At 37.6% G+C, this 72089-nt stretch overlaps 4 protein-coding genes and 1 long non-coding RNA gene across 13 annotated transcripts; all 5 read left to right on the plus strand.

The window, feature by feature from the left end:
• The first annotated feature begins 27007 nt into the window (after positions 1-27007).
• LOC149621423 (uncharacterized) lies at positions 27008-33056 on the plus strand. Of its 6 annotated transcripts, none has more exons than XR_016375085.1 (4): positions 27008-27268; positions 27371-27534; positions 27639-29444; positions 29539-32475. XR_016375085.1 is itself a non-coding variant. In XM_089853728.1 (4 exons), exons 3-4 carry the CDS (start codon positions 32234-32236, stop codon positions 32901-32903), a joined length of 606 nt encoding a protein of 201 aa, XP_089709854.1. In that variant the 5' UTR covers positions 27017-27268; positions 27371-29444; positions 29539-32233; the 3' UTR covers positions 32904-33056. The 6 variants fall into 6 exon arrangements, 4 of the variants coding, with proteins under 4 accessions (XP_089709851.1, XP_089709853.1, XP_089709852.1 ...); XM_089853728.1 differs by adding an exon at positions 32608-33056 and having other exon boundaries at positions 27017-27268; positions 27371-29444; positions 29539-32543; XR_016375084.1 differs by having other exon boundaries at positions 27371-29444.
• LOC149621424 (uncharacterized) lies at positions 32706-34179 on the plus strand. Its single transcript, XM_089853721.1, has 3 exons — positions 32706-32847; positions 33066-33267; positions 33340-34179. The coding sequence occupies exons 2-3, from the start codon at positions 33153-33155 to the stop codon at positions 34176-34178; spliced, it is 954 nt and encodes a 317-aa protein (XP_089709847.1). The 5' UTR covers positions 32706-32847; positions 33066-33152; the 3' UTR covers position 34179.
• Positions 34180-41225: 7046 nt separating this feature from the next.
• Positions 41226-50111, plus strand: LOC149621425 (sterile alpha motif domain-containing protein 3-like). Of its 3 annotated transcripts, none has more exons than XM_089853723.1 (9): positions 41226-41884; positions 46523-46618; positions 46693-46940; positions 47354-47548; positions 47613-47694; positions 48156-48329; positions 48440-48640; positions 48792-48965; positions 49674-50111. In XM_089853723.1, the coding sequence occupies exons 3-8, from the start codon at positions 46834-46836 to the stop codon at positions 48822-48824; spliced, it is 792 nt and encodes a 263-aa protein (XP_089709849.1). In that variant the 5' UTR covers positions 41226-41884; positions 46523-46618; positions 46693-46833; the 3' UTR covers positions 48825-48965; positions 49674-50111. The 3 variants fall into 3 exon arrangements, with proteins under 3 accessions (XP_089709849.1, XP_089709848.1, XP_089709850.1); XM_089853722.1 differs by lacking the exon at positions 41226-41884 and adding an exon at positions 41922-44463 and having other exon boundaries at positions 44525-46618; XM_089853724.1 differs by lacking the exon at positions 41226-41884 and adding an exon at positions 41922-44463 and having other exon boundaries at positions 44525-46618; positions 47628-47694.
• Positions 50112-54871: 4760 nt separating this feature from the next.
• Positions 54872-56834, plus strand: LOC149621426 (uncharacterized). Of its 2 annotated transcripts, XR_016375090.1 has the most exons (3): positions 54872-55280; positions 55334-55550; positions 56392-56834. It is a non-coding gene; the product is annotated as an uncharacterized LOC149621426 (long non-coding RNA). The 2 variants fall into 2 exon arrangements; XR_016375091.1 differs by having other exon boundaries at positions 54872-55550.
• Positions 56835-61739: 4905 nt separating this feature from the next.
• On the plus strand, positions 61740-62323 carry LOC149621427 (uncharacterized). The gene is made up of 2 exons (XM_089853704.1): positions 61740-61785; positions 61873-62323. Exons 1-2 carry the CDS (start codon positions 61763-61765, stop codon positions 62321-62323), a joined length of 474 nt encoding a protein of 157 aa, XP_089709830.1. The 5' UTR covers positions 61740-61762.
• Positions 62324-72089: the final 9766 nt, after the last annotated feature.

Here is a 72089-nt window from a genome sequence, read left to right on the forward strand (position 1 = left end):
TAAAACGTGTACCATTTAGCCTAAGTGATTTCTTTAAATAACTTAGTTTTCAACACCACCACGAGAAGGTAGGTACTCCGTGTGTGTTCCTTACTCGCGATACTTATCGCGTAAATCTTAACCAACTCGAACTAGCGTTAATTATCGCGAGTTACACGAACTTCCAGTGTCACTAGGCAATCAAAACCAAGGTCATTTCCAAATGATGCTTTACCAAAGACGAAATGAATTTCAATTTTGCTTGAGGAAAATTCAAACTGATTTTGACTGAAATTTAGAAATTACTATTTTTACCTCTCCGAGTGACGTATGTTCACGCGAATGCGTTTTTATCTATCATTATAATGGAAACGAATCGTATATATATCCCAAAATTTGAAGAAAGCGGGCAAGAGGTGTACCCTTCACTTTAAACGTCAATATTAGCAAAGTTTCGAAAGATAATAGGAACAACTTTATTTTAAACGATTTAACTATTTTTAAAGTTATTTACTGGCGATTAAAATAATTAATATCATTTATATTTAATTAATTATTTATTTAATTACTTATTTCTATGTACTGACACAAGTGAGAGTTAATATAGAACGAGTAATGAAGATTGCATCTGAATCGAAACAGTACACGCATATCAAAGTTAATATAAAGCGAGTAGGATGAAAAGATCTCTTACAAAACGATAACATTTTCTTTTTGCAGAATATTAAATGGAAATACTTAAATATTTTTCGGCATTACGATTCTTTTAGTAGTTGTGTAGCCAGGGATGGCCAAATTACTAATTGGCAATTACAAATTACAAAATACAATTACAAATTACAATTGTAATTTGTAATTCAATTACATTTTTTCTGAACTTAATTGTAATTGGTAATTGTAATTGAACAAATATTGTAATTTGTAATTGGTATTTTGTAATTGACGTTTTTAAAACGTTGAAAAAGTAATTCAATTACATTAGTCAATTACAATTACAAATATGCAAACAAATGCTGAGGTAGTATGAATCAGATTCTCTGACTGAAATGTATCATCTTAAGTGGGTATGAATTTTGTACAGCATAAGGCTAGGTCGAATAGCTTCTTTGCAGTGTAAGCTACATTTTAACGCAATGAAGAGTAAATTTTTTTCTCACGGTAGCTCTTGGCGTTCGAGGAGAGGGTAAGTTGCCATATTGAAAAAAACCTTGGTTTTCAATTGCCTTCATGATTTCTATTTCTGTGATGTGACTGATTTCGTAATTTAATTACGGATCTCTTGTTTATGGTACGGATTTCGTGATTTTTTATTTTTATCAATGATTTCGGATAATTTTGTAGTTAACTTCTAGTGGTAGTTGTCAAAAATGCGATTTCGCGAGAAGCGTACGGCATATCGTTGAATGACCGACCCCTCGAACCTGGTACTTTCCACTCTGGGTGACTTTCTATTGCATTGGCATTTCTCACTGAGTCAGAGTCACTGTTCACTGTTAAATTAATATTTTCTCCAAAGACTATATTTTATTTTTCAACTGCAATCGATAGCAAGACCAATTCCGAATTTTTGCACTCATTCGATCTGACTCCACTGATAATTTTCTCCATGATAAGCAATCTAATCTTTGTAAGGAATAACACCCCACTACAATCGTCCGCACCGGTGGAACTGCTTTTCAATTACGCAAAAATGGCCCTTAAAACACAACGAAGACATTGTTGAAAGTCAACAGATTCTATTAGTTTTTATTTTTGATAATTCGCGAGTTAAGTCACAAATTAAATGCAACTAATTAATTTGAAATTTCAATTTCAAATATAATTCAATTAATAATTTAATTTGTAATTGAGTTTATCACAAATATGTAATTGTAATTTATAATTTGTAATTGAATGATTCAGAATTTGTAATTGTAATTAGTAATTTGTAATTTAAGGTTCTTGTAATTTGGCCAACCCTGTGTGTAGCTATAAAGCTCTGTTACATCTCAATATTCCAAGAACATCTTTTGATATTAACATTTAAAATTTGGTGTTTACTTTTTAATTCATCTTTACTACATTTATATATAGTGTAAACGTAACTTTTAGCTTCATTAAATAATAAGGATGTTAAAACTTCATCTCTCCATACGTGTTGAAACGACTGGGTCTATAAGATAAGATAACCTAGATCTTTACCATAATTGACCTTGTTTCATGTCCTCTTATAGGAGGTCTTAACGGTTCAGAGTGAGCCGAAAGTTAAATACACATTTAAGTGATAGATATTAGGTCCTCATTAGAATTATTGAGGATACGCAGGAAATTATTAAACGCTTTAAACTTTACAAATGATCATGGCAATATCTCGCCGATTAGAACTATGTATTTCCGGTTTGTCTCATTGGCTGGCGGACCGGTGTTTGGAAAGTAAATTCGTCTCGGCTCGGAGAGCTTTATTTTGGTTTCCCAACTTATTTTATTTCTAATTTACTCTACATATTTGTGGATATTATGCATTTAGCGAATAATTAACCACATGTAACATAATTAATTTAATTACAAATCAGAGGATCCATCAAATGCAAATAGATAATAACAGACAGTAAGGAGGGGCCAAACGACGTGTGATTCACGTTGTTTGTGAGATAACGATAACACTTATTTTATTTATTGTTGTCCTGGGCTCTGTTCAATCTTTCGGAATATGCACGCGAATTTTATGTAAGCCTACAAAAATTTTATTTCATATTACTGATGAAACTGATGACATAAACAAACCAAGATAACATATAAAACATTTCCCCAAATGCAACTTTATTAGAGGACGCCCGACAAAAAATGTACCCTTCAGTTTTGATGAAACAGAGACGTACACCAAAAATATAAATAACGAAATTAAAACCGAGGAAAAAACATCAGAAAAACCCCTAGAAAACACCGAAGTACTTTATCACACCTTTAAAGTCAAAACTAAAGATCTCGAAAGATTAGTTTTGGAACTTTAAGCGAGAAAACAACTTAAAGCTTTGTATATCAAAGAACAACTTAATGCCTTGAGTAAGATTTAAAAAATAATATTAAAATTTATCTTCTTCCTTACGAAGAGAGAAGAAATTATTTTAGAATAAATCAAATGCATTTTAAAATGAAAATTGAAAATATATCTTTAATATTAGAACCTATATTTTTAAAGAAAAAAAATAACTTTTTACTTTATATTATGGTCTTCATTTATAAGCCTACAAATTGAAAACTTATCTTTAATATTAGAACTTTTAAAAAAAAATAACTTTTTACTTTATATTATGGTCTTAAACATACAAAATCAAATATAGGTGTTCCTCCAAAAAAAGAAGAGAGAAAACGTAAAAACTAGGCTCCCCCCGCCTTAGCAGTGGCCACCATTGTTGTACGCTATACTGGCGTACTACTCTCTGACTTGGCCTTGATAGCTTTGTTTGTAAATTAGATTCAGATTGAAAAATAAATAAAATAAAAAAATAAAAAAAAATCAAGAGTAAAAATCATAACGTCCCTATTGAATTTGCCGCCATTGTTGAAATTTGCACAAAAACACAGGGTTTCACTATGAAGCGTTCAGGGCAACCTATTAACGACACAATGTCATACACGTGCTCTCCTAAAAGTGATAAATATAGTTATAAAATGTAAACGGGGAATGGAATTGTGGTTGAAAAGCCAAGATAAGTAAATTTTTCAAATTATTGAGAGGGAATGAATTGACTACCAGTAAACTAAGTTTTTTCAATGGAATAGGGTGATGGAACACCAGTTTTTTAAAGGGGCTGTCCGACGCCCTCTCCTTTTTTACCCACCCGCAGGGTTAAGCTCTACGAGGAAGATCGTCCCTTGTCCCACTATCCGATTACCATGTAAGTCTTAATTTAAAAAAAAATTCAATATCTGGGCCTTCAGTCACTTGATTAACTCTCTTCTTATCGACACTTTTTAGGTCTTGGTTAAATCCAAGACGTTTTGATTAATAGAAATGTAGCATTTCGATTAACGAAATTAAATGTATAAATTCGCGAACACCCTTGTTTGGCATCCACTATTAAATATTTACATTTTCCTTTCGAATTATGTCAAAGTTCGCTTGCTCTTTTTAAAAAGTCAGAATATTTTAAATATTCAATATTGATCCTACACCACGTACTCCCTTCAAAATAATTATTTTCATGATAAAATGTTTTCGGAAAATGGAATTGTTCTTGAAAAAGCGTAGATTCGTAATCTTTTAAATTAATTTAGAGAGAATGGGTCGATTAACAGTAAAATTAGTTGATTGAATTAAATATTGATTAAGGATTGAAGGGATAATAATAACCAAAACAATTGCAATATCTGAACTTCAGTCAAATGATAAACCTCACAAATATCGTTTTTTCGCCCTGGTCCAAACCAAGACGTTTTTTCATAATGTATACAATGTCCTACGAGGATCCTTTTAACTATTAATATATCGATAAATTGCATTTTAACGAACGCATCCATATTATTAACACTTTACTCAAAAGAATACTTTGTGTAATAAAATAAACAATGTCAAAATATTCAATGTTTCCTTATTGACACATACAAAGGGAGACGCTTTGAGTACGCGGTATTTGAGAGATAATACCCCCCCCCCCCGCTTTAATAACGTTTTGGGTGGACTGGGAGAGAGTCAGAATGAGAAACCTCTAATTTTTCCGGTCTGGAACTAGGCAGGGAAAATAAAAAGATGGTAAAAGTCAGAAAAAAAGAGACCCCTAGCCTTGACAACGCTTCTGCGGGTTTTTCGCTGGGCGAATATAAAGACAAAGTAAAATTCTGGAAAAATGAAACACTTTCCGTTATGGGGGAGTCGGGCGTTCGTGGTTGGGAAGAGAGAGAGAGACCGTCTTAGCATTATTTATTTATTGAATGAACACTGTTCGTGAAGCCAGCAGAGTGGCTAGTGTACGAACATCGGATACAATATGAGATGTAAAACAGATTAAACAATGAATATAGTGCTAAGAAACACGGTGTAGTATAACAAATGAGACAATGTAGACTAACATAAGAAATTATATAAACACAGAGAAAAGAAAAAAATAATAATAATAAATAAAAAGAGAGTAGAAATAAAAATTAGTATGGGGGAGTTATCAGAACCCAAAAAAATTGAGCTAGTCAAGGGAAGAGCGAAATAGGTTCGAGAGTTTACGTCGGAAAGATGCTGTTTTGACTTTTTCAGTAAATTCGCCTTCGCCGTCGCTATTAAAGACAAGAAAGGATCCACGATGGTTACTGCGTTTAGATCCGTTTTAGAATCCGTTAGAAAACCAAAGATTGTCCAACCTGATCACGGAAATGAATTTTTAAATAAGGAACTACAACTCGAATTGAAGCGTTTGGACATCAAGTTCTTCGCCACACACTCGGATGTAAAATGCAGTATTGTTGAACGGTTTAATCGAACATTAAAGGAGCGGATATATCACTATTTTACGCAAAACGATACGTATAAATATATCGACGTATTACCCGACTTACTGGAATCGTATAATAACAACTACCACAGATCGATTAAATGCAAACCCATTGTAGTGACAGAGGAAAACGCGAAAGAATTTCGGTTCAATTTATACGGAAAAGTAAACTTCCACCCCAGATACATTCCCCTTTGAAATTGATAATTTAGTTAGAATAAGCAAAAATAAAAGAACTTTTGAAAAAGGGTGTTTAAGCAATTACACCGAAGAATAATTCAAAGTAACAGAACGGATCCCTACAGACCCGCCGGTATATAAACTGAAAGATTTGAACTCCGAGCTCATTTCGGGTGTGCTCTACAAAGAGGAAATATAGAAAGTTGGCAAGGACTTGGAAAACTGTAAATTTAAAATTGAAAGAATAATACGAAACGGACGTTAAAGGAAACGCAAAGTGTCATCTATCATCAGTTCAGTTCGAACTAAGAAGAGAAGGTCGTCATCTTTACATCCGGATATATTTTCATAATGTCGCTCGCGCACCCAAACTCTATGAACAGCATCAGCTCGGAACTTAATGTTTTTTACGTACCCTAAACCCAAACTGGGATATTAGGAAGTCAATGGGTCGAGTATAACTCTAAATCCAACGTAGATGAAAATCAGGCTATTATATTTCCTGTCACCGGGAACTCCGAGTCCTACATGGACTTGAAAAACACGCTCTTGCAAGTACAAGTAAAAGTGGTTAAAGCGGATAAGTCTCTACCTAAAGCCGCTGCGTACGATGCGAATGGTGATTTAACTACTCAGGCGGATAAAGTTGGACCCACAAACCTATTACTCTTTAGTCTTTTTAGTGAACTACACGTATCATTGAATGATAGGTCAGTTACATCATGTCTTCAACAATACGCATTCAAGAGCATGATTCAACCGCTATTGACATTTGGTGATCCAGCGAAGAAGAGTTTTTCTATACTATTCTATAAAGGCGGGGCATTTTGATGGTTTTTTTGAAAATGAAGGGTTTGAGAAACGGAGTAAATTCGCCCAAAATGGGGTTATAGACTTGATTGGTGTCTTACACGCCGATATATGTCAGAAAAATCGCAGGGTGACCACAATTCCTATATTTTATAATTTTTCCTATTTTTTCGATATCTTCCTATTACTTCCTATAATTTAGACAATTTTCCTATATTTTCCTATTTTTCGAAATTTTTACATATTTTGCGCGCGCTCACTGTTGGTTTTAGTAGATGTCATTCAAAAATTTGAAGTGTGACAGACATGTATGCAGTTTTACATTTCTACCACCAAGGATTAATAATACAAGCTAACGTTTAGCTTGTGTTATAAATCCATGTTTCCAGCCTGCCACCATGGAGCTATATTTTAGGAGACTTATCTGCAATGTAAGGCACTTTAAAGAAAACATAATTCTCACTCCAATAAAACTACTCCATGGAAAATGTTTTGGGGAAACGGCAAAAAAATAGAGTTAATAAAAAACTTGTCGTCTGCTTCAGATAGTTTTTTTTTAGTTTTAGTTTATTATTGCATAATTTCCATGAGGTATCTGGCTAAAGAATTTTATTTATTCTTTTTAAATAGAATTCTTTAATACTGTTTCAGTTTGTTTTTTAAACTTTGAAGATGCCAGGAGGGTTATCAAAGTTTAGAGATAGTTGGCTAGCTGAAACAGACCGAAATGGAGACAAACTCGAGTTATGGTGCCAGAAGGAAACTGGAAGTGAATACACGGAATATTGTGTGGCTTGTAGAAAGTCCATTTCGTGTTCAAATTCTGGAATTGATCAAATGTTTCAGCATTCAAGAGGTAAAGGACACATTGCGGCGATGAAAGACCTATAAAGCTGTAAACAAATTGCTGTTGGAAATGCTTCTATGAAATCAGTAATGGAATTATATAGCCATGGCGATGCAGTTCTTAAAGCCGAAACCTACTGGGCCCTGAACTTGGCATATTCAAACCTGACTTTTCGTTCATGTGATGAAACTTCACAGCTATTTAAAGTCATGTTTCCTGATAGCAAAATCGCAAAGGATTATTCCGTTGGTCGAACTAAGTGCTCTTATTTAATTAATGATGGTATTGCGCCTTATTTTTTGTCAGAACTGGTCAAAGAGGTTAATGGGTCTAAAAACCCATTTGTTGTTCACTATGATGAAACAACCCAATGCCAAGTAAAAAAACAACTGGACCTGCATATCCGCTATTGGAGTTCAATCAGGAATGAAGTTGTCTGCCAGTTTTACAAGGCCATTATGTTTGGTCATGCAAAAGGCGTTGATGTAGCAAATTCAATTATATCTGCTCTGGAATCTGATGGATTTAGTCTAAATCAGCTTATTGCCTTGGGAAGCAATGGTCCAAATGTCAACAAAACGATTTTTCGAGCAATGCATGCCAAACTAAAAGATAGTGGATATCCTGGTTTACTGGATGTTGGAACCTGTAACATTCACATCATACACAACGCATTTCGTAAAGGTCTTCAAAATGGTCTCTTGGCTAAAAGCGACCAGTTGATAATTGACATATACACCTTTTTCCACGACTCCATTTCAAAACCGAGTGAAGTTTGATTAAGCTCAGAGGAGAGTGAGCATCTTAATATACCAAATGAAGCTTCTACCTCATCTAAGTCTCTGGGTGACGCAAAGAGCCGCGACAAAAAAGAAAAATCGAAGAATATTGTTTCTTCTCCTACGGTTGGTCCAGCAGCAGTTTCGAAGGCCAATCAAAAACCTACCACTCCAGGATCTCAACCAGGAACATCAAAGCGTGGGCGCGTATCAAAATCTACAATCTTTACCTCAAAGAAGATAAAAAAATAAGCAAGTCGTTAAATTTATCCTATGAAAAACATTACCATGTACAAAAATGGTTCAAGCCTCGCTTGTGCCCTCTCCGCCGTAAAACGTTCTGAGATCCCATGTAGAGCCAAGTCTGCCTTTTGTTCTCATTCAATCGCCAATTGAACAATTATGTTATAAATTAAGTCCTTTTCCTAATTAATAACCAATATTCTTTGACTCTATCATTATTATACATCTTTGTTCGTATCAAAAGTATCGTGACTTGGCAATCGCAAGTAAGTAATATTAAAGGAAGTCGAGGGGATATTCACTAAATCGTTGCCGATTTTAAAATAATCGAAGGGATGTTCACTAAATCGTTTATGGTCGAGGGGATATGTACAAGTTTATGAGGTGAGTTATGCATAACCTTATGTACACGCTTGCCAAGTCACGATATTTTTGATACGAACAAAGATGTATAATAATGATAGAGTCAAAGAATATTGGTTATTAATTAGGAAAAGGACTTAATTTATAACATAATTGTTCAATTGGCGATTGAATGAGAACAAAAGGCAGACTTAGCTCTACATGGGATCTCAGAACGTTTTACGGCGGAGAGGGCACGAGCGAGGCTTGGCCCATTTTTGTACATGTTAATGTTTTTCATAGGATCTCACTTCTTTTTGTAGACCCTCTCGTTATACCTCGGTAGTTATATTAAAACAAGACCCTCTCGTGGTACTTCGTTTTGCCAATATAATCGCTAACGTTTGTCCATATTTACGCTGAATTACCCCTTTCGACCCGCAGAGAATATGCAATAACGATTGTACGCGATATCCTAATATAAGAATGTAGCATCAGTTACGACACATTTCTTTTAAACTACTACTCCAATTAGCTTTAATATATATTTAACTTTCGGTTAACCTTGGACCGTTACGTCCTTTCATCAAGAACACACACTATTTCTGTTGAAAAGACGGCAGCGCCATCTAGTTTTAAAATAAAGAACTAAAGAACAATTTTATAAAAAATTCGGGATGTTTTAATTTTTCTGTGCTTTATAAAATAAATGAAAACTAAATCATGAATTTTAAGTTTCTATCTCCCCTAGAAGTACCTTAGAATTTTGATGATCGGTGAGTGAGTGAGTGAGTGACAAAATAAGGTAAATTTCACCTGCCATATTTCGAAAAGTATATGAGGTAGGAACTTGACATTTGGAAACTATAGCTAGGATTGACAGTCCTCGCGGCAAGTAAAATTTCACACTTTTACTTGTACCCATCACGAAGTTACAGTGCGCTTAAAAGTGCCACGAGTTGCTTCGAGAAAAGGATGTCAGTGCTCGACTTGGCTGGGAGCACTGCCGTGCTCCCAGATTGTAGTCACAAAAGTCTGTGATATTTTAAGATTATAATTAAACCAAAGTTCCTTTGTAAATCATGTCTTATTACTTCAAATTATGTGAAGCCTATATTTTCCTATTTTTCAATGGGAAATCTCCTACATTTTTCTATTTTTTCAATGGAAAATCTCCTATATTTTCCTATTTTTTTAATAAAACTTTTCCTATATTTTCCTATAAATCAATTGTAAATTTCCTATTTTCCTATATTTTTTTCAAGGCTTTGTTGTGGTCACCCTGAAATCGCTTCATCCCTAACCTGGTCGATGGGAATTTTAAATTTATCAAAAGTTCCAACGAATTCTGCTTACATGCGGATGGAATTAAAGCGAAAATTATATTTACCCACGCTTCGTTATTCATAAGAAGAGTTAAACTAACACTCTAGATTATGATATCACACGCTAAAACCCTGGAATTGGCCACGATGAAATATCCCATAACACATACGGAATGTAATACGTTTTCCATATCTCAAGGAAATAAGATAGCAGTCAAAGACAATTTATTTAGCGGTCAACAACCGAATAAAGTTGTAATTGGATTTGTAGACCAGAACGCGTTTTTGGGTGATTATAAAATTTCGTATTTTAATTTTAAAATTAAAAAAAGTGGGTGGTGGCTATCCGGTGGCAGGCGAAATGGGTGCTGGCTCTCCGGTGGCAGGCGAAATGGGTGCTAGCGATCCGGTGGCAGTTACAATGGGTGTTGGCGATCCGGTGGGAGGCAAAATGGGTGCTGGCGATTCGGTGGCAGGTAAAATGGGGCCTGGTGATGCGGTGGCAGGCGAAGATGTTGGCGATCCGGTGGCAGGCAAAATGGGTGCTGGCGATCCGTTGAAAGGCAAAATGGGTGCTGGCGGTCCGGTGGCAAGCAAAGAAGGTGTTGGCGGTCCGATAGCAGGCGAAGTGGGTGCTGGCTATCCGGTGGCAGGCGAAATGGGTGCTGGCTCTCCGGTGGCAGGCAAAATGGGTGCTGGCGATTCGGTGGCAGGCAAAATGGGGCCCGGTGATGCGGTGGCAGGCGAAGATATTGGCGATCCGGTGGCAGGCAAAATGGGTGCTGGCGATCCGGTGCCAGGCAAAATGGGAGCTGGCGGTCCGGTGGCAGGCAAAGAAGGTGTTCGCGGTCCGGTGGCAGGCAAAGAAGGTGTTCGCGGTCCGATAGCAGGCGAAGTGGGTGCTGTCGGTCCGGAGGGAGGTGAAGAAGGTGTTCGCGGTCCGATAGCCGGCGAAGTGGGTGCTGGCGGTCCGGAGGCAGGCAAAGAAGGTGTTCGCGGTCCGATAGCCGGCGAAGTGGGTGCTGGCTATCCGGTGGCAGGCAAAATGGGTGCTGGCGATCTGGTGGCAGGCGTAGATGTTGGCGATCCGGTGACAGGCAAAATGGGTGCTGGCGATCCGGTGGCAGGCGAAATGGGTGCTGGCGCTGCGGCGGCAGGCGAAGATGTTGGCGGTCCGGAGGCAGGCAAAGAAGGTGTTCGCGGTCCGATAGCCGGCGAAGTGGGTGCTGGCTATCCGGTGGCAGGCGAAATGGGTGCTGGCTATCCGGTGGCAGGCGAAATGGGTGCTGGCTCTCCGGTGGCAGGCGAAATGGGTGCTGGCTCTCCGGTGGCAGGCGAAATGGGTGCTGGCGATCCGGTGGCAGTTACAAAGGGTGTTGGCGATCCGGTGGGAGGCAAAATGGGTGCTGGCGATTCGGTGGCAGGTAAAATGGGGCCTGGTGATGCGGTGGCAGGCGAAGATGTTGGCGATCCGGTGGCAGGCAAAATGGGTGCTGGCGATCCGTTGAAAGGCAAAATGGGTGCTGGCGGTCCGGTGGCAGGCAAAGAAGGTGTTGGCGGTCCGGTAGAAGGCGAAGTGGGTGCTGGCTATCCGGTGGCAGGCGAAATGGGTGCTGGCTCTCTGGTGGCAGGCAAAATGGGTGCTGGCGATTCGGTGGCAGGCAAAATGGGTGCTGGCGATTCGGTGGCAGGCAAAATGGGGCCTGGTGATGCGGTGGCAGGCAGAATGGGGCCTGGTGATGCGGTGGCAGGCGAAGATATTGGTGATCCGGTGGCAGGCAAAATGGGTGCTGGCGATCCGGTGCCAGGCAAAATGGGTGCTGGCGGTCCGGTGGCAGGCAAAGAAGGTGTGCGCGGTCCGATAGCAGGCGAAGAAGGTGTTCGCGGTCCGATAGCCGGCGAAGTGGGTGCTGGCGGTCCGGAGGCAGGCAAAGAAGGTGTGCGCGGTCCGATAGCAGGCGAAGAAGGTGTTCGCGGTCCGATAGCAGGCGAAATGGGTGCTGGCGATCCGGTGGCAGGCGAAATGGGTGCTGGCGATTCGATGGCAAGCGGAAGATGTTAGCGATCCGGTGACAGGTAAAATGGGTGCTGGCGATCCGGTGACAGGCAAAATGGGTGCTGGCGATCCGGTGGCAGGCGAAATGGGTGCTGGCGCTGCGGCGGCAGGCGAAGATGTTGGCGGTCCGGAGGCAGGCAAAGAAGGTGTTCGCGGTCCGATAGCCGGCGAAGTGGGTGCTGGCTCTCCGGTGGCAGGCAAAATGGGTTATGGCGATTCGGTGGCAGGCAAAATGGGGCCTGGTGATGCGGTGGCAGGCGAAGATATTGGCGATTCGGTGGCAGGCAAAATGGGTGCTGGCGATCCGGTGCCAGGCAAAATGGGTGCTAGCGGTCCGGTGGCAGGCAAAGAAGGTGTTCGCGGTCCGATAGCAGGCGAAGTGGGTGCTGGCGGTCCGGAGGCAGGCAAATAAGGTGTTCGCGGTCCGATAGCCGGCGAAGTGGGTGCTGGCGGTCCGGAGGCAGGAAAAGAAGGTGTTCGCAGTCCGATAGCCGGCGAAGTGGGTGCTGGCTCTCCAATGGCAGGCGAAATGGGTGCTGGCTCTCCGGTGGCAGGCGAAATGGGTGCTGGCGATCCGGTGGCAGTTACAATGGGTGTTGGCGATCCGGTGGGAGGCAAAATGGGTGCTGGCGATTCGGTGGCAGGTAAAATGGGGCCTGGTGATGCGGTGGCAGGCGAAGATGTTGGCGATCCGGTGGCAGGCAAAATGGGTGCTGGCGATCCGTTGAAAAGCAAAATGGGTGCTGTCGGTCCGGTGGCAGGCAAAGAAGGTGTTGGTGGTCCGATAGCAGGCGAAGTGGGTGCTGGCTCTCCGGTGGCAGGCGAAATGGGTGCTGGCTCTCCGGTGGCAGGCGAAATGGGTGCTGGCTCTCCGGTGGCAGGCGAAATGGGTGCTGGCTCTCCGGTGGCAGGCGAAATGGGTGTTTTCGATGCGGTGGTGGGCAAAATGGGTGTTGGCGATCCGGTGGCAGAAAAAATGGGTACTGGCGGTCCGGTGGCAGGCAAAGAAGGTGTTGGCGGTCCGATAGCAGGCGAAGTGGGTGCTGGCTATCCGGTGGCAGGCGAAATGGGTGCTGGCTCTCCGGTGGCAGGCGAAATGGGTGCTGGCTCTCCGGTGGCAGGCGAAATGGGTGCTGGTGATCCGGTGGCTGGCGAAATGGGTGTTGGCGATCCGGTGGCAGGCAAAATGGGTGTTGGCGATCCGGTGGCAGGAAAAATGGGTGCTGGCGATTCGATGGCAGGCGGAAGATGTTAGCGATCCGGTGACAGGTAAAATGGGTGCTGGCGATCCGGTGGCAGGCGTAGATGTTGGCGATCCGGTGACAGGCAAAATGGGTGCTGGCGATCCGGTGGCAGGCAAAATGGGTGCTGGCGATCCGGTGGCAGGCGAAATGGGTGCTGGCTCTCCGGTGGCAGGCGAAATGGGTGCTGGCTCTCCGGTGGCAGAAGAAATGGGTGTTGGCGATCCGGTGGCACATACAATGGGTGTTGGCGATCCGGTGGCAGTTACAATGGGTGTTGGCGATCCGGTGGGAGGCAAAATGGGTGCTGGCGATTCGGTGGCAGGTAAAATGGGGCCTGGTGATGCGGTGGCAGGCGAAGATGTTGGCGATCCGGTGGCAGGCAAAATGGGTGCTGGCGATCCGTTGAAAAGCAAAATGGGTGCTGCCGGTCCGGTGGCAGGCAAAGAAGGTGTTGGCGATCCGATAGCAGGCGAAGTGGGTGCTGGCTATCCGGTGGCAGGCGAAATGGGTGCTGGTGATCCGGTGGCTGGCGAAATGGGTGTTGGCGATCCGGTGGCAGGAAAAATGGGTGCTGGCGATTCGATGGCAGGCGAAATGGGTGCTGGCGATTCGATGGCAGGCGAAATGGGTGCTGGTTCTCCGGTGGCAGGCGAAATGGGTGCTGGCTATCCGGTGGCAGGCGAAATGGGTGCTGGTTCTCCGGTGGCAGGCGAAATGGGTGCTGGCGATCCGGTGGCAGGCGAAATGGGTGCTGGCGATCCGGTGGCAGGCGAAATGGGTGTTTTCGATGCGGTGGTGGGCGAAATGGGTGTTGGCGATTCTGTGGCAGAAAAAATGGGTACTGGCGGTCCGGTGGCAGGCAAAGAAGCTGTTGGCGGTCCGATATCAGGCGAAGTGGGTGTTGGCGATCCGGTGGCACATACAATGGGTGTTGGCGATCCGGTGGCAGTTACAATGGGTGTTGGCGATCCGGTGGGAGGCAAAATGGGTGCTGGCGATTCGGTGGCAGGTAAAATGGGGCCTGGTGATGCGGTGGCAGGCGAAGATGTTGGCGATCCGGTGGCAGGCAAAATGGGTGCTGGCGATCCGTTGAAAAGCAAAATGGGTGCTGCCGGTCCGGTGGCAGGCAAAGAAGGTGTTGGCGGTCCGATAGCAGGCGAAGTGGGTGCTGGCTATCCGGTGGCAGGCGAAATGGGTGCTGGCTCTCCGGTGGCAGGCGAAATGGGTGCTGGCTATCCGGTGGCAGGCGAAATGGGTGCTGGTTCTCCGGTGGCAGGCGAAATGGGTCCTGGCTATCCGGTGGCAGGCGAAATGGGTGCTGGTTCTCCGGTGGCAGGCGAAATGGGTGTTGGCGATCCGGTGGCAGGCGAAATGGGTGCTGGCTCTCCGGTGGCAAGCGAAATGGGTGCTGGCGATCCGGTGGCAGTTGTAATGAGTAATTTTCCACCCTATACCCAAAATTCCTCTTTCCAGTATTTTTCCTCTGTAAGCGGACAGCTCTCTTGATAAACATGTTTACTACTTTTTTGCCCTATAATAATGACGTAGGAGAAAAACCCTTTTTGGGTTTGGGACCCAGGTGAAAAAGAAGAGAGCTGGCTGAGAGGGGATAAAAAAAACACTTCTTCTTGAGACTTCGATGTAGAAAGACATGTTAATAAAATTTCTAAACTTTTAACAATTTTATCCCGAGCGATATTTTATTCCCTCGGAAGATTATTTTTTGTAACTAAAGTGCGCGCTTGTGCCTATGTCCAAGACTGCCTGTTACAAAATGGTGGAGGCGCCGGGCAGGCCATAATATACCGACGTGTGTGCCTACTCCGAAGATACCCTTAACCCGAAGTCTACAGATGACTCCAGGAAGAAGAACCAACGCTCCCGTTCCGGCGAACGACGTTTTCCGTTCCGGCGAACGACGTTTTCCGTTCCGCCTAACGAAGTTTCCCGTTCCGGCGAACGACGCTTTCCGTTCCGCCTAACGAAGTTTCCCGTTCCGCCTAACGAAGTTTCCCGTTCCGCCTAACGAAGTTTCCCGTTCCGCCTAACGAAGTTTCCCGTTCTGACGATCGAATAACGACGCTTTCCGTTCCCGACGATCGAATAACGACGCTTTCCGTTCCCGACGATCGAATAACGACGCTGTCCGTTCCCGACGATCGAATAACGACGCTTTCCGTTCCCGACGATCGAATAACGACGCTTTCCGTTCCCGACGATCGAATAACGACGCTTTCCGTTCCCGACGATCGAATAACGACGCTTTCCGTTCCCGACGATCGAATAACGACGCTTTCCGTTCCCGAAAATCGGCCAACGACGCTTTCCGTTCCCGAAAATCGGCCAACGACGCTTTCCGTTCCCGAAAATCGGCCAACGACGCTTTTCAACCGCAGGGCCCGTGGCCTCAAACCGATAGGATTATAAAGTGCTTAATGAATTAGAAGAACTGTGACTGAACTATACTTCTATTATCGCAAACCTTCAAGAATTCATCCGTGAAGATCGCAGTAAGAGTGAAATAACTTCCTTAAAATTTTATTTTATTGGTCCTGGTTTTCCTTATTTAAATTTGTGTAAAAATGTCTGATACCGAGGAAATAACTGTTAGTGTCAGGGAATATCGGGCTCTTAATTCAACTATCCAATCCCTTATGGATGCCCAACAAAAACAGGCCGAGATGATGCAGCGTCTTCTTGACGCTCAGGCGGCAGGACCTACCCGCTCCTTGCCAGCCGAGTACGGAGTTTCTCCTCGCGCCAGTAATTCGCCGAATAATCGCAGGTGGGATGTTGTAAACCCTGAAAACCCTATTCAGTTTCCTGACCAAAGAGATAGGCGTAGACGAGAGTCCGATTCCATTGCCGATAATAGAGACTCAGTCTCCCATAGTACATTGGATGCAGCTGCTCTAAGGGACGTCCAAATAGCAGTACCCAAATTCGGGTCAAATACGCGTGATCCCTTATGATTTCTAGATGAAGTAGAACGCTATATGCGTGTTAAGCAAATTTCTAGGGAGAGTATCCTGGGTTACATGACCATTATGTTAGAAGGAAATTCTGGCCTTTGGTGGGATCGAGAACGAGATTCCGTCCACGAGTGGCATGAATTTCGCGGTAAATTTTGTAGGGCTTTTATGGGACGAGATTTTAAACGGCATATTGACTCTAGAATTAACGAGAGAAAACAAAAGCCCCATGAACGCGTTTTAGACTACGTTCTTGAAATCGAACGTCTTTGTAGACAGCTAGACCCCTATATGAATTCTAATGATATCGCGGATAGAGTCTTAAATGGATTAAATCCACACCTTTTAAGGGATATGCGTTTACCATTAGAGCATTCCTTAACAGACGTCCAGGAGGCGGCCCAAGAAGCCGAATACTTATTAGAACAATGTAAGAGATATGATTCTCAATTTCGCAATAACCCAACACCAAATTTGGGTCAATATCGCAATAATACTCGCTTAAATTCCAACTGGACAAAGTCTACTAAGGATAGCGCCTCCCAAAATAGCAAACAAGCCCCTTCTATTCAAAATACCCAGAACGATAGCTCTAGTTCTATAGCTAACCCTTCTGGATATCCGCGCCATTGCAGTAAATGCCAGAAGCCAGGACATACATCTTCTGTTTGCCGCAAAACTAGGCGTAAGGGCAATGCCCAATCTCAGGGCGACAAACCTCAAAAAACACCCGCTGCATCTTTTGTTAGCCATTCCCTAAACGAACCCCTGATTGCGCCACGAGATGAGCTTGAGGGGGACTCGGGGCTCTGGGAAGAACTAACTGAACTGGAGGTTTCTAATTTGGTAGAAAAAGAACAGCGATTCGACCTTGATCGAGCCACTATTAGCTGTTGTAATTCGCAAAACCACGCACGTCCGAAAGTTCCCGTTACAATAGGAGCTTGGGTGGGCTCTGCTGTTATTGACAATGGGGCTGATTTATCCCTCATATCTAGTAAAGTTTTTGAAGCCGCGAAAAGCAATAAACAGACCCTTATTGAGTACACTGGTTTAGATGTCGGAGCCGCCAATAAGTCCAAGTTCCAAATCTTGGGACAGACCACCTTCCTCGTGCGTATTCACGATAAGACTTGGCAGTGGAAATTTACGGTAGCTGATGATACAGAGTCTGACGTTCTCTTGGGATGGGATTTTAGCTTACATACGGGACTTCATGCTAAACCCCACTCTCTTAAGTTCGTGTTCGGGGATGAAACTCAAGAATACCCCTTAGTTTCATACGATACCTCATTTGGATCTCGCTATTGTGGAGCTGTAGATCAGGATCCACCCCTTGTTTGTGAAGCTAGCACAACTGTTAGTGTTAATGACCAACCCAAGGTCCTTCCAGCTAGCGAACCCTTACGGACACCAGAAGAAATTGAATGTCTAGCAAAAATTGACCTTTTAGTTAGCGATTACTCTGATGTTTTCTCAGACAAAGCTGGGCGAACCAACGTTGTGAAACATGTGATCAAGCTGTCTTCTGATGTCCCTTTTAAATCTCGCCCTTACCCTCTATCCCCACAGAAACGTGAGATACTAAAACCTATGATAGACCAAATGCTTTCCAATGGTATTATCCGTCCTAGTAGCTCTCCTTATACGTCTCCATTTCTGCTCATTGCAAAGAAAAACAACATGGGCGAAATTACAGGTGTTAGGGGTTGTGGGGATTTCAGAAAACTGAATAGCATGACCATTCCCGACGTTTACCCGATTCCCCTGATACGGCCACAGCTGGACCGATTATTAGGAAGCAAATATTTTTCAGTTCTCGATCTGAAAGATGGTTTTTGGCAAATCGAATTGGAGGAATCCAGTAAAAAGTATACAGCTTTTGTCACTCATTTCGGACTTTTCGAGTTTAATGTAATGCCCTTTGGCTTAATAAACGCCCCAGCCACTTTTCAGCGTTGCATGGAGCATATCTTTCGCGATATGTTAACCATAAACATCGATTTATATTTCGATGATCTTTTAGTTAAGTCACGTAGTCTTAGCGACCATTATGTTGACTTACACGGAATTTTCCAAAGATTGCGTGAGACTGGTCTTACATGCAAACGCTCTAAATGCTATTTCCTCCAGCTCGAAGTCTTGTACTTAGGTTTTAAGGTTAGCCAACAAGGTATTTCTACTGTGCCATCCAAGAATCTAGCGACCCTGGATTATCCCACTCCGACGAATGTCAAAGAGGTTCGCTCGTTTCTTGGTTTAGTAGGTTGGTATCGTGAGTTTATAGAAGACTTCTCTGATCTCGCTTTGCCATTAACCAACCTAACAAAAACTACTAAGAACGCAAAAATCAAATGGTCTCCGGAATGTCAAACAAGTTTCGATTCCCTAAAGACATGTCTATTGGAGCCGCCAATTCTTGCCTATCCGGACTACTCTTTGCCTTTTGTTCTGCGAACTGATGCTAGCTTAACTGGTCTTGGATGTGTTTTATATCAATTAACCCAGGACGGTCGGCAGCAAGTAATTTCCTTTGGTAGCAAAAAACTCAAGGACGCAGAAACGCGGTATCACGCTACAGAGCGCGAGCTTTTGGCGGTTGTCTGGGCATGTAACAAGTATAGGCATTATATAGATTGCGTGAAGTTTACCCTAATCACGGATAACAGCGCTTTGCAATGGTTAGCAAAGATGCGAAATTCAACGTCAAAACTCACTCGTTGGGCAGTTGAACTCCAAGAGTTAAATTTCACTGTCATTCATAGAAAAGGTAGCGAAAACATAGTTGCAGACGCGCTTTCACGCAACCCTATCCAAACGACTGACGACCATCTCACAAATTCAGAGCGATTTGACGAAATTTCTAGCTGCATTAGCCCTTCCCAATCTAGCCCTGTAAACATCAGCGTGGTTTCCCTTGACAACTCATCTACTACTCAGGTTGACCTTCTGAGGGACCTCAAGGCCTTGGCCAGCGCGCAGGACCAAGACCCTAAATTAAAGGCAATGAAAACCTATCTAGCCAACGGAGCTCTGCCTCCGCAAGTAAAACTAGCACGTAAAATTAAGGCCAAATCCAATCGCTATTGCTTAGCTGACGAGGGCGTATTGTATAGGTTGCTTGAAAGTCGCCCATGCAAACATATGGCGCGAATTGCGGAACCCATCGCGTGGAGATCCGTTATACCCCGTACTTTTCGTCCTGCGGTGTTGTATGAATTACATAATCACCCAACAGCAGGTTATTTGGGTTATGAAAAAACCCTCTACCGCTTGCGTAACACGGCGTATTGGGATGATATGGTTTCTGACTGCAAGGCTTATGTAAATTCTTGCGAAACCTGCCAGAAATATAAGATTAGCAACACTAAACCTTCTGGTCTTTTGTCCACGATCATACCCACTAGCCCTTGGGAAATCATTGGCGCGGATTTGATGGGTCCATTACCAACAAGTACAAAGCGCAATACTTGTTTGTTGGTGGTGGTAGATCACTTTTCCAAGTATGTTGAATTGTTTGCCTTGAGAGCGGGAACGTCTAGTGTTATTGCCCGAAAGCTTTCGGATGAAATCTATACGCGTTATGGCGTACCGCGTCTTTTAATAGTAGACAATGGCAAGCAGTTCAACTCCAAACAGTTCATCGCTGCTTGTGGTGATTGGGGTGTCAAAATTAATAACACCACACCTTATCACCCGCAAAGCAACTTTACTGAGACTGCTAATCGCACTATCAAGACTACGATAGCTTCGTACGTTGGTGACGCTCACCAAACCTGGGACGCTAATTTACCCCAATTCGCTTTAGCTATCCGCTCCTCTGTTAATGCTTCAACTGGTTATAGTCCGCATTTCATGCTTACTGGCAGAGAGATGAGTCTTCCTTTGCAGCGCGTCTTAGCGAAATCTGACAATACAGAACCCACTCCTATAGCCCAATACGTTGACGAATTAAAAGAAAAGGTCGCGGTGATCAATGAAAACGTCCTGTCTGCTCGCGCCAAGGCTCACGACACTCAAAAACACGCGTACGATAAGGGTCATCGCCATATTACTTATGACGTTGGCGATAAAGTATGGTTGAAAACGCACCACTTGTCAAATAAAAGCGAGCGGTTTACAAAGAAGTTGGGCCCGAAGTGGGAAGGGCCATTTACTATTCAGAAAATCATTTCCGCACTGGATTATGTCCTAGTTGGTAAACGGGATGGGAAAATTTTAGATGTAGGTACCCATCACGTTTCTCACCTCAAGCCTTATCGTGAGCGTAATTATTCTCCTAGTTCCGAATCGGATACACGAACCCCCGCTAGAACTTTAAGTCCCGCCCCATGCGCTACAACGAGGCTTAACAGTGAATCTCAAGGCGTTAGGTCTAGAGCTCATCGTTCTCATGTGCCCAATGACGTAAAAACTAATGACCCTGTTTCACCCCCACCGCGTCCAAAACGCTCAACCAAACCAATTAAACGATATCCCAATTAAAAAGTATGTTAATTTTTGTCTATGACTATTATTATTATTGTAATTACTTTTGTTTTAAAATGTTTTCATTGTTTGGATAACTTTGTATTACTTTATACTGTAAAAAAAAAAAATTATTTTACGCGACTAGATACTGTCATTTTTTTTGTGTTCGCGTTACTCAATGCTGTAATTTTTTTATTATTATTGTAAGCGTTACTACATGCTGTATTTTTTTATTATTCTTATTTTAGGCGTTCCTACATTCTGTACGCGTTCCTCTTTGGCTATGTTATAATTTTGTTCTAGACACTGTGATTTTGTTTATTGACGCTTTATTGGTCATTATTGATTCTTTCAAGTTATAATTAATTTCAGGGAGGGGAGGTTGTAATGAGTAATTTTCCACCCTATACCCAAAATTCCTCTTTCCAGTATTTTTCCTCTGTAAGCGGACAGCTCTCTTGATAAACATGTTTACTACTTTTTTGCCCTATAATAATGACGTAGGAGAAAAACCCTTTTTGGGTTTGGGACCCAGGTGAAAAAGAAGAGAGCTGGCTGAGAGGGGATAAAAAAAAACACTTCTTCTTGAGACTTCGATGTACAAAGACATGTTAATAAAATTTCTAAACTTTTAACTATTTTATCCCGAGCGATATTTTATTCCCTCGGAAGATTATTTTTTGTTACTAAAGTGCGCGCTTGTGCCTATGTCCAAGACTGCCTGTTACACAGTTACAATGGGTGTTGGCGATCCGGTGGGAGGCAAAATGGGTGCTGGCGATCCGTTGAAAGGCAAAATGGGTGCTGGCGGTCCGGTGGCAGGCAAAGAAGGTGTTGGCGGTCCGATAGCAGGCGAAGTGGGTGCTGGCTATCCGGTGGCAGGCGAAATGGGTGCTGGCTCTCCGGTGGCAGGCAAAATGGGTGCTGGCAATTTGGTGGCAGGCAAAATGGGTGCTGGCAATTCGGTGGCAGGCAAAATGGGGCCTGGTGATGCGGTGGCAGGCGAAGATGTTGGCGATCCTGTGGCAGGCAAAATGGGTGCTGGCGATCCGGTTCCAGGAAAATGGGTGCTGGCGGTCTGGTGGGAGGAGGTGTTGGCGGTCCGGTGGCAGGCAAAATGGGTGCTGGCGATCCGGTGGCAGGCAAAATGGGTGCTGGCGATCCGGTGGCAGGCAAAATGGGTGCTGGCGATCCGGTGGCAGGCAAAATGGGTGCTGGCGATTCGATGGCAGGCGGAAGATGTTAGCGATCCGGTGACAGGTAAAATGAGTGCTGGCGATCCGGTGGAAGGAGAAGGTGTTGGCGGTCCGGTGGCAGGCAAAATGGGTGCTGGCGATCCGGTGGCAGGCAAAATGGGTGCTGGCGATTCGATGGCAGGCCGGAGATGTTAGCGAACCGGTGACAGGCGTAGATGTTGGCGATCCGGTGACAGGCAAAATGGGTGCTGGCGATCCGGTGGCAGGCGAAATGGGTGCTGGCGATCCGGTGGCAGGCGAAATGGGTGCTGGCTCTCCGGTGGCAGGCGAAATGGGTGTTGGTGATCCGGTGGCAGTTAAAATGGGTGTTGGCGATCCGGTGGCAGTTAAAATGGGTGTTGGCGATTCGGTGGCAACTAAAATGGGGCCTGGTGATGCGGTGGCAGGCGAAGATGTTGGTGATCGGGTGGCAGGCAAAATGAGTGTTGGCGATCCGGTGGCAGGCAAAATGGGTGCTGGCTATCCGGTGGCAGGCGAAATGGGTGCTGGTGATCCGGTGGCAGGCAAAATGGGTAATGGCGATCCGGTGGCAGGCAAAATGGGTGCTGGCGATCCGGTGGCAGGCGAAATGGGTGTTGGCGATCCGGTGGCAGGTAAAATGGGTAATGGCGATCCAGTGGCAGGCAAAATGAGTGTTGGCGATCCAGTGGCAGGCAAAATGATTGTTGGCGATCCAGTGGCAGGCAAAATGGTTGTTGGCGATGCCCTGGCAGGCGAAATGGGTGTTGGCGATGCGGTGGCAGGCAAAATGGGTACTGGCGGTCCGGTGGCAGGCAAAGGTGTTGGCGGTCCGGTGGCAGGCAAAATGGTTGTTGGCGATGCCCTGGCAGGCGAAATGGGTGTTGGCGATGCGGTGGCAGGCAAAATGGGTACTGGCGGTCCGGTGGCAGGCAAAGGTGTTGGCGGTCCGGTGGCAGGCAAAATGGGTGCTGGCGCTGCGGTGGCAGACAAAATGGGTGTTGGCGATCTGGTGGCAGGCAAAATGGGTGCTGGCGATCCGGTGGCAGGCGGAAGATGTTAGCGATCCGGTGACAGGCAAAATGGGTGCTGGCGATCCGGTGGCAGGCGAAGAAGATGCTGGCGATCCGGTGGAAGGCGAAATGGGTGTTGGCGATCCGGTGGCAGGTAAAATGGGGCCTGGTGATGCGGTGGCAGGCAAAATGGGTGCTGGCGATGCGGTGGCAGGCAAAAAGGGTGTTGGAGATCCAGGGGCAGGCAAAATGGGTGTTGGCGATCCAGTGGCAGGCAAAAAGGGTGTTGGAGATCCAGGGGCAGGCAAAATGGGTGTTGGCGATCCAGTGGCAGGCAAGATGGCTACTGGCGATCCAGTGGCAGAGAAAATGGGTAATGGCGATCCAGTGGCAGGCAAACCCTAGTAGCACACTCCTGTCCGTTAGGTGTGGGCTATTAACTGGGCGAGTTGGGATACTGCTGAGGCTGGCATTGTGCTGGCAAATTATCGCGACCCATCATAAATGCAAATTTTGCCAGTACAAACCCGACACATTCCCGGCAACTATATTTTTTATCCTTTTTCTATAACCCGGGGCACTTATTATAGCCTGATAATATCTTCTAGTTGCTAAAACAACTAATTGAAAAGATTACATAACTTTTAATTGAGTATAAATACGAAGATATCTTCAAATTTGGTTTATAGCTGGTGAACTGACAGGAATGATGTAGGCAATCCCCTACACACCCCAGCAATAAGCCGACTTACAGACCATTTATGCATTTTGCCAGTACAAACCCGACAGATTCCCTGCATCTATATTTTTTCACCTTTTTTATATAACCAGGAACACTTTATAAAGCCTGAAAATGTCTTATAAATGATAAATCGACTAATTTGTAGGCTTCCATAATTTTTAAATTGTATAAATTTAAAGGTATCTTGAGTTTGGGTTTTTAGCTGGTATACATACGAGAATGATGTTGGCAGCCCCTTACATACCCCAGCAATAAGCCGACTTACAGATCAATTTTTACTTCGCTTCTGTGCTTAATTTCGTGCTGTTACTTCACAACGCTTTTAAAACAATAATGCTTTTAAATTATGAACGACATACATAATTTTGTTGAAATGTAGATGAATATTTGGAATTAGGATAAATAAAGTTGGTCATCTGCTGGTATTGTGTTGGCAAACCAGCCGCGAGTGAGATGCATTTAATATTGTTTCGTCCCTCCCCGTTCATTTTGACTGCGCTGACGGAGGGGGTGGGTTAAAATGAATAAGCACATATGTAATTCTGTTTCATCCCCTTCCCCAGTGTAGTATTTTGAACTCCACGAAGTGTCGGCCACTTAAAATTATAACCAAAGTGATATTCAATTTTAAAATTATTTTGAGTATCTTAATTTCAAAAATTATCGTATTTTATTTAAATTAGTAGTTAAATGCTTCGTTTGCTCTTGTTCGTTTTTTAATTTTGGGTTATAATAAACTTTTATCACTTTTCACAAGAATGATTTTGAGTTAGTATCCGACACTTCAACAAAAATTTCTTTCAGAGAGAAAACTTTCCTTGACGTCATAAGTCACGTGCACTCTCACCTAAAAAAACTGCAGTCGACCAGGAGGGGGTGGCGAGTAACTTAAAAAAGCACGAGGTGTCGGCCACTGAAAACTGTAACCAAAGTGATATTCAATTTTAAAATTATTTAGAGTATCTTAATTTCCAAAATTATCGCATTTATTCAAATTAGTACTTAAGTGCTTCGTTCGCTCTTGTTCGTTTTTTAAATTTGGGTTATATTAAACTTTTACCACTTTTCACAAGAATGATTTCGAGTTAGTGTCCGACATTTTAACAAAAATTTCTTTGGTTTTCGCTCGGGGAGGTTTATAGCTTAAGACAGTGTTAGTCGACAGTAAAAAAACGGCAGTTTTTTCAATTGCCGCCTTCGCTTTTGCTGTCATGATATCAGTGAACGAACCTTCGGAAATAAAAGAGAATAAACCTATACAAATCAAATAATTAGCAAAATCATCATTTCTATTATTTTTATCGGATATTTTATTGCGGAATATTATTAGTTAGCGTTTTGGGCTTAGGCTAGTGTGAAAATCGTTTTTCTAAACATACTAGAACTGATTAAATCGTTTTTCTCGTTTAATTCCTATAATAAGGCCAATTTAAATAAAACGTATACCGATTTTAGCGTAATTTGAGAAAAAAAAATCGATTTCTGATATGTAAATTAAGTATAATTAAATATGATCGTACGCTTTTAAAAACATCATTTTTTCATTCCCCACCATAAAATTAACTAGGTAGAAAAATGTCTTGTCAAATTACGTAAATTTAAAGCCGTAATTAAATCAAAACTGAAAAATAAATTTGAAAAATATCATGCTTTAAAACGCATTGAAAATGTACGATAGCAACAAGACATAGATGTTTTGGAATTTGAGGAAAAACGTAGCATTTTTCCAAGCTAGATTTTGTATATTTTTTTTGCAGGCTCTAATTGGCTTCTTTGCTTAACATATTAAAGATAAATGGGATGATTTGGACCTCGAGATTCCGAATATGAAACAGCCAATTCTCTCACCTTAACCGTTAGTTAGTTATGATGTTAAATGCGGGACCCCTCCATCGGAATATTAGGCTTTTGTGTCTTTCCAACTTCAAATAAACGTTAAAACATTAATTAATTTAATTTTGTATAATATATTCTCAGGTATTACAGTGTTCTGTGTTCATTGAACCTACTCCGACGTTTATACGAATAACGGTTGATTAGTTACTTAATTTAAACCTTGATTTACGAAGCGTATGACTGGTTATCTCGGATTAAATTAAGTAACTAATCAACCGTAAAAACGTCGGAGAAGGTCCAATGAACAAGGAACACTGTAATACGTCAGAATATATTACACAAAATAAAATTAATTTATGTTTTAACGATTATTTGAAGTTGGAAAGACAAAAAATACTAAAATTCCGACGGGGGTCCCGCATTTAATTTCATAACTAACGGTTAAGGTGAGAGAATTTACAGTTACATATTCGGAATCTCGAGGTCCAAATCATCCCATTTATCTTTAATATGTTAAGCAAAGAAGCTAATTAGAGCAAAAATGAGAATATACAAAATCAAACTTTGAAAAACGCCAAGTTTTAGCTCAAATTCCAAAACATCTCTGTCTTGTTGCTATCGTACACTTTCAATGAGTTTTAAAGCATGATATTTTTCAAATTTATTTTTCAGTTTTGATTTAATTACGGCTTTAAATTAACGTAATTTGACAAGAAATTTATTTTACCTAATTAATTTTACGGTGGGGAATCCAAAAATGATGTTTTTAAAAGCGTACGATCGTATTTTTCCACCGTTTATAATTATCCTTAATTTCCATATCAGAAATCGATTTCTTTCCTCAAATTACGCTAAAATCAGTATAAGTTTTAGTTAAATTGGCCTTATTATAGGAATCAAACGAGAAAAACGATTTAATCAGTTCTAGTATGTTTAGAAAAACGATTTTCACACTAGCCTAAGCCCAAAACGCTAACTAACAATATTCCGCAATATAATAGAAAAGATGATTTTCGCTAATTATTTGATTTGTATAGGTTTATTCTCTTTTATTTCCGAAGGTTCGTTCACTGAAATCATGACAGCAAAAGCGAAGGCGGCAATTGAAAAACTGCCGTTTTTTTATTGTCGACTAACACTGTCCCAACTCCCAAGCTATAAACCTCCCCGAGCGAAAACCAAAGAAATGTTTGTTTAATTGTCGGACACTAACTCGAAATCATTCTTGTGAAAAGTGGTAAAAGTTTAATATAACCCAAATTTAAAAAACGAACAAGAGCGAACGAAGCACTTAAGTACTAATTTGAATAAATGCGATAATTTTGGAAATTAAGATACTCTAAATAATTTTAAAATTGAATATCACTTTGGTTACAGTTTTCAGTGGCCGACACCTCGTGCTTTTTTAAGTTACTCGCCACCCCCTCCTGGTCGACTGTAGTTTTTCTAGGTGAGAGTGCACGTGACTTATGACGTCAAGGAAAGTTTTAACCAGACGAGTAAGTTTTCTCTCTGGAGGAAACTTCGGAAACTTCCATAGCAACAGGCGAAGCTTGACGCGTGTTTCGGCTTTCGGATGAAGAATTTTGAGCATCGAGTCTCGTGGTTTAAGTTTCTTCGCGCGCTGATATAAGGGTCTTATTTGCGGCATTACGGTAGTGGACGGTTAGCCGTTATTTTAAATTTTTAACGCTTCGTCGTGTCACGTGTGCAAGTGGAACTCGCCGGCCCTTTTCTCAACTGATCTTTAAAAGGTAAATATTTATACCAAAATAAAGCTTACGTCTCCCTCTAATCCTTAGGCACCATTGAAATGAGCGCGAACGATAATTAATATAAGTAATTAATAATATTAGATAGCGGTGCCGTAGGCACCGCAATAGCCGATGGAGGGTAGCCGGGAGCCTTTAAAGGATGAAAAGCCCATGCGCACGCGTCACAAAATATTAAATATAAATATAGCTTCAAACATGTAAGGTCTCAGCGATCCGGTGGCGCAGTGGTTTCGGCGATTGGATTGGTAAGTCCATGGTTGTGGGATCAAACCCAGTCGAAGATAACTAAAAATTTTATTTCATTATTATGTTGAATTATATTAATTTGGCTAATTTCTATGCATTTCAGTTAAAATATTGTGAAATTGTTGGAGTAATTGTAAAAATAAAAGAATTTAAGTGAAATTTTAATTTCGTTTTTTGTTTATTTCCACTTGAGGGCAAATGGTTTTCTTGGAGAAGGAATTCACAAATACATGTGAAAATGGTTTTAAACTAAGAAAACCATATGCTATCCACCTTTTCCAGAAATTTTCAGGTGTTATTAGTTTCTCTTTTTCTTTTGCCTTATCGTTTTACCTGTTTCCTGTCTTTTTTTCACACATTTGTGTCAAAATGGTTTTCGACCAAGAAAACCATATGCACCCTCCTTTTCAAGAAATTATCAGGTGTTTTCAGTTTCTCTTTTTCTTTTGCCTTATCTTTTTACCTGTTTCCTGTTTTTTTCACACATTGGTGTTAATTACGCCTCTAAAATGTTAAGAACATTTCTGAAACATTAGTTTCTCCTCTAAATTTCGGGCGCACAGTCAGACATAAATTTACAAAAATATTTCAATTTAAAAAAAAATGTCGAGTTCTTCGGAGACATCTTCATCTTCGGAGGAAGAAGTTTTGGTGCCCGAAGCAGACCTTATAACTGCTTTTGAAATACACGATATGTGTAAAAAGAAAACGGATGTTATACAGTGGTTAAAAAAAATAATCGCTAATTCACGAATGTGCAGCGTTTGCAATGAACCCATGGTATTTTCCGTTAGGGAAAATAGAATCGATGAACATGTTTGGCGATGCCAAAGAAAAAGAAAAGTTGAAAAAAAGGAGAAAAAGGTGCGCAACTCCGAGATAACGATAAGGAAAAGCTCTTTCTTTGAGAAATCAAAGTTAAATTTTAGAGAAATTCTTTTAATCGCGCATTACTATGTGTACAACGTCAGCCCGCAGACGTATGTGTCCCGAGAACTTTACGTCTCGACAAAGAGTCTTGTGGACTGGCAAAATTTTTGTCGAGAAGTCGCGTATGACGCGGTCTTTCGCCGGAACGAAGTGATTAGTGGTGTTGGGAAAACAGTGGAAGTAGATGAATCCAAATTTGGAAAAAGGAAGTACAATAGAGGGAAAAGAGTGGAGGGACAGTGGGTCCTAGGAGGAGTAGAGAGGGAATCTGGCAAATGTTTTATGGTGCCAGTGGAAAAAAGAGACGCCGCGACACTGGTTCCGATACTGAAGAACTGGATCCTTCCTGGTACTACAATCCACACGGATTGTTGGAAATCTACGATAAATTGGACCAGGAAGGATTCCAGCACTACACAGTGAACCATTCGAAAAACTTCAAAGATCCAGTGTCCGGCGTACACACGAATAAAATTGAAGGCGCTTGGGCGCATGCAAAAGCCTCAATGCCAAGAGGAGGGCGAAGGAAACACTTTTACTTTGGCTATTTTGCAATGTACATGTTCCGGATGTGGGCGCGTAGAGAAAAAAAATGCCTTTTTGGCGTTTTTGGAGGCCACTTCCCTTTTATACGATCCCTCAAAGCCATCCGAAGATGAAGAAGCTGCAGGCCCAGCTCCAAAGGAGTAACTTTTCAACCTCCACTTTTAATTTAAATTAAAAAAAAAATTCTCATCAATACAAAAAAGCATTTTTCTCGTCAATTCTTTGGTTTTACTTAATAAATTTTGTTTAAATTGCCTTAAATCTCATTTATTTCGTTGTCTACGTTAGATTAGGTTAGGTTAGGTAAGGTTCCTATTTTTGAAACTGCGATCCTAAAAATCGATTTTTTTAGACTTCTCTTTATTTGCGCCGAAAAATTTTAACACCATATTTTTTCTCATATCAAACTACATCGGAAAAAAAATAGGAGCAGGTAGTATTCTTATATTTTGCCATTAATTATATATAATGTTTAAGTGTCATTGCATTTACTCTGAATAAATATTCACCATTTTTTTTATTTTAAGGTACTGTGAGTCTGTGACTTAATTAAAATTGGATGTCTAGCCAAGGCTTACGACTTTACGAAATAACTTCTGAAAGACAAGTGATTCAGCTGGTGAACATAAAATATATCATTAAAGGTATTTGATATTTAACGCATGTTTAATCGTCGGAGTGGATAAAAATAGTACGACATATAAGATAAGTCTTGAGAATTTTTTTATATCTAACTTTTGATTTTGTAAGCGCTGTTTTAGAACACGTGAATTTTACTTATTTAAAACATTCGGATAGTATTAGTTTAAAATTCTTAGCATATCTGAGCTTGTGGAATTAATATATTAAATTATTATTATGGAAAACACTATTGGTTTGAGCAAACGACAAATGAGAAGAAAAAGAGCCAGGTATCTAAAAAATGTAAACCATAGAGTATCAATTGAGCCCCAAGCTAATTGTCAAGATAATTTTGAAAACACAGGTTTAGAAATCCATTTAAATGATGGCACAAAGATTGATAATAATAGACATACTGATATTCTTAGTAACGAGGATATGGGTAATATATCTGCAATCTCTTCTAGTTCTGATGACAGCTGTGAAAGCTTTCTCAATAGTAATAATTATTCAAGTTCTGATTGTTCCGAGGATCAAGGTGCGTGTCTTGCACAAGATCTTAAGCATTGGATAATAGAGCACAATGTTGACACAGTTAAAGTTAACAGTTTGCTTAAAACTCTTAGAGCCAATAATCATACAGAACTGCCAAAAGATTGCAGAACACTTTTGAAAACTGTTCGACATACTGCGGGGATTTCTAGAGTGACCAACGGGGAGTACTGGCATGTTGGGTTAAAAGTATTTTTGAGAAATTTCTTTGAAAAATATCAGGACTATCCAGAGGATATTTCATTTGCCATCAATATTGATGGCATCCCTTTATTTGAAAGCTCAACTATTACTTTTTGGCCAATTCTGGTGGGGGTTTATAGTTTTTCAAAGGGCATTGTTGGAGAAGTCTTTCCAGTAGGTGTTTTTGCGGTGAGAGTAAACCTGGTTCCCTTCCTGAGTACCTAGATCCATTTATTCAAGAATTATCAGATCTCAGTCAAAATGGGTTTTTATACGGGTCAAGGTCAATCAAATGCAATCTAGATGGACCATTTATTTTAGATACAAAGGGTCACACTGGATATTATTCTTGCGACAAATGCACTATTCAAGGATATATGCTAGACCATAACATGGTTTTTTTGGAAAAGGATACGGACGACTCAGTATCGCTGCGCAGTAATACCACTTTCCGAAATCAACAGAATGAAGAACACCATTTAAGAGGTGCTCGTTCTCCTCTCGAGATTCTAGACCTGGATTTAGTAGCCCAATTTCCATTAGATTATATGCATCTTGTATCTTTAGGGGTAGTAAAGAGGTTCCTAAGGTCTTGGGATAAAAGGGAAGTTCATAGTCAGACTAAGTAGTCGCCAAGTAACTCAGTTATCATCAAGGTTAAGCATATGTACCCGATATATTCCAAGTGAGTTTGCTAGGAAGCCTCGATCACTGAAACATGTAGATCGTTGGAAAGCAACTGAGTTTCGACAGTTTCTCCTATACACGGGTCCAATTGTTTGTAAGGGTATTTTGGCTAATGATGTTATGGACCACTTTAGGTTGCTTCAGTGTGCGATCTATATCTTAGCTTCGCCTTGTTTTTCTAGAACACTAGTTGATTATGCAGACGAGCTGCTTGAAACGTATGTTTCTTCTTGTCCTGATTTTTATGGTCAAACATTTGTTAGTCTGAACGTTCATAGTTTAAAACATTTAGCTGCAGATGTGAAAAGATATGGACCATTAGATGCTTTTAGCGTATTTCCATTTGAAAATCATTTACAGTTTTTAAAGAAAAAATTGCGATCGCCTAATAAACCACTTCAGCAGTTGTGTAAACGTTTAAATGAGGGTCAGAAACTATTCGCTAAACAAACGAGAGATAGTGGTATTGAAACAGCAATTTAAAGACAACAGTCCCAATATACCAAAGAATGCTCAGTATTTTAAAAAGTTACAGACCCCCAACTTTATTTTAACTGCTCGATCTGGTGATAATTGTGTTAAATTAACCACTGCTGAAATAATAAAAATAAAACATATCTATCGGACAGATTATGTTAGCTGGGAGTTTATGTAAATATTACGATAACATTTTTACGTATCCTCTATCTTCGTCAGCCCTGGGCATGTTTGTTGCCAGAATCTCAAAATCTGTTAAATCCTATCCCTTAAGTGTGTTTGATCAAAAATGCTTCCTTAGTTCTAACGACAACAATTCCCTGGTCACGATTATTCCAATTCTTCATTATGCATAGTTTTCACGGATTAAGAGTAGCAACTCAGATTGAATCTGAAAGATGGAACAGCTTTTCTTTAGTCCGTTTAGAAAAAACTACTACTAAAATATCAGGCTATCATTTTCACATTAAAGCAAATCGCGCATCCAATGAATCCCCTACAAGGTAACTTTCCTCCTGATTTCCAGGCTTAGCTTGGCGAGGCAAGTGGGCGAGATTTATAAGTGCACTTATAAATTCCGCCCACAAATTCCATCTGCCTTCGCCAATTAAGTCAAAACTTGAGTACATGAGGATAGTCACCTTGTAGGGGATCCACTATGGACCCACTCTTTGCTTTAGAGTTATTTTTTTAAAGAAATAAATGCTAAAACGGGAGATAACAAATGAGACGTCATTAACCATTTACTTTCTTTATTGGAGGATTCTAGAAAAACCAATAGGATTTGGTTCTCCTTTGTTTTTTAGTTTCTATACTTTAGGCCAGATGTATGTAATATTAAGCTTTGCCGAAGGGACAGTTGAGGCTGTACCATTGTCTTGGTGCCCGAACGAGAAATCCTGCTTCTGGCCCCCGGGTAGGTTCAACCACGACACTGTTAAGCTGATCACATCTTCAGCTAAACCTAGTTCAGACTGGAGTTTGTACGAGGGGAAAATAATCTACAAGAGCAGTAAGTTACTAAATATTTGAAAACATATTCAGTTTGTCAACATAAATAAACAAAATTTCCGCAGATTCATATAGTCAAGCGAGGGAGAATCTGAGGAAATCGGAGGTGACCTCCGACTTAGCCAGTGAAGCAGAATGTGGGCGAGGCAAGATTCGAAGGATTAAAAAGCTATCCTCCGTAGACGTTTTGAATAAATCTGATTCAGAAGATGAAGAATTAAACCTTTCTGCAAAGAAAACGCAAACAATCAAAGGACGAAAATCTATCGTCTTTCCAAAGGCTCCTCCAATCCCATTGAAAAATAGTAAGTTAACAAAAAAAATGCGAATACCCCAAAAGTTTAGTATCCCAAATGGGTAGGATTTTATGAAAAAACTAATAGTTTTAATGTTTTAGTTGAAATGGCAAAGTCGTTAAAGAATGATATGAGAAGAACAGAAAATAACAAACTAGCACCTCATAATAAAATTACGTTATATTTCTGATTTATAACTCATTTACAATTTTGTTTTTTGAAAAAAGTGAGGAAGGATCAAGTTAGGAATTCCTCTACAAGTCATTATCTAAAAGTCTTCAAGAGCAAGGGTTCTAAATCTTCAAAACTTGGGAATGAAGGTGGTCAGTGTACCACTAAAGCCGTTTTTTACTAGTAATTATTCTTGTGGTGATTCTTCCACCGACTCCCGTGGCAAATGTGGTAGTATTGCTAAAACCAATGACAAAGGTAATTACTCCATAAAATATTTTTTGAAGTTGATACTAATGTTAAATATTGAACGTGACTCTTCATTCAAAGACTGTGATGATCCAGCCTCTTCAACCAAACACTTTAATGAACGTGGATCGTCCACCAAAGAATGTGATGAACATGACCCACCAACCAATAACTGCCATGAACGTGACTCGCCAAACAATGACTTTGTTGAACGTGATCCTCAAACGAAAGACTGTGATGAACGTGATCCTCAAACGAAAGACTGTGATGAACGTGATCTTCCAACCAAAGATTGTCATAAAGGAAATCCTCAAACCAAAGACTGTGATGAACATGAGCCTCCAACCAAAGACTGTGATGATTATTCCTCTCAAACCAAAGACTTTGATGAACGTGACGCTCCAACCAACGACTGTGATGAACGAGACGCATCAACCAAAGTCTCCAAAAAACATGACTCTTCAATTAAAGTCAGAGTCTCTGAAAAACATGACCTTTCAATTAAAGTCAGAGTCTCTGAAAAATGTGACTCTTCAATTAAAGTCAGAGTCTCTGATAAACGTGACTCTTCAACCAAAGCCTGTGATGATAGTTATTTTTCCAACAAATTAGACTCTAAACATGGTTCTGATGAATTTTTAGAAGAAATTGAGTCTTCAGATGAAAGTACCTCTGGATCTTTTTCTTCTGATAAAACACTTGCAACACGAAAGTCCCCTGGAACAACCAACTTTGAACGCGTTTCTCTCGAAACAACCCGCGCTAGCTCCATTTCATCTAAGCGAAGAAAACTATTTGAACCTTTGCCGTCAAAATCCAAAATACGTCCTAATACTCTAAAAACTATCTCGCCTAAAAAACAAATCAGAAGTGGTAAAAGTTTCACAAATATATCGCCGACAAAGCTACCAAGGGGTTGAAGTAGCTTTAAAGCCCGTTCTTCATTAAAGAAACCGCACAAGCGCAAAAGCCTAAAATCATTTTCGCCGCTAAAACAGAAAAGGGATCTCGAATGTGAAGAAATTTTGCCATTAAACTATGAAAAGGATTCCAGAAATAAAGATTTGTCGTCAAAGAACGATAAACCCAAGAAAAATCTGCCCATTTCGCAATCACTTCAAGAGTGGAATTCGCCTCTAACCAGCCTTAATTCTGGAACGCCACGACGAAATATAAACACTGCGCTTTCAGATGTGTTTGTCAACACAAGCTATTCAGCCAATGATTTAGGTAATAGAATCTGTAATTTCGATTCGCGATCAAGCCTAATGACTTTGCTTTCAGCGTCAACATCAGAACCAGTGGCTAATAGAAATGCGTATCATAGAAATCCTGATAATTTAAAAGGTATAGTTTTTTATGACTGTTAAGCTCTTTCTTCTGCTATGTACAAACTTAGTCTCTTTTACAAGTGGCACTTTCAAAAGGTTTAGAAAATACCCCAATAGATATGGTTAGTTTTACGTATGGTCTCAGAAACATGTGGATTGTGGAATAACCCTTTATTTAATAAATATTCGTCCAATTTTATTTATAAAAGTATTAATCGAGATTAGAGCAAATTTAAAATTATAAATTTCTAATTAACAGATGAAAGTAATGAAAAATTCAAGAAAACCGTTCTTCTAATGCTGAGTGATTTGAATACAAAAGTTAATTTTCTCATAAATAATTCCAAAGAAAGTACAGGTGCCTCAAATCAAGAGATAACTGAAATAGATGAATTTCCCAAACTACCTCTTACTTCACTCCAAGAACTGAAGTTGGTAGAAAATCTACTGGAGGACGAAACAATTCGGAAAAGAGCTGTAAGGGTTACATTAAATACATTTCTATTTTCTCGCGTTCATTTTATAAATATATCAAAATTTAACTATTACAACAGATTAAAATGTTTGCTTCCTATGGTGGTAAAAAATAAAAAACTGTTGTCAGAGACTATTTGTAAAAGTTTTGGCTCATGAGTTAATCTTGAAATTCAACTGGGTAGGCTCTGAAACTAAATTCTCCTTCGCTGAATTAAATATTAAAAATGCTATTGTTGGTAAGATTTGTTTGGTACAAAATTTCTAATTTGGAACTTAATAAAATATTTTTTATTTCAGCGGCCATTCAATCAAATTTCAAAGGTATTAAAGAATATGAGGCTGAATTAGCCGTAAAGAAGTATGTCAGGGGAGCTTATGACAGAAAAGGTGGGCGTGCAGAACGAAGGAAACGGGCTGAAGAAGCAAAAACTAAACCCTGTGCTTTGGAAAGTGGAACTGATAACCAATTTTCTGAAACTGATTGAGCTATCATTTATTCATGTTTTTGGGAATTTTTTATATTTTGAAATAAAGCTGAACATTGGTTAAAATTTGCGTTATTGTACAAAAAGTCAATCATATCTGTCGAAGTAAACTTTCCATAAGGTTGAAATTGAATTTAAATAATTGTTAAAATAGTTTAGATGAAAATTATTGTAAGGATGTGTAGCCTGTAGGCCAAATGTATGGATATGTGTAGGCCAAATGTATGGGTATGTGTAGGCCAAATGTATGGGTATGTGTAGGCCAAATGTATGGATATGTGTAGGCCAAATATATGGATATGTGTAGGCCAAATATATGGATATGTGTAGGCCAAATATATGGATGTGTGTAGGCCAAATATATGGATGTGTGTAGGCAAATGTATAGATATGTGTAGGCCAAATGTATGGATATGTGTAGGCCAAATATATGGATGTGTGTAGGCAAATGTATAGATATGTGTAGGCCAAATGTATGGATATGTGTAGGCCAAATGTAGGGATATGTGTAGGCTTAATGTAAGAAAGGGTGTTGGTCAAATGTAGGAATTTGAGATGAGTGATTGGTGGGTTAGAGTAGGAAAGTGAAATGGGTGAATGATGGTAAAGTGAAGAAAAACGATCGGATTAAGGATGGGCTAGTGATGGAAAATCAGAGGGAGAATGATGGGTTTTGTGAAAATTTAGCGTGATTCAATGGTGGGGAAGTGTGAGAATACGGATTGGGTGAGTGGTGGAAAAGCATAGGAAATAAGATGGCCTAGTGGCGGTAAAGTTGCGCGTAAAGTGTCGGTATTAACTTGAACAAGTGTCGGCCCTTAGGGTAGAAAGGTGGTCATTTTTGTGCTGGCAAGCTTTAGGCTTTTTATTAAAACGCCAGCACTAAACCCGGCACTGGCAAGGTAGGACATGTCCAGTGATGTACCGCTGCTGCGCCTACACTGCTGGGCCAGTATGTGGCCAGTACCTGCTGGGCCAGCGATTTTGTGCTACTAGGGAAGTGGAATCATCTTCACGAACTTCGTCATATAATCGACGAAGACTATTAAATACTTGTAATGGTGTCTACTTTGAGGGAAAGGCCCCATTATGTCGACGCTAATTTGGTCCCAAGGACTTGTCAATTCGGAGGGTTGCATTAGCCCTGGCTTCTTTCTATTCCTAGCCTTAAACTGTTGGCATAATGTACAACCTCTAACGTAAAACTGAACATCTCTTACTATAGTGGGCCACCAATATCTATAAATTACTTTGCTCTGGGTTTTATCCTTGCCCCTATGAGCAGATAAAGGGTGATCATGCAATAATCGCATGGCTTCTAACCTTAACCGAGGTGGTAAATATATTTTCTCAGGTTGATTTCTATAAGGTCTTCGATAAAGAAGATTATTTTTCAGTTCAAACAATTTATGCCTAACTGGGTCTAGTTCTTGTAAGGACTTTAGTATAGGGGAAGCAAAAGGGTCTTTGGGATTTTTCTACATCTTCCAATGTAAACACTGAGTATAACGATCTAGGACCTGGGGGACGTATTTGACCTTCAACAGAGTCGCTAGAGGAGGTTGAGGAACTATCATCGGTAGAATTTGAACTTGTATTACTACTAGTTGGATCCTGTAGACTAGTAGATGAGGAAGGGGAAGAGCTAAAATTAATGCTTAAGACGTTTATCGGTGCTCTCGATAAAGCGTCAGCTACCACATTCTCTACTCCTTTCTTGTGTTTAATGTTAAAGTCAAACGTTTGAAGGTACATGGCCCATTTAACTAGACGAGAATTTTGTTCCCTAATATTGAACAGCCATTGCAAAGCTTGATGGTCAGTGAGAACTGTGAACTTTTGACCTTCTAAAAAGGGTCTAAATTTTTTAACTGCCCAACAAATAGCTAAACATTCTTTCTCGCTAGTCGAGTATCTAGTTTCGGCATCTTTAAGTCCAGTACTAGCATAAGCTATAGGGACTTCAATATCATCGAGAATTTGGGATAGAAGGGCACCTAACCCTGCGTCACTACACTGTTAAAAATAAGGGTTTGAAAAGGGTTTATTTAGGGTTTATAAAATCTCCGAAAACCCTAGATGGTCTTAAAAACGACTCAAACCGGTTTAGTAAGAGTTTACACTAAGAATCCTAACCCCTAATGGTTTCGAATTTTTTTTTCAAACTCTTATGGGTTTATATATAGTACTACAGGGAATCTGCTCCAGAAAGGTTTCAAATTAAACCTTTTAAGGTTTTAAATTAAACCTTTTAAGGTTTAATTCAATCAATTTAGACAAAATATAGGGAATGCAATTTATAACGTACAGTATAATAAAAGTTATTATCACACTTGCCTCAGTGAGCATTTAGGTGTTTTACCATATTTTCCACCCTCGTGATTTAAATATACACGTAATACGTTGCAAACTAATTATTGATGTCTTTTGTAGATGGGGTGGGTATATTATAGGATATTTAAATGTAATTTGGATCTCTAAATATTCTTTAGCGATCAAAAATATGGCAGCTTCGGTCTGATTTTTAGTCATTCCAAATTCAAGTTTAACACGCAAAGATAAATAGGATTATTTTGTTTCTGAAACCTTCCGTTAGGTGGGGCCCCAAGCTAAGAAATTTAACCACCAAGAAACCCTTTCCGTACCTGTTTTTTTTTTAGAAGAGGCTTGACCTTGAGGCTCGAGGTTTTGTATAGCATGCTTATAACTAGTTCGAACTCAATGTGTTTTGTAGCATCTACAGTAAAAACCAGCTTGGCTAAACAATTCAGGGTAATCCTTTATATTTGTGTTCAGTCGGACTTGATTTAATATGGAAAGCTAAGGAGGATGTATACACAATGTTAAATCTCATAGAAAAGAAAGTAGTCACACACAAGTCCGACTTTACACGAGTATAGTGTGGAATTCCCTGGCCCTAAGGGGGCGTAAAAAAGAATAAAGTTCAAATAGGCAAGTTTCAAAATATCCAAACGGAAAGAGTCCCATATACTTCAACCTATAGTGTTTGCGCACCAATATATAGGAGCAGCCACTGGGCAAGAAAAAGGGGTGTTCAGTCGTTTTTGATATAATAGGGAAACCTAAGGCGGATGAGTACTCAACGTTGAATCTCATAGGAAAGAAAGTAGTCACAATCAAATCCAACTGAACACGAGTATTGTAAAACATATTTTCAATTTTAAGAAATCGATTTCAAAAAATTTATTTTTAAAACATACTAGGCTTAAATTGTTTCTAAAAATTTACATTTCACAACGACTAAGCTCTTTTGATGAATACTATAACCATCTAGCAATTCGTAATACTTCTCTTCTCCCGCTCTTAAAAGGTACCATTGACCAGTCGGTTGAGGTGGTATTTCATAAGCGTGTAAATGTGGCTCAAATCGAATAGGTTTAAATACTGAACCCGCAAGAAACACGTCCCCGTTCACAGCAAATATATATTCCAATTTCAAAAACTCTGTTACTAAATTATCATGGTAGTTCACAATTAGAAAACATCCGATTCGATATGTTACATTTTCGTAAACAACCCTTTTAAAGGAGCAAATTTTCTCGGGAAATTCTGCCATCAGCGTTGCTAAATTTATTGGAAAATTTTCTTTGTGTATTAAGACACTGTTCGAGGTGTCTTGAATTCCTTCCGTTTCTTCCGCCAGAGTGTTATAACACTGATAAAATTGGTGCCGTTCACTTAGGGTTTTGGTAAGGTTTCGAAAGTTGTTGGAAATCTTAGCTATATCTTTAAAGTAACGGTGCTTACTTTCGAAACGCATACATGATATATGGCTTAAGGGACCATATAACTTCATGCACCTTGCATAATGCACCAAAAAATGAAACTTGGGTGTAATTTTGTGTGAACCCATTATGTTTTTAACATCTTGAAGAAAACGTTCTAAAAGCAACTCAAGTTCTGGAATATAATCTTTATGAACATAAGGCGCATAAATTATGTCACATATCTCTCTTAATCTAAGATAAACGCCCCAATGCGCGTCGCCTACCTCGGGTAAAAAATCAAAAATTATAAGAGGCAAGAGTCGAAAAACACAATATGTTTCACTCGCGGAACCTTTAAAATTACTGTCGCCCATAATTGCTTGTCGTAGTTGAACCTGTGGCTTATTTTGTTCCGTTTTACCGAATTGAAAGTTTTCAATGCATTTGTTGAATTCTTCCAATGTAAGCCTTTTGCTAGATATAAGTTTCTTCAAAACGCCTTTCAAAATAGACGGAATTACTCCTTCCTTTATATCGTGCATTGGGTCAGGGGTCAATTGCTCAGTTAAGTCGAAATCCTTAATTCGCATTAAAGGACTTTCGCTTCGAACACCATAAATAGAGCTGTTTTTATCACTAATAGCGATTTGTTGAAGATGATAGTTGTGGCGAGGCAGAGAGCGTAGTACACATTGTCGCTCGTTAGAAATTTCAGATAAATCTTGGTAGTCAATCATACAAAATCGAGAACCCGTCCAGAGCTAAAGCATTGATTAAAACCACCAAGCTTATGCAATCCAAGATTATCCCCCGAAAACACAGAGGCGGTTGCTTTCACATTTCTATTTAAGCATTTGAGAAAAACACCTTCTTCTTGAAGCAACTTTAAGTCGTATATTAATGGCTCGAATAGCTCTCTCATTCCGAACCTTTCCACATCAGCAGAATTGGCCAGAAAAACCAAGTGTATGTTACTTAGTTTTGACTTATGTTTCGCTTGCCGGTTTAATATAGAAAAATAGCATCCCAACATTTTATTCTTCCCCCTTTTGCTTCCAAGGGGATTGCAAACATCGAACTCATCTAAGTACACTTGCAGCTGCAAATTCCAAGGACTTTGATGTGCTTGTCGATTAAAATTTTTTTTCGAAATTTCTGAATTTACATAATGAGAAATTATGGGTGAGTCATGATTTGGTGGTTCGTGTTTTTCGTGCTCATCGAAATTGGTATATAACTTTTCTAAAACCTTTGTTATTGGCACATAATGAAAATGCTTCTTTTTATTTTGAAACAATGACTCAGTGAAAGTATACTGCATAGGTTCCACCATGCCAAGCTCTTTTTTGCACATCATTTTAATCTTATATTTAGAAGACACACTTTCAAAAGCATCCTGAACATCATGCAAAACTAATGAGAGCTCATTTTTTGGTATTTCATAGTTTTTGTCTTTTAAAATTTGAGTCACATTTTCAACATGTATATTGAGTAATAGTCATGAAAGTCTTTTCATAAGCTTTCGATTATGCTCACCGGAAGGTGATGTTTTTCACGGTATTTCAGTAGTAATTTTAATATCATGTTTTTAATCTCAACTGGTTTCAGGGTATTTTTGTTTTTAGCCCTATCGTCTAGATTTCCTTCACCTTCCATCATTTCCTCACAACTTTCATCGTTTTCTAAGTGATTCACTTCATTTTGCGGAACTTCTTCGTTAGGAATTGCTTCATTATTATTATGATTTTCTTGGAAAGCCTCATTCTCAAATTCGTTTTTATGTTTATCTCTCACGTGTTTTCTATACGAATCTATCTTTTTAAACGAACGTTGGCATCCTTCAAATCCACAAATAACATTAAAGCCGGGGTCATGTTCGTGATCTTTTTTCATGTGCGTAAGAACATTTGAAAATGTTCTTGAATAAGATATACATTTAACGCATTTGTATAGTTTTGCACCCTGTTGATTCATATTCCCGCTGCAGAACTGACCAAAATTAGATATATCGATTGATAAAATTCACTCTGATTCATCCAATGAAAATTATTATCTTATGTCTACTATATGCAGAAAACGTTTGAAACGAGGCCTTTATATAAAATCCACGTTCCTGTATCGCGCATACCTAAAAATAGACTGAAGTAAAACCTTTAGGAAATTAGGTTTAGCTTCTTGGAATTTCTTTTGGGCAAAAACGAGTGAAAGAAAGAATGACAAAACGCGTGTGAGGGGTTTGGGGTAGAGACCCGGGAGAAGGGAACCGGTCCTCCTCCCTGTAAATACTAGGACAATAGCCTTCTTTGGAAATTGAAGCAGTGAAAATGAAATGACCTTCAAGTGCCTAGTACTGTTAGTAGGCTACGAAGAAGAATTCAAACTCGGGCCAACACCAGTTCAGTTAGAACGTTTTAAAATTCAACGTGATCGTGTGGATTAAGTGGAGAACCAAAAAGACCGTAGTTCAAGAGGTGTAACATGTTTATTATGCTTTGGGAAAAGAAAACGAAAGCTATACTTATCATCACCAACTTTTGCTGAATTTAACTCGACGTTAAAAGACAAAAGTTATGATGCCTTTAGAGGACCAAACTTGATTTATATGGTAAGTAAAAATTCTCATTTTCTTTAATAGACGATATTTATAATTAAACCACACTTAAACGACGATGCTAAGCTCCACTCATTCTTGTTTTTTCTTACGAAATTTTACGAAACACCTCTATTCCTATAAGTTTCCTTGAATCTGCCAAAACTAAACAAAAAGTACCCCCACTAGTAACTATATTTTGCCTAAAGTTAATATTTGCTCTGTATTGATGAAAACATTAAATCAAAAATAGAAAGCACAACTGTAGTGTATTTCGTTACGAGAAACCAAGAGTTATTTTGACTTAATATTTGACCCTCCCTCCTTCGTGACAAAAATCGTACCCCCCTCAAATAAAATACTAGGGGCAGTTCACTTCTTTGTTTAAGGTCGCACTATGGTCTGATTAAATCAAATTAGAATGTTTAACCCTGCCTTCCAAAGTGCATTAATTTAATGATGTTTAAATGTTTAGCTTCATTAAATCTTGTTTCATGTTTAACGACGCACCCTGAAGCCAGGTGAATAGAGCTATCTCAGTTGTGACGTCAGTGTCTAGGTAAAACGTCACGGGTTTAGGTTTGGCAGTGGGCGGCCATGTTTGGTACCGCTTTGGTTCTATGGGCAAATAGCAGGGGTGACGTCACACTAAGCCTTCTGAGATAGCTCTATTGCCCTTCGATAAAATACCCTGTGGGGAAGGTTTACCATAAGGTATAGGGGAAAGCTATATTTTCGCTGTAAATGTTGCCGACTGAAAAACAACATTTACTAAGGTTTTTCGGTTTAAGGCCCCAGTTGAATTATGTCAAAAAAACTGCACCAATTAGTAACAAAAACAGTTCTTTAATGACATTCATTTAAGTAAATTAATCCACCATACGCGCACTGCTAAAGTAGCAGAAAAAAACTCTCGTGTTAACGCGTATGAGATCCAAGGAAGATCCATGTTCGAAGTGAAGTATAAAATGTCGCCAAGAGAGTGCTGTCAGAAGCGCGGGTGTGACGTCACCCATGCTGTTTTCCCATAAAGAAAAAACGGTAACTGTCATGGCCGCCCATTGCTAAAGGCAGAATCATGACGTTTAACCTTGGATCTGACGTCACAACTGACAGCACTCTATGCTCTCTCTCTCTCTCTTAGTTTTCTTAAGCCTTTCACCTTTTATTTGTAAAAACCCGCTTAGTCATGTTTTTGGTCGAGAGAGAGAAAGAGATGCTATCTCGCTAGGAATGGAAAGTCCCCGTCTTTGGTGGTCCTCTCTTCTCGTCGCTCGAGATTCTCTTCAATCATGGAAAATTTTGTACCACCAAAGACGTGCTTCCAAAAGTCCACAATTTCAATAAGTATAAGTAAATACAGAAAAAAATAGTTTCAAATTAGAATACAAAATTAAAATGAATACAAAATAAAAGTAATACATAAATACAGAATTTCAGTTCACGACTGATTTACTTTTTAACATACCCAAAACAAACAAGATGTATAATTTCTCCCCAAAAATTACTCGCTTTTTATATGTACACTATTTTCATAAATAGTCTAAATACTTTAGTATTTACGTCTGCGCAGGCGCGAACGGCCGTCAACGCACCTGGCAAAGCTACAAGTTGCTAGTGTAAGAAGCTAGACTTAACTTAATTTTTAATTGGCTTGTTTTACAACCGAACATTTTTACAACGGGCCAAAATCTGGTTTCCCGTTTTTTGTCAGCCACCCCAATCACGCGGATAGCCGTTAATTATTTTTACGATTCCACTTTCTTCTCTATGACAGAAGTACTAGGGGACTGTCCATAAACTTCGTCACGCAAAAAAAGTCAGATTTTTAATCCCTCCCTCCCTCCCCCATCGTCACACTACCGTCTTAATAATGTGAACCCCTCCCTTTCAGTGTACGTCACACAGATATCGTTAACCCCCCTTAAAAATTAAAACTATCCATTTTTCAAATATATATTTATTTATAATTCGGCAATTTCCAAGAATACCACCCACCTCTCGGATTTTAATTTGGTTTGGTTTTTTGGAAAGTATATGAGGTAAGACAAATTATGCCGTAAAAATTTTTGGCCGGAAATTAATAGGAAAAAAGTTAGAGCAAACAGAAAATTTGGAAAAGCCCCCCTATTTATATAAATATGGAGGGTCCCGGCACGCGCGTATACTCGATTATTGCCTTTGTTAAATCGTCCCCCTTATTTCAACGCCCCTACTTCACCCACTCCACCCCCGTGTGAGACTGAGGATTTCGCCTCCCATGTCATAGTGCGTACTTCAGGCATCATACAGAAACTTGTGTGAACTTGTCATTTTTCTGGCGCAATACTTTGAAAATCTTAAGTTAGAGCTTGACGTACACGTTATTCGGCCCATTTATCAAAACATCTATTACTTGCCTACATTCGTTTAAGGTTGGAGATAAATTAAACCACGCAATAAACAAGGGATGAGTGTGATTTCGCACTACCAAGGTGCATAGTTTTATCAATTTGATTTATCAATACGATGTCCTCACGGAAAAAGTACTATGTTACACTTGATGGAAAAATACTAACATCCCCCAACAGCGATGTCTGTACAATATTAATCACGTGAGCGCTTTTATTTATTGCAATTGTTAATAAATTGTAATTTAAAATACTTTAAATTCAGTAACAACTATAATGATATATCAAAGAAAATCGACTATTTGAAAAGTTGGAATCAAAATTTAAAACAACTGCAAGAAACGCTTCATCCATATAAAAAATCGGAACAATTAGATGTAAAAACAAAAACCAGGAACGAGAGATATTTGAGAAACATTGAGAACATTACTAGACAAGTTGGGAAAACCAAAATATTACCTCTCCGTGTCAAGAAGATTATATAAACTTAAGAATCCAATAAAAACGTTATTATGTTTCTGAGTTGGGGTTTCCCATTTTTGTTGTTGTTTTGAAAAATATATCGCAATGCACGGGCCTTGATAGATATAGGAGGCAATGAATGAAATATATCACAATGCACGGGCCTTGATAGATATAGGAGGCAATGAATGAAATATATCACAATGCACGGGCCTTGATAGATATAGGAGGCAATGAATGAAATATATCACAATGCACGGGCCTTGATAGATATAGGAGGCAACGAAGGAAATATATCGCATGCACGGGCCTTGGTAGATATATGAGGCAATGATAATCTCTCTCTTTGCACGAGAGGTTTATCTTTAATATTTAAATAAATATAATTATTTTTAATTATTTTAATCTTCAATAATTAACATTAATAATAGTTAAATCGTTTAAAATAAAGTTATACCTATTATCTTCTCAAACTTTGCTAATATTGACGTTTAAAGTGAAGGGTACCCCTCTTGCCCGCTTTTTTCAAATTTGGGGTATATATACGATTCGTTTCCATTATAATAGTAAGGAAAAAGCGCAATTGCGAAAACCTTTGGTGCAGATCCCACCTTAGGGAGGCTAGACGTTTCTCGTAACCCTAGCTGATCGCCGCGTATATCCTAAAACCAAACGATGATAATGGAGTAGAAGCCAATGATACAGATTGGTGTCTATGTGGAATAGACGGAAGACCAGTGGATGGTGGTGTTAGAAGCCAGTGTAAGTGCAGACTGGTGTCAATGTTGGGATTGACAAAGAACAGAAGATGGTGGTGATTAGAAGCCAGTAAGAACAGACTGGTGTCCGTGTGGGATGGACGAAGACCAGAAGATGGTGGTGTGAGAACTCAAGTAGAGGAGCCATTTCCGTGACTGTGAAAGCAGTTCGGAAATGGCGAACACGTTTGCTCCGATACGCAAACTGCGAACGCGGTCACGTGGGTGTAACAACGGACAGACAGACAGACACACACACAGACAGACAGACACACAGACACACAGACAGACACGGCCGTTACAGAACCTCTCCTGGACTACGTCACACGGAGAGGTAAAAAGTAGATAGAGAAATAGCGGAACTCGAGGAGAGAAATTTTGCATACCAACATTAATAATTTTTAGTTTCTTTGCCATACTGATAACTATTTTACAAGGAGTATTAAGAGAATATTTTTTTTTACATTCATGGACGAAATTCTATATCGAGTTACCTATTATAAAGAGTTAGTATCAAATTTAAAAATTCTATAGGAGCAAAAGATGGTTTAATTTCACAACTAAGCTACATCTTTTTATAAAACCAATAATAACGGCAGCCCACATCTTTGTCTGTATTAAGCTCTTTGGAAAAATAACATGGTATACCGCTAGTTTATCTCTTAGTTTCATCATAGAGGATAGACAGAAGAGGAGTAGCAGTTATATTCAGTTCTCGTTTAAGATTTTGGGCCTATTTCTGGCATTCGGTTTTCTGGTAGACACGTGACTTGTATAGAAGGTAATCAGCCAATGGGAAAAAACAGGAAACGAAGGGTAAACTTGGGGCGAAATTTTCCATTATGCATTGGTAAATACCATACTGTCTACTCCTCTACTGTCTATCCTCTATGGTCAGAGGGGGGATACACGGCACTGCTCTCTGTCAACTTGCTGTAAGGTTAATTCATTCATTTTAAATAGGATGGCGTGGTTTTTCCTATAAATATCGTCTATACAATAAACTTATCATTAACAAAGGCTTAATAATTCATTATTTTAAGGTTTATGATAAATTGTTTATGCAAGAACTTGAGGTTGATCAATCAACTGAATTCCATGACTTAATGGTGATTCAAGTGAGAAATTCGTTTGACAGCGTACGTTAGAAATTGGAACACTAAAATGTTTGAAATTATTTAATTTAACATCTACAATTTAAATTGTTATACAGGAAGAAGAGCCTAATCTTAAAAAAAAAGATTTCTAGCCATGATGACAGTGAAATCTTAGTTAATGAAGAGGAAACACAAAAAAAAACAAAGATTTGAGTAGAAAACTGGCCAGCACCAGTACCAAGGAAGTGTCATCTTCCATGGAAGGAACAGAATCAGAGGTGGTAGATCCAGACTCTCCAGAATCACAGGTGGTAGATCCAGGCTCCCCAGAATCATCCAGTCCGAATTTATCAACAAACTCCTGGTAATTATATTATACTTACCTATATACAATATTAAAAGACACGCTGACGGCGAAAATTTAACTTTTCCTGTCATATTCGAATTAATAGCTTTCATCTAAAAACAATAAATTATTTATAATGTTGAAGAAAAGTTCAAAATAAAATTATATATATATTCAAAATAAAATTATTTATAATTTTAAAGGAAAAGTTAACGAGAAAATTATTTAAATATATGTTATTGGCCATTAAAAACTATAAATATTTCCAATTAAAACTATACTTCTATCTACAATCTTTAGAAGTGATGAGCATTTAACTAACACTAAAAATATTTATAGTTTTTTATGGCCTATAACATATTTAAATAATTTTAGCTTTCATTTTCCTTTAAAGGATGATTATACCTGTTTTAATATGTCTTGATTTCCAGGGTTCTTCAAAATGAAACAACAACTATTCCAAAAAATTGCCAAACTACATTTTGTTTGGATTACAAAGTTCCCACCCTACCTGAAGAAGCAACAAACCCCCAGAAATATAAAGCTCTATGTGAAATTCAAAAAGAATTTATCAACAAGGAAGTCTTGACCCTTATTTCAAATGACTTAATTCACAAATACTCTCTGTAAGTTGTGCAAGACAAGGTGGTAATTTTTTATTTTTACTTTATTAATGTATCTATTGTTTAGATATCCTTTATCTAGGGTTGCGGTAGCAAAGAAATTGATCAGAGAATATCCTCATCTAAGTCAAACTCCCGGAGCTGGATATGTAAGGTTTCATTAACATCTTTTTAAGAAAGAGTGAAATAACCTGACAACCATGTTTAAACTAACCATACCAAAAAAGTGTCCATAGTTCTATATGAATTTTCAAAGTTTTTCTGAATTATTAATTAATTATTAATTTATTAATTAATTATTAATTAATTATTAATTAATTATTAATTAATTATTAATTAATTATTAATTAATTATTAATTAATTATTAATTTATTATTAATTTATTATTAATTAATTATTAATTTATTAATTAATTAATTTATTTTTAAAATGATTCTGGGATATTTCCTGATTAACTATGCAGATAGGTTTTAGAATTAGTAGAAGAATCGATAAAAAATAACGTTCTTTTCCTATTCATCATCCCATTAAAGCGAGGGACTGTATATCGTGAAAGAGTCCTTTGAAGGATAGTTAACAGATATATTGCTTTTTTATTTAATTTCATAGGAGTTTTGGCAAAACAAACTGAGATCAAAATTCAAGAACTTTCGGTTTAAAATTAAAGACGACGAAACTGTGAACAAAGCTAAGACTAAATTTGGCTTGGCGTCGAAAAAAAGCGCAAATAATACCAGCTGTGACACTGTAGAAGGAGAAGAAGCAGTTAGATTTGAAATGCCAGTAAGTAAGATAAAAAAATTTGGGGTGGTTAAGTGGGAATAAGTGAGAATAATTGCATTATTCTACTAAAAGGTCTGTTATATAAATATATTAACTTCATTTCGTTGCAGGAACCTGAAGTTTTTGAGGATGATATTTCAATACCATTTCACAAGAAACACATGGTCGAAGAACTTAAGAAAAATGATCCTGACTGGACAATTATTCGATCAAAAATGATTTCTACTATAACTGATCGAACTAAATTAATACGTACGGAAAGCTTAAATGTCGTACTTCAAGAGTATCCTGCTTTAAACTATTCAGAGCAGGTATTTATTATATTTAATATTTTAGAAATAGATATATTTAAGAAAATACAACTTCCTAAGAAATATATTTTTTATCAACTTGTCATGGTTTAAAATTTCTTTAAATTACTATTTTTGATTTAAATATTAAAAATGTTTTCTTTTAATTTAGATTAACTTGGAGTTTTTCAACATAAAAAAATAAATTTGAACGAAAAACTTCTTACATCACTGTTGGTAAATTCGGACATAATTTGGAAAATTGTAAAAGCTAAAACGACGCTGGATTTAAAAACTGAAATCCTCGAAGCAATAAGAAAGGAAAATGATATTCAAGAACAAAATAGTAAATATATTATTTACATATTTTTCATTTCTAATAAAATATACAGGTTGTTGGTAGGACCGAAGTACAGTGGATTCTATGGGCTGTTTTAGTTGAAAATATTCTATGACATCATCGGAGCGTTTAAAAGATGACCCATTACCTTTAAATTAGAAGCTGAAAGACTGCTTATTTAATTGAGCTGGTCATCCGTAAAACACTCCAATTATATCTTGTTTAGGGTGGCCCTCAGAGCAAAATGTCATAGAATATTTTCGATTCAAAATCACCCGTTGAACCATCCCACTGCAATTCGGTCCTACCATCCTTTTTGGAACACTATGTTTCACTTTACATAAGTTTATATGTTCCATAAGTATGACAATGTTACCGAGATCTAGCCGGGGATTGTTTTAGGTGAAGCGTTTTATAAAGTAATGCAATGGCTTAGTACAGACTAAACATGGAGCATTTGCTCGTTGTAAATTTTCTAGTCTTTCTCCTAGTAGCTTTTATTAAGACTTTACCATTGCAAGTTGTAGGGAGCGTCATACTTATATAACTAAATAAACTTATTACTGCCAATATCTTTTTGAGTCAGTAGAAAGACTATAATTAAACTTCAAAACTTATTCAAACTCAATTTCAATCACCAAACTGGATTGCAACTTTGCAATACCTTAATGCCCCACACCAAAATTTAAATTTTTGTACTAAATCTTTCAATAGGGATACGTGCAACTGGCACTCTCCTCCTAATACCGAGTCTTTTTCGGGAGCGCTACCAAAGAATGTTTTGTGCTAAAAATGACTGTAATAATATGGAAACTGGACCTGTGGTGGTTTTCAATGGAAAAACAATTTACTCTAGTACTGAATTCTCAATTTATTTGGATAAAGCAAAAATTTGTGAGGCGCAAGATATTTTGTCAGCTTTTTCAGTATTTTTTGGATCATTTTGGATATTTAACGTGGTTTACACGAAATGCCTTTTTAAAACCATTACATTTGTGGAGCATTACCTTTTAGGTATTAATTATACGAAACTATGCACAAAGGTAAATAATGTTATAAAAGAATGCGAAAATTCGATGCAGTGAAAATGATAAAAAAGTGCTTTTATCATCAATGTAAATACTGATCATTAAATAACTCTAAAGAAGACAATTGTTTAATTTTCATGAGTTATAGGCCTATATACGTTATTCTACCTTATTTGTGTATCATGAAGGTTAAAACAACTTAAATTATGTGTATTAACGGATTTAATTTAGAAATTCAAAAGGGGTTCAAGTATAGAAGCTAAATAACTAAGGATTTCCTAAGAATACTTAGATTTTAAATATGTCATCGTAGGGTTAAACGATAACTCTTTATGGTTTAATTTACTAGTAGGGTTTAATTAAGACAAGCAGGGTTTAATTAAGACAAGCAGGGTTTAATTAAGACAAGCAGGGTCTAAATTAGAATTCGTATAGTTTAAATAAGAATTGGTTGGGTTTAAATGAAGAGTTCGTAGGTTTTAAATAAGAATTTAAAGGGTTTATATACGAATTGCTAGGGTTTATATACGAATTGCTAGGGTTTAAATAAGAATTCCCAGGGTTTAAATAAGAATTCTCAGGGTTTAAATAAGAATTCCCAGGGTTTAAATAAGAATTCCCAGGGTTTAAATGAAGAGTTCGTAGGTTTTAAATAAGAATTTAAAGGGTTTATATACGAATTCATAGGGTTTAGATAAGAATTCTTAGGGTTTTAAATAAGAATTTAAAGGGTTTATATACGAATTCGCAGGGTTTAGATAAGAATTCTTAGGGTTTAAATAAGAATTCGTAGGGTTTAAATAAGAATTCGTAGGGTTTAAATAAAGAGTTCGTTGGGTTTAAATAATAATTTAAAGGGTTTATATACGAATTCGTAGGGTTTAAATAAGAATACGTAGGGTTTAAATAAGAATTCGTAGGGTTTAAATAAGAATTCGTAGGGTTTAAATAAGAACTCGTAGGGTTTAAATAAGAACTCGTAGGGTTTAAATAAGAATTTGTAGGGTTTAAATAAGAATTCGTAGGGTTTAAATAAGAATTCGTAGGGTTTAAATAAGAATTCGTAGGGTTTAAATAAGAATTCGTAGGGTTTAAATAAGAATTCGTAGGGTTTAAAAAGGGTTTAACAGGGTTTTCAAACAAGGATTTCTAAAAGTGCCTCCGAAGGGTTTTTAAAAAAACCCCTTTTTTCAACAGTGTAGCTTCAAAAAATGTCAGCCGAAATAAAAAGTAAAGAAAATGTGTTAAGATAATGATGTTGACGCCCCTTATAAGAATCGACAGTTTTTAGCTGTGACATGTGAAATTAATTGTTATGACGTAATATTTTCGCTTTAATAGTTGATGCTGTCATGACATGTGATATTAATTGTCGTGACGTAATGTTACCGCTTTAATAAAGGGTGGTGTTAAATGAAACGGTTAGAATAAATAATATCTGTCCCTTAGAAGCCGTGACAAGAACAGTGAGTGGCGACCCAAAATCAACGATGTAGTATATTTCAGGTTTTTTCCGTTTGTAAAAACCTTTTTTTTATAATACTTATACCATTAAGTGTCCACGTCAAGACCAGATAGGGTCCAAGTTAAGATCTTTTTGAGCCATTAATGGTTTTGAAAACAGCCCTATATGGTAGGCTTGAGTAAGGATAAAGGACACTAATAACACCGTATTTATGCTTATTTCTAAGCCTCCAAATGCTTATTTTTAAACCAATTTAAGAAATATTTAAATGATATATAAAATTTGAATTTAAATATTTATTAACTTTGTATGCAAGGTTATATACATGCATATAAATACATAAATAAAATAGTAAATGTAAATAAATACATTAAGAAAATAGTAATATTTAACAATTAACTCCTAACATTATCCACAGACCTGTATAAAAAAATCGAAAGAAATCTTCAGCCATTAATTCAAGCTTAGTTACAAGTATCAAAAATGGAATTTAGTAATTATGTGATGTATAATTAAGACATTTCAATTTTATATTTAAAGTTTTGTTACTTTCTTAATTTTAAACCATTAATGCATAATTTAACGCTGGTTTCCTTCCATTAGGGGTAAAGACGTCTTTAATCGCGACGAAATCAGCGCGACCAAGTGTTAAATATCGGTATAATATAATAAAATTTTCTTTCAACAATAATTATATTAAATTAATCAAGAAGTAAATTTGGGCAAATATCAAACCTAAAATTCGACGTTTACGATATCTAGTTCTAATATTGAACCTAAGCAATTTTTCTCTATAATTAAAGAAATTTGCATAGAACAGGACGGCAATAGCAACAAAATTAAGTTGCAATTTGTTAATCACGAAAGTCACGCATGGTCATTATGTAAAACAATTAAATGCACTATTAAGACATTCGAGAGAAAAATACTGTTGTAATTGCGTCGAAAATTGTACTGGGTGGAACTTAATTTCGGACGTCCTCCTTAAAACTCATCTCGATCTATTCACCACTTTTATTGACCATCTTTGACGAGTGTTGCGTTCTTTAAATTTTGGTTTAAAAATTTTAAAACAGGAATCGACACGAATTATTTCTTTTCTGGTTAATGCCACTGATACCGAAAACTATAATCAGAAAAATTATAGCAAAAATCCGCGAAAACCGTTACCGAAATTAACCCTTAAAACTTCAGCGTCCGGTCCCGAACTAGTACCGTACCGATTACTTAACCGCGCTCAGACCGAAAGACGGAAGTTTGAATAAAATTGCTGTTGCTAAAGGCTGACTAAAGACCACAGACTAAAAATATTACAGACCGATATCTGTCCCATTAGTAACTGAAGAAGGTGCATGGCAGTACAGAACCTTTTCTACGCAAAGACATACAAGTCCAGTAGTGAAGGCTCTATTAATACTCTTTGTAGTGAAGCGTGAAGTTCCAAGAAAACAAAGAGTTTGAAAAGAAAGACTTTATGGAGTGGTGAAGGTCATGGACAACTTTAAACGGCATCTCTGCTAGATTTCCAATAAAGTGTAACACTGCAAAGCGCTTTCTAGTGCCACGGTATTTTAGGAAAAATAATCCTCGCTATACACTCGCTTTCCGTTAAAGATGAGATGAAGCATGAATCATCCCAGTAAAAGCTGGTCTTTTGGCTAGGATCCTTACGGCAGTGCAGAATTGTATCTCAGCTATAATTGAAAACTACAAGATGGTACGAGTGCACGGGACAAATCGGCCTTTCACCGATTCGAAGATAGTTTAGTTGCTTTATAAGGATATTTATATATTTTTTTGTGGTATATAACCTTATTTTGGAAATGTAACTAATTAAGAAAAACTTATCATAGTCGTGTCAGGTTTGATTCCTCAAAATCATGTAAATAAAACAATTACCGCGCTTCACTGAAATATTATATGCTAACAAAAACTTTGTATTTCATTTGCGTGAGGCAATTTAAATATTATAAATTATCTTGGTTAGCAATCTAAAGGACATTTTTTGTAGGGGGAGATATTTTCGGTAGAAATTCAAACAACGGTTTAATTTAAGTACGTTACCATCTACCCAATGGTTTACTGTAAAGCCTTTTGGATATGGTTTTGTATCCAACCATTTAGACATTCCGTTAATGGTTTTATCTAAAATATGTCTTAAACCCAATATTGTTCAAATCTTCTTTAAAACCCTTTATGTTCCATTCGAAGTCCTATGTGGGGTGGCTCTTAGACTTCAAACCATATTCAGACCATTATTTATTGCAGTGTTTAAGTGTCAACATTTTCGGATTCGAAAAGTTTGTTCATCAGTGAATACGAATGTGAAGAACGGCGTCAAATAGACCTGTTGCTAATTTGTTAAGGAAGAGAGAAACATTTCTGTCTGATTAAAAAAATTTCGTGACTTCTTTCTAATTTAACTAAAAAGAAAGCCGCTACATTTTATTGTCGGAGATGTCTACACAGATTTTCCAAACAAACATTAAGGGATAAACACATTGACGACTGTAAAAAACATGCGCCGACATTAATAGAAATGCCGGAAGAACAAGAATATACTTTTGAGAATTATGAAATGAGGGAAAAAATACTAAGATACGTTGTTGCCGATTTCCAATCTATTCTATCTCCGATTGCAGGCCCCGAACAAGATAACAAAGTCTCGCACACACATAAAAATAATCAATATATCACTTGCGGTTTTGCATACATCGTTATGAATAGCGATGAGACAACATCAAAACTGTTTGTTTACAGGTACATTTTTTTAATTTCCAATTACTTTTAACCGGTTCTAATCGTAATCATCTTTAAACAGAGGATTGGACGCTGTTAGTGTTTTTCTCAAACGAATGCTAATGGAGGCAGACATTTACAGTATAGTTACATGCTCTCTATAAATACTCCACTAATTATGACGGATAAACAGGAGAAAGTTTCAATTTTCAAGTCACTGTAGGGTTTGTAAGAAGAATTTCGCCGATGATGATGATGACCGACCAGTACGTGATCATTTTCATTTAACTGGTCAGTTTCGTGGAGCGGCGCATTCATCGTGTAATTTGAAAATCAAACCCCCTTAATATCTCCCATGTATTTTTCATAATCTCTCCAAGTAATAGTTTGAATATGAAATTCTAAAATAGGATTAAAAACATAACACTATTTTTCCAGCTATGATTTACATTTAATTCTACAAAAGGCCGGATCTTTCAAAAATGAAAAACTGTCCTACATTCTCTCAAACACGGAACGTTACATTTCATTTACGTTTAGTATTATCCGATTTATTGACTCCATTAGGTAAGATGTTTCATTATTTTGCTTCGTTAAAAGTGATTATAGTAATTGTTTTTAGAGTTCTAAACACTTCATTATCCAATCTCGTGACGAATTTGGGTAAAGAAGGGGCGGAAAAATTTAAGGTTCTTAATAACCTATTTGAAGAGGACAAAGCGAAATTGCTATAAAAAATTACCGTAATCATACGAATACTTAACTTCCTCGAAGGTTTTCGATGAGACAGCGCATCCGGATAAAAAATCGTTTTTCAGAACTCTATCAGATAACAGTATCGATGAAGAGGATTATGAACACGTGAAATTAATTTGGAATACATTCCAATTCAAAAATATGGGTAATAGCTTTTTATTTCTAACAAGAAAATCTAAACGCTGAAGTTTTTAAAGGATTCATTTAAGTATCTAGTTTACCTCCATGATCTATTCGTGCTTACCGACTGTGTTCAATTATGTGATGTTTTTAACGAGTTTAGAGACAAATGTTTTCAATTTTACAACCTCGATGTTCTACATTCGTTCACACGTAAGGTGTTGGTAATGTAGTTCTTAAATACTAGAAAGTAATATTTTCAACAGTACCAGGTTGCGCCTGGCAAGCGATGCTTTTCAAAACTGGGGTGAAACTACAGTTATTATTAGACATCGATCAGTATCTCTTCCTAGAATCGGAAATCCGTGAAGGAGTTTCTATGATAACGCACCGATATGCCGCTGCCAATAACCCCCTTATTCCTCAAACATTTGTTAATGATAAACCAACGAGTTACATTCTCTATCTGGATTGCAATAACCTGTGAGTTACTTATCGATTTTTTAAAAAGTTACAAGGGGTTAATGCTAGTTTACCATTTCAAATATGGAACAAGTTAAAGCGATTATTTACCGATTGACGGTTTTAAGTGGGTCCCCGAATCGGAATTAAATAGTTTAATGACAAAAATCCCCAAAATACCCGATGATAATAATCTAGGATACATCATCGAATGTGACCTTCTTTACCCCCCGGAAATTCATGCTTTTACATCGGATTTCCCTTTGTCTCCTGAAACGTTGAGCGTTCAGGTTTCCCAACTTTCACCATATTGTCGAGATGTGTTAGAAGACTTTAACATACTTCCTAAAGAATCAAACCCAAAATTAATTCCCAACCAAATGTCTAAAACGAAGTATGTTCTTCATTATAGAAATCTAAAATTTTACTTACAACAAGGTATGGTCTTAACAAAAATACATAGGGCGTTAGAATTCAGACAACAGTGTTTGCTTAAACCGTTTTAGTGGATTCAATACCGATCAGCGGAAGCTCGCGCCCTACGAATTTACCCAATCGTTGTTCAAGCTAATTGTCAATACGTTTTTTGATAAATCTATGGAAAATTTAAGGAAAAGAATAGTATTTCACTTAGCTCACACGAAAAAAACATTGTTATAGAAAGTTAGCCAACCCTTGTTTAAAAGTGTGACGGTATTTAACAAAGATTTAGTGGGTGTTTCCATGCGCCCCAAAAAAATTACTTTAAAAAGACCAATCTACATAGGGTTTTTTGTTCTAGAATTATCAAAACATCTCATGTTCGATTTTTACAATTTCTTAAAGCAAGTATATAATGATCGTGTAAAATTGTTATTTACAGACACTGATTCATTCTGTATTGAAGTTCAAACAGAAAACGTGTATAAAGATTCAGAAAGACACGGTGATAAATTTGACTTTAGCAATTATCCTAAGAACCATTTTCTCTACAATGTGGTCAATAAAAAGGCGTTGGGAAAGTTCAAAGATGAAACTTCAGGGAAGCCCATTCACGAATAAGTAGGGCTCCGTTGTAAAATTTATAATCTTTTGTTGAGTGAAACGGAAGAAAAAAAACGTTGAAAGGGATTTGTAAAACTGTTGTGAAAAACCAAATAAGACACGAGGACTATAAAAATTGTCTTTTCAAAAGGAAACGTACGTCAAAGACCATGTAACGATTCCAGTCTGAAAATCACGAACTTTATACCTTGACAGTTCAGAAAGCCGCGTTATCGTGTTATGATGATAAACGGTATATTTTGGAAGATGGTGTTTCTTCATTACCTTACGGGAATAAGGATATAGCGGAAAAATAACCCTATTTTGTAATGTGTGATAATAATAAAATATTACTAAGATGTCTATTATTCCTAGTTGCGATATTTTCCTCTAAATAACAAGTGTATGAATAAACCATAATCATTCAGAATTTGGATCTACGATGTTACGTAAGAGAATTATAATAGTCCCATCTAAGGCTTCTCGGAAACTTCTGTCAGGTAGGAGGGTTGTTAGACGGGGGAAAAAGTTTCAGAATGTGAATAAACATTGTAGAAAGACGGTAAAGAGCGTGAAAAGACCAAAAGAGTTGAAAGTTTAGTACTCTTAGGCGGCGATTTTTATTTTTACGTTGTGAAATGATACAAGATGAAAAAGCGTAGAGCAGGGGAGACACGAAACAAGGAGACAGATTGGGGGAAAATTCAAAGCATTTACTATAATAGTAAAAGCCCAGGGTCCTACGCCAGAGTCGCTGCTCTCTTTAGGGAAGCGAAGAAGTTTGGTTATCGCGTACGAGATGTTAAAGAATTTCTCCAACAACAAAATGTTTATACTCTACACAGACCAGCTAGAATTAATTATTTGAGACCGCGAGTCATTACATTTGGTATTGATCAAATTTGGGGTTTGGATTTAATGGAAAAGGAAAGCTTAAAAGGGTATAATAAAGGGGACAGGTACATTATAGCTTGTGTAGATTATTTTTCAAAATGGGGTTCGCTAGTTCCGGTTAAAAATAAGAGGGTGGAGACGGTAATTCAAGCTTTTAAACATATCCTATTAAAAAGTAATCGACACAAACCTTAATTAGTTACTAGCGATAGAGGTTCGGAATTCGGTCCTCGTTTCCAGATATATTTAAAAAGTAAGGCTATAAAATATTATACAACGTTTTCGGAAATGAAATCATCCATAACCGAAAGGTTAGACTTTTAATCAAATGAAAGGAAGCGTCTAACTTGGGTTTTTTTATATAGATTTATACAAACTATGAAACATCGAATTTATCAGTATATGACAGCGAATAACACGTTTAACTACAATAATGTACTAGCGAATTTAGTAAAGGCTTATAACGACAGTTTCCATAGAACAATCGGAATGAATCCTAATGAAGTCAACAGCGAAAACTCGGCAGAAGTTTGGTATAGAATGTTTGGTAAAATCGATTTCAGCCCCCCTTTAGATTCAGAAGATACATACGTGGGAAACATTATTAGAATTTCCAAACAAACAAACGTGTTTAATAAAAAATTCAAGCCAAGATGGAGTGATGAACTATTTAGAGTGCTCAAGGTTTTGAATACGCAACCGAGGACCTATAAGATTGAAGATCTGAATTCTCGGTTGATCGAGGGCACTTTCCTTCAACCGGAAATGCAAATCGTGGGGAAAGATTTGAATGATTGCGTTTTCCGTATCGAAAAAAAAATCGATTTAATAAAGAAAAAATAATAATCATGTATAAATATCGGACACGGAACATCATTTCATCCATTGTTAAAAATGAACTCGTGCTATCTGAAGTTTCGTCACCCTAGCAACTACGCTATTTACGGACCCAGTTTATCAGGTTACGTCAATTTCGTTGTTTTTACAATTAATACGATAGTTATTAACTTTAAAACTTTATTTCAGGTAAAAGCACGTTTGTTTTTAAATTACTACGTAATCACGAGTTTTGCATAACTCCGAAAATACAGAGAATTATTTATATGTACGGTTCGTATCAAACCGAGTTTGAAAAGTTACTAAAGGAACTTCCAATTTTGGAATTTGTTAAGGGAATCCCCGATGAACTTGAAAATTTACTAGACTGTAATGTAAATAACTTGATTATTATCGATGACCTTCTAAACGAATTGAAAGACAATAAAACTGTCGGAAATTTATTCATTAAAAATGCGCACCATAAAAACGCCAGCTGCATATTATTAAGTCAAAATATGTACAAGCAAGGTTGTGTATGGATTTTATTTGTATATATTTTATTACCGTACTTTGAATATGTCTAATTTTTAAAGGTTCTGTAATGAGAGATATCAGCCTGAACACGCATTATTTAATTTTGAAGCGAATGATGCGTGATAAGAATCAGATTGCGTTGCTTTCGAGACAGGTCTTTCCCAACCAACCCAATAAATTACTGTTGGCGTATGAGGATGCGACTAGTTTATCGCCGTACGCGTATCTAATTCTGGATCTCAGAGTGGATTGTCCCGATGATTTGAGGTTAAGAGGACACGGAATTTTGGAAGATCTACCGATGATATTATATAAATAGCTATATTTAACAATTAATTTCATCATTATGTCGAGAATATCGAGGAGATTTAGTAGTCTAAACGGTCTTCCTTTAAGAGGGGTGGACTGTGTGAACGATCCGCAACTTAAATACATATGTCAACTATCAAGCAACTTAAAAAAAGGAAATGTTATCATAGATAATAAAACAAGGAGAAAATTAGTCAAGTACAGGAATTTGATACGTAAACTAGCTGATAAAAATATTTCGTTAAAAAGAAAGAAGTCTCTTCTGAAATTGAAACCACACGGGGGTTTTTTCCCGTTAATATCCACGCTTCTCCCGAGCATTATCAGTGGTATTTCAACATTACTCGGACAATGAATACTCTTCAAAAATTAATTCTCGTCCCATATGATCAAATTCGATCAAATCAAGATCTAATTAACAATGAAATGACGGACCTTGACCGGGAAATGTACGCGGTAATTCGAACAAAAGGTCTTACATCGAGAGAAAAAACTCGACGGTATCAAGAATTGCTTCAAAAGTGTCAGTTTTCTAAAAAACACATTGTTCCGAAAACGGTTAGCGTTAGCAATCTACCATCAACCCCACCGAATATACAATCGTCACCTATAATTATCCATTCTAACCCTTCCACCTATACACCCCCTCCAACTCCTCCTCCTCCCCTTCAAACCCCAACATTTCAAACTAACGCAGTTCAAACCTCCGCAGCTTCGACTTTTACTCCCACTAACGCGAAACCAATCGTAAAAAAATTACGAAAATATAACATCTCGGGTAAAGTGAACAGAAATACCTGTCAAGAACAGATTATAACTAGAAGCCAGACGGAGTTATTGGAAAAGAAGAAACCCCCGACTATGGTTAATAAGAAAACCAGAAAAAAAGTTGTACTATCTTCGCCTCCAATTTTAATTGATTGGGACGATGAAGATTTTTAAAAATAAAATGTTGTAAAAAAATAGAGACTTTTCATTGCTTGTTTAGTATTTAATTTTCATTTATTTATTTATTCCCATTTTTTTTAAATTTTTATTTTTACGATTATATATATATATATATTTTTAATTTCATTTTTTTTTGTTACGTTCCGCTGCTTTTGCCCTGATTTTCAAAATAGTCTTTCAAAATAAACGACTTGGCCCGTTCGTGTGGCAGAATGAATGTCTCCAACTTCCTCACCTAGTGAGGAAATAAAGGAAACATGGAATAATGATGTAATTAAGCGAGAGAGAGAGAGAGAGAGAGAAAACATACCTTTATGATGCTATTTTCACCTCCAATTCTTCTAACGAGCCGGTCCAGGTTCGGGTGATAGGAGACGGAGACATCAACGGATGATATCTCCGGCCTAAGGTCAAACTTGATGACAAAGCCAACGTGTATGGAGCGCACCAAGATCTTAAACAAATGAATAAAAACGTTGTGATATTTAATTTTTAATATAAAATTCTTACCTCTAAATCCCTCGTCTCTCAAGGGGATTGGGCTCAAGGTGGCCGTGTACCGTAAGATCGCCTTGATTTCTTCACCAACAAAAATAGGAGTCACAGTCATTTTCTATCTCAAATGTTGCTATATCTAGAAATATTATTCGAGAATGATGGTTCTAGAAGGAAGGACCGATACTTTTATACCCACTGGAACGAATAAATTAGTATAGTAAAATACATATACAATCTGAAAGAATTCAAACTCACCTAACTAGTTTCATACGTGGTCAAATAGGATATTTACAAATACCATAAACTCATGTTTTCTACGATAAATCACGTAGGACTTATTTCCGTAAAATATCCGATATACATTAAAAACCGAAGAAATGACTATCCACTATTAATTCACCCGCAACGCTTAATCCGAAACTTATAATCCTTATTCATGTATTTTAACGTTTTTATCGCTAGCTAATCCCACCTCGAACTAGTTTCGTATGTGGGTCAGATAGGATATTTAGTTTCTATGGTAGATCATGTAGGACTTGTCTTCATAAAATATCTGATAGACATTAAAAACCAAAGAAATAACTATCCATTATTAATTCACCCACAACGATTAATCCGAAAACACGTCCTCGCATGTAGTTTTGACGTTTATTAAAATGAAAAAAGTTCGTTTCGACAATATATCCGTAATATATTATATTGAACGTGAAAATAGAATAAACTATTTCTTATACAATGTCATCTTATTTCATCTTATTTCCGTCATGAATTCGAAATTGGGTCCGATTTTAAAAAAAAAGTTTGAGAGTCCAGGAAATCGGAACTAAAATCACATAAGAGGAAAGGTTGAGGTTAGAAGCTTTCATTCTTCTTCAATTAGTCAACGCGTGAACAACGCTAAAAATGGCTCAAGAATCACTATTTTGGTAATTGGATGTTTTTCATTTTACCGAATATTCTGTTATATTTATATAGCTTTATATAGTGTTAATGATTTGCTTCCAATTACAGCCTGGATCTTATACAATGTTGTAAGATTTAAGCAGCTTATTTTCACCACGAATTCGAAGTTGGGTCTGATTTTTTTTTAAAAAAAAAAAAAAGGTTTGAGAGTCCAGTAAATCGAAACTAAAATCACATAAGAGGAAAGGTTGCAGTTGGAAGCTTTCAGTCTTCTTCAATTATCCAACGCGCGAACAACGCTAAAAATGGCTCAAGACTCTCTAATTTGGTAATTGGATGTTTTTTCATTTTACCGAGTAATCTGTTATATTAATATAGCTTTTTATAGTGTTAATGATTTGACGTCCATTTACAGCCCCGATTTTTACAACATGGACGTAGCCGATCCCGTGTTTCATGACAATAAAAGTGGCTTTGACATATTGTTTAAAGCGCCATTAGGATCAACATATAGAAAGAAAGATGGAACTTTGGTCAAATACGCTACTATTTCCAGACAAAACAACAATGGAAATATGTTCTTAAACATACGCTCTTTCCGTTATTCGTCCGAAATCGGAAGATGGTTACCAACACATGATGGTGTAGTTTTGACCGACACACATATCGCGAAATTTAATGAAGCGAAAGAAAATATCAGACTTTCTAAATCATTTAGAGGTCATAACAATTTACTTTTGACACCCGCTCAATTAATTTACCCACTGTCGGACCATAATAACGATAGAGCGTGGTTAACTGTTTTAAACGCGGGTGTTGAACATAATGTCGCTATAACACGTCAGAAAAAAAATCGTGTAGTATGACCGGGATAATGATGACCCCTGACGAATGGAATTATTTAAAATATTTAATTCCAACTATACATTTCATATTTTTCCCACCTAAATTGACGGAGGACTTTGAAGCCCAACAAACGTTGGCGTATCTTCTCATAAGGGAAATAAATAAAATAGCGGAGACTTCGTGTGTTGGTTTTCAAAACTCATACGAAAACCAACTGGGCCATCAGTGTGTTACCCTAGATTGGAGTGATAGGGTTTCTTCGTTCTATGATCAGGCCGTCCAAAATTTACAGATGAGCGAAGTATTAAATTATATTAACTTTTACCAAAGAGTTTTAAGACGCGCTCCCGGAAACGCTCAAGAAACCACCGATGTAGTTAATAGTTTGTTAACGTTAGAAGACTTTAAAACCGATCTTTCGAATCAAAAAAATAAACAAGTTAAACAAGTTAAAATTTCTTCCCGTTTCTTTACTAGTTATGAAACTGAAATGAAATATTAAATTTCATTTTATATTTTTAATTACGTTGTGTACTTTGTTTTTGGGAATTTCCATCTGATTAATAGCTTTTTTAAATTTAAGTTTACTATTTTCAGAAATAATCTGTTTTGTCTGTGTATACCAATATTAATTTTTAACCATGATTTCTCTTCTGGAGTAATGTTGGTGTGTCTGTTTTATATCAATAAACATATTTAACATTATATATATATATGACGACTCTTTTTATTTATTCTGATCATAAGATGATAAGACTCTCATCATAATGGACGCGTTTTATATTCATTGTATATCAACCGCGTCTTTGGATGTTTTCAATGACAATTCTAGCAGTAAGTTTAAGATTTTATTACCAAAAGAAATACATTTACACGGGAACTACGAATGTGGGTTGAAAGAGTTGATAATGCCTTTGCAATATGAAAATGTCCCGGATGACTGTACCCATTTTCACTTAGTTTCATCTGAAAAAGTTATTGAAAATTCCTCAACACACGTCATGGACTGGGAAAAATCTGGGAAAGGTAAACGGTCCGCGGGGGGGGGGGGTATGAATTATACAGACTTTTGGAGGAATGGCTTCACAATCTCGGCTACAGTAATTCCGATGGACGATTCAATTTCAGACGTTTTGAAAGTAAAAGATTTACTACAGATTCGAATTCTAAAGAGATTAAAACTATAATGAAAATGTACGCTGCAATTGAAGTTTCAAATGGGGTTTTGGTTAAATTTAGTCCCGAATTGGCTAAATTATTACGGTTTAAGAGTAAAGAGGATAATGAGGGTTGGGTCGTATTTCGGGGGATAGTTAGGTCTGATGAATTACCGCATGTTGAGGACATGGAACCGGGGGTAATTATAGACTCTGTAACGTCATTAATTTGCGAAACGCAGAAAATTTCCCACATAGACGAATCTTTCGAACTCAATGTCACACCCGGCTACTATGTTAGTAAAGAAGAGATTTATAACTCCATGATCCAGGTAATTCCCCGTGAATTTAGAAATAAAGTAACAATATCTAAATCATATGATGGGAAAACACGGATAGCTACTAGCGAACCCGTCTCTATAAAATTCCCCGAATCACACCCTAATTTGGCGCACATTTTAGGTTTCAGTTCGGATCAGATTAACGTGAAACTCGAAGGTCTAATTCGATCAAACCATGTACACGATGTACGATCCGGTATTCAAAATTTCCTAATTTACTCATCTCTAGTCGAAGAAAGCCTGTACGCTTCAACAATGGCTCCAATTTTACGGACCGTCCCCATCCCGCGAAATCTCGAAAGAGAGGAGGTTTTAGTGAAAAGTTATGATTTCCCCGATTATTATCCCTTAAAATGTAATTCTTTCGAAGCTATAGAAATCAATATTAGAACTAGTTACGGTGACTTTCTAAAATTCTTAAAGGGCAAAACCATTCTCAAACTCCACATAAGAAAAAAACCTTCCTCTTGAATATAAAAAGGCTTGTCTTTCCATAAACTTATTTAATTCATGAATGACTCATAGTGTGTTCGGTACATAAAAATCGTAATGGATTCTAGCGACAATCCTTATATAATATACTTTTCACGATACCATAATAATAATAACCAGACTGGAGGGGATTTGCCATATTTTAGTTCCGTACCGTATTATCAACACGGTGGTTCGTTTGGTTCGGTTTTTCGATCACTATTTTAATTTTTAAAACCCATATACAAACCTATTGGTCGAGTTTTAAAAAATGAGGCGCTACGTGCTACTTCGAATGTGTTAGGGGATTTGGCCGAAGGCGCTAACTTCAAAGAAGCCGCTGTTAAACGATTGAAAGAATCAGGGATGAATGTTATAAATAATCTTCAATCCGGGAAGGGCGTATATAAAAGAAAAAAAACGTCGTAGCACCACATCTAATCCTAAGAGAAAAAGAACCAGACGTCTTCCAGACTACTTGGATTAAAAAACAAAAATGGCCAATAATACCACGTTACTAATGAGCTCGCTCGATTTTTTTTCCGAACCGGCTACAAATAATTGTTTGGACGCGAGTGAATGCGTTTTAATAAAACCATTGAGTAATTCATTTACCGCCGGAGTTCCGTTAGAACTCTTCGATCATGGTTCAGCCGATAATTATCTAAAATTAGATGATACTTTATTATCAGTAAGCTTTAAGGTAGTTAAAGCCGACGGCGATAACCTTCCTAAAGGTGGATTCGCAAAGGCGCTGAAAGCTGAAGATGAAAGTCGAAACTGAAAGCTGAATGAAAAAATCAGTTTCAGCGGACTCTTTCGCAAAGAGGCAAAAACAGGTTTTTTAAAGCTGAAGCGCAAAGCAGACGCTGAAAGCAGGCTGATTTTAAGTTTCAGCCAAGATCAAACCGAGGTTGATCTTTCAGCTCCAGCGCCGTACCACGTGATGCCAAGAGCCAATCAAAAAAGGGGGCGCTGGGGTCACGGTTTTGAAATTATTTACGCGGGTATTTTAAAACGGTGTCTCGTTATCTTGAAAATGTTTTCTGTGAAATAATTAATTAAACAAGAAAACGATGAAAAAAAGCGAAAAATATTTGAGAGAAGAAATAGCAAATAGGATAGAAATGAGATAAAATAACAATATTGTGGAAAGAGGTTACAATAAACAACCTAATTAGAATAATTTGGAAAAGTAGCAATAATATCAGGTTAAAACATATCCAATTGAGTTGGGGGGAAATTTACTCAGTTGATATACCTTGATAATAACCAAAACATGCGCACATTTAGCCACTCATCTATTTTTCCTCATTAACAGCCAAGGCTTAACATTTGATAATCTCCTTTAGTTTTTCTGTTTTTCCAGATGGGATGAACCCACCACCGGGGCTTTTTCCGCAAATGGTTTTGGGTTCTTCTTTTTCGTTTCAAAAGTAATAATTTCTTTTTTAATAATAATAACAGCAACAAGTTCCGATTCACTGACGTCATTTTATTTCTATATTTATTTGTGATGAATCCCTAGCCGCTGTTAATAAAAGCTGCTGCTTTGCGAAAGGTACAGCGCGAAGCTTAAACTGGTTTTTGAAGATGAAGCTTTTTTTCGGAAAAAAAAGCGCTCAGTTTTTTTCAGCTTCAGCTTCAGCTTTACGCTTTTTGAGTGGTTTCAGCGCCTTTGCGAATGCACCTTTACGATGCTAAAGTGGTCACTGTTAACAATTGTCTATCCGCTTTATTTTCTAATTTAGATGTAGCCTTGAATGAGGTCAGTTTGAGTAGCGGTCTACCGACGTATAGTTATAAAGGGTATATAACAGATCATCTCAATTTCAATAGAGAAACCAAACGAACTCAAATGTCGACTAGATTATATACGCATGAAAATGAAGGTTTAGATATTGATAACCATTTTAACTCTACCACCTCAAACGGTTTAAAATGGAGAATGCAAACTATATCTCAGTCGAAAATTGTAACTGTCTTCGGTCCAATTTATCATGAACTGTTCAGTATGAATAAAGCCCTATTAAATGGGGTTTCGCTTCGATTAAAATTTAATCGAAACCCCGATGAGTTTGTTTTAATGACACCCTCGACCAATAACGATCAATATAAAATCGAAATTGTAGATAGTAGTCTATATGTTAAAAAATGGAAATTAAACCCTGATTTGGTTCTCGGGCACATGTTAACGTTAGAACATAGACCGGCTGTCTATAACCTAAACCGCAGTGAGGTCAAATTTTTCACTCTACCTCAGGGGACTATCGAAGCGTACAGAGACATGGTGTTAATGGTACCCTACCCAACAGATTAATTGTCGCAATGTGTAAGTCCACTAGTTTTAATGGTAATATACACACATCGCCTTACACATTCGAACATTTCGGTCTCACTCACTTAAAGTGTATAATAGATACTCGTCGGTAGCCTTCCCCCGCATTTACCCCGAACTTCGCCGAGAAAAGATATCATAGAGAATATCTCAGCTTATTCACGGGATCTAATAATTATAATATTATTTCCGGATCGAATATAACATATGACGAATACGTTAGTGGAAATTCATTTTTCGTCATCCCTCTAACCGCCGATGAACTAGGGGGTTTAGAACATTTAGAGCCGATTAAGACGGGATCTTTACAGTTACTTTTAAAATTTAAAGCGGCTTTAACTGACAATATAACCGTCATTTTATTTTCCGAATTCGAATCAACATTGAAAATATCCAGAGACAGAGGTATTACGTATAATTAGACAACCCCTCATAACCGAGGAAAGAAAATGGATACCCTACAGTTAGAATCTATTCTTTCCAAAATTTGCGGTAGAAAATTTTACGGGGTTTTCCCTTCCAATTTCATCGCTAAAAAAAGGAAAGGTGATTACTATATAGTTTTTAACAATCAAACGAGTGATCAGCCTGGACAACATTGGATTAGCTTGGGTGTCAAAGCTAATAAAAAAGGGGGAAAAGCGATTTTTTTCGATAGTTTTGGGTTAAGACCCGAATCGTACAATTTGAAAATACATCATCTAGCGCGTCAGTTTCAAATACAAAATAAACAAATTCAAGACTTTAGATCTTCAACATGCGGACTATACTCAATTGATTTCATTCATAAAATGCACAAAGGGTGGAGTCTGAAACGGATTATTAAATCCTATACAACATATCCTGTTTTAAACGATATTCTTGTTTGTTATTACGTTTATAAAATACTAAAAAGTTTTAAATGTTTTAAAAAAAATAACGTAAAGCGTCGTTGATTACTAGATTTTGTTATAAGAACCATCTACTCTATCGCTTCGAATTCATTCGGAAAAAATGCACTACATCGTTACATACACACATTTTGAGGGGAGAAATGAATTCCAGTACATGGTAATCTATTGTCTTCAAATGCCATGTATGTTTACCATTTACTTTGAACACGGATCGAGTGAGAAAGGAAAAACTGCTCAAATAAAGAAACAAAGACCTCCATTTGATGAGAAGATGATTCGGACGAGAGATTTTGAGTACGGAGACCAGAAAGAAATAATTGGAAAAATTATTTACCCCGCAAGTACCATCATTCTTGAAAATATCGGAGATGGAGAAATATTCAGTCGTTTGGGTCATGGACTTAATGCAACCGTAGCTGAAACCCTCAAAATGCCCAGCCCACCACAACTACTGGAGGAAAAGTCGAAATTGCACGTGGATAATTACTTACATTGGGTGATGCGACAAATGAATGATATTAAAACCCCGGACTGCTTTTACCACGAACATTTATCTTTAGTTTTAAAGTAAAAACAAATTTGTAATTCATATTCCAAAATAAACAAATTTGATGAAAATATTTTTGTCTTTATTTAACACATTACAAGTTTTGTGGATAGTTAATATTAAGTGGTTCATAAAGTTTTATTAGATTCTCGTATGAATTTAAATTCGTTATTTTCAAGTTGAGCCGAAACCGTTCATCCCTCTGGCAGTCATTTCAAGAGACTTGAGGGGAGAAAATAAGGTTATACTCCAATATAAAGTTGTTTTCAAAACGTGTAGTTTTACCTCACATACTAACAAAACAGGGTGCGCAATAAATTCACAAATGAGTTGAGCAATACGATCTCCCTTCTCAACGATAAACATCTCGTTTGAATGATTAAATAAGATATCCCCAACGTTCCCAGTATAATCTCGATCTATAACTCCACCTCCGATGGAAATTGAGTTTTTTAACGCTAAACCCGAACGTCCGGCTGGAAATTGAGTTTTTTAACGCTAAACCCGAACGTCCGGCTGAAAAATTTAATTAACTTTTAATTTAAAGGGAAAAAGTTAAAGGTAGAATTTGTTAGCGTACAAAACCAGTCCGATTGTCATAGTTGTGGTCCTTTATCACTTGGGTATGCGTATGTTTTGGCAGCAGATTTAGATCCCAGCTCGATTAGATTTAACAAAACTGAATTAAGAAAACACATAAAATCATGTTTGGAACAGCAAAAAATTCTAGAATTCCCTGAAACAGTGTTTGAAAGGCCCGTAAAAGTGAAAGATGTTGTAATTAGAAAAACTGAAGTAATTGAGCTGTATTGTACTGATGAGTGTAGGCAAACTTCAGCTTATTGTGAAAAGGTAACTCATCCCTGTTTTAAAAATTCCTTAAAGAACATGATTTTATGCATGGATTTTAAAAATTGGTATCATCAAAATTGCAAAAACGTTGATGAAAAGTATTTTGAAAAAGGTTCCCCAGATTTTTTTGTAGTTTGAGGTGTAAGCAGAAAGGTTATTTGAAGTAACAAAATATTATAGTATATTAATTTATAGTCACACTCTAATATAATTTATAGTCACACTCTAATATAATTTATAGTCACACTCTAATATAATTTATAGTCACACTCTAATATAATTTATAGTCACTCTCTAATATAATTTATAATCACACTCTAATATAATTTATAGTCACACTCTAATATAATTTATAGTCACACTCTAATATAATTTATAGTCACACTCTAATATAATTTGTAGTTACAATCATAATATAATTTATAGTCACAATCTAATATAATTTATAGTCACGATCATAATATAATTCATAGTCACGATCATAATATAATTCATAGTCACGATCATAATATAATTCATAGTCACGATCATAATATAATTCATAGTCACGATCATAATATAATTCATAGTCACGATCATAATATAATTCATAGTCACGATCATAATATAATTCATAGTCACGATCATAATATAATTCATAGTCACGATCATAATATAATTCATAGTCACGATCATAATATAATTCATAGTCATAATATAAACAGTGAATAAAAATAATTATTTCTTGTATCCATTTAATGGATACACGAAAAAATTATTTTACCAGCATCTTAATTAAACAAAAAGTGCTTTAGTAACTATCTGTAGAACTGGGAACTTAATCTCTCAGGATGAAGTGGCTGGTTCTAGGGATAGTATATGCTAAAGATTTTTTCATTAAGAATATTGATATCAGAAGGAAAAAGTATAACATTTTGACTTTTTGGTATCAATCTGGGTTTGCTCTCGAAAGTGTGGCCTCCCCGTGGCGAGAGTGGAAACACTTGATCATTAGTTATGAACAAGTGGCTAAAAACACAATTTAGTTCTACTATTTATTTGTATGTTGCCTACTACCAGAAGAAAATATCTTTTTTTGCTTCTACTAAGCGGAACAATTTTAAAAAACCCAGGAATTTTTTTAAAAAAAGTTCAAACCTGTTGCATGCAGCTTTAATAATTTTTACTATTCTATAGTTATGTAAACTAGTTTGTAGTACTGCAAATATCTCTGATAAATTTCACAAATAGTGAATGGAACTGGATACTATAAATTTGGTAAATATTTTTATGATGGGAACTACCTAAATTTAAGTTTTTGGAACTTGACTACTAAACTACTATTAATTTCAGCAGAGTTTGGCTTGATTATTTATAATTGTATATATTAAATTCTTAACAGCTTTCAACAGGATTTATGAAATAGCCCCTTCCAAAAAGTTTTGAAAAAATGTTCTTAGTCTGAGTCAGTTCAGTTCTTCCTACAAACAGGAGGTAGTTTCCCCGCATAGCCTAGTTCACAACCTAGATATGACATTTTTTAGCTCCGAGTGCGCATGCGCGAAGAACTAAAACAACAAGATGCACAAGGCAGTCAAACTTTTTGGAAGGATCTATTGTTCCTTGGTTATGAAGAGTAAGCGGAAAACCTCATCAAGATATTCATATTGTAGAATTGATAAAATAAAATATTAAGGGTGTGGTAGTATATTTTTTAATAACATTAAGAAAACGCGGCATGAATAATTAACTCGTCTCAATTTTAATCTTACTCAAGAAAAAGTGAAAAACCCAGAAAGAGAAATAAATCTATACAATGGTACAATCAAAAGAACCACAGTGTACAAATACTTGGGATTGTGGATAGATGAGCGACTAACCTGGACCAACCACGTAGACTATGTGACGAAAAAAGTCAATACGCGTCTCTGGACTTTAAGACCTCTACAACAATTCCTCGACATAAATACTACACGGATTGTGTTCAACGCCTGTATACAGCCTCAGTTTGGCAACGTCTTCTACCAGAATACTAATAAAACCAACATGGCAAGACTGGACTCCCTCTCCACTAAGTGCGCAAAATTTATAAGCAAAACAAGCAAATACTCTTCGGCCACAGACGCGAAACGAACGGCCAATATTGCCTCCCCGTTATACAACTACCATCTTGACTTACTGACGTTCATGTACAAAATAAAATATAGACTGTCCCCCGATACAACTCTTGATTGGTTCACTGAGAAAAACAATATAGAAAGAACAAGAGGAAGCACTACCAATTTTACAAATGAAGCTTTGGACTCCAACTTCAGAGACAAAATCGTTAAATTTCGAGGCATCAAGCTCTGGAACAATCAACCCCATCAACTCAAAACCCAAAAAACCCTCCAGAAATACAAACTAGAAGTTCAAAAATATATCAATATTAACTATACTTGAATTTTATCTACCATAATAGAATTTTATTTACTTTAATTTAAAACGGACTGGACATCATTGTAAATAAGATCTAATCTTAATGATTGCTCCAATAAAAAGCCTTTTATTATTATTTATTATTATTATTATTATAATCTATTTTGTACTTTCTTATTTATCATATCTAATAAAATTAATATTGTCCTTTCACTAAGTTATTACCGAATATAATTGCACATTCCGATTAATCTATCGCGGCGTCTATCCTCAATGTTTTAAGTTAAATATTCAAAAGGGCGATTTAAACGCAATTGTTTAGTTATTTAGAATAGAAAGCTTTCAGTTGGAGGAGGAGCTTAGTCTCGTGACATAATTTACGCTGCCATATTGGTGGGTTTAAAGCAGGAATGAAGCTGAGGCCAACCAATATGGCTACCAGAACAGCGGCAAGACTTGGGAAGGTGTGACGTACTACTATCCCATCTGAAAGCTCTATAATGACAATTAGGCCTAAACATGTCAGGGAAAATCATAATAAATGTCAGGGAATTTGAATCTTAAAATTTCCTGGTAACCCTGAACTAGTCCAAATTCAAAAGTACCTGACATTTAACATAATTAAAAACAGTAAGGTAGTTAACTATAAAAATTGCATGGTAAATAATTTAACACTATTAACTACTCGTCCACAGTAGATTAAATATTGATCATATTTTTATAAATATGTTTAAAAGTTCAAGTCTACTCTCGAATATACAGGGTGTTTTTGAAAGGTCCTTTCAAAACC

The sequence above is a fragment of the Phalangium opilio genome, unplaced genomic scaffold, assembly GCF_054372755.1.
Source record: "Phalangium opilio isolate 3A_F unplaced genomic scaffold, DU_Popi_V2 ptg000204l_1, whole genome shotgun sequence".
NCBI lineage: Eukaryota > Metazoa > Arthropoda > Arachnida > Opiliones > Phalangiidae > Phalangium > Phalangium opilio.

What these genes read in the sequence shown, in the direction of transcription:
- LOC149621427 (XM_089853704.1), top strand. Translation starts at nt 61,763, where the DNA reads ATGGCTCAAGACTCTCTAATTTG. An exon ending in GCTCAAGACTCTCTAATTTG is followed by an intron (nt 61,786 to 61,872) that starts GTAATTGGATGT and finishes GTCCATTTACAG; the next exon opens with CCCCGATTTTTACAACATGG.
- LOC149621425 (XM_089853723.1), top strand. Translation starts at nt 46,834, where the DNA reads ATGGAAGGAACAGAATCAGAGGTGGTAGATCCAGACTCTCCAGAATCA. An exon ending in CAGTTAGATTTGAAATGCCA is followed by an intron (nt 48,330 to 48,439) that starts GTAAGTAAGATA and finishes ATTTCGTTGCAG; the next exon opens with GAACCTGAAGTTTTTGAGGA. An exon ending in CTTTAAACTATTCAGAGCAG is followed by an intron (nt 48,641 to 48,791) that starts GTATTTATTATA and finishes CTTTTAATTTAG; the next exon opens with ATTAACTTGGAGTTTTTCAA.
- LOC149621423 (XM_089853725.1), top strand. Translation starts at nt 28,139, where the DNA reads ATGTCGAGTTCTTCGGAGACATCTTCATCTTCGGAGGAAGAAGTTTTG.
- LOC149621424 (XM_089853721.1), top strand. Translation starts at nt 33,153, where the DNA reads ATGAAGGTGGTCAGTGTACCACTAAAGCCGTTTTTTACTAGTAATTAT. An exon ending in TGCTAAAACCAATGACAAAG is followed by an intron (nt 33,268 to 33,339) that starts GTAATTACTCCA and finishes CTTCATTCAAAG; the next exon opens with ACTGTGATGATCCAGCCTCT.